The sequence below is a fragment of the Rhinichthys klamathensis genome, unplaced genomic scaffold, assembly GCF_029890125.1.
Source record: "Rhinichthys klamathensis goyatoka isolate OS25496 unplaced genomic scaffold, OSU_Roscu_1.1 h1tg000486l_1, whole genome shotgun sequence".
Taxonomy (NCBI): Eukaryota; Metazoa; Chordata; class Actinopteri; order Cypriniformes; family Leuciscidae; genus Rhinichthys; species Rhinichthys klamathensis.
The window spans coordinates 114,759-185,221 of record NW_026606973.1 but is presented as its reverse complement, the minus strand read 5'-3'; the positions used below and the strand labels follow the sequence as shown (position 1 = coordinate 185,221).

The 70,463-nt window shown below is 41.0% G+C and overlaps 1 protein-coding gene and 1 pseudogene across 1 annotated transcript; both read right to left on the bottom strand.

Annotated features, from left to right (window-relative positions):
• Positions 1 to 20,886: 20,886 nt before the first annotated feature.
• LOC130072353 (E3 ubiquitin-protein ligase TRIM39-like) lies at positions 20,887 to 35,998 on the bottom strand (annotated as a pseudogene).
• Positions 35,999 to 51,163: 15,165 nt separating this feature from the next.
• LOC130072351 (E3 ubiquitin-protein ligase TRIM39-like) lies at positions 51,164 to 67,014 on the bottom strand. Its single transcript, XM_056237422.1, has 7 exons — positions 66,889 to 67,014; positions 65,698 to 66,260; positions 61,468 to 61,557; positions 60,839 to 61,072; positions 58,928 to 59,078; positions 51,824 to 51,850; positions 51,164 to 51,705 (listed from the first exon to the last, which is right to left on the bottom strand). The coding sequence occupies exons 2-7, from the start codon at positions 66,256 to 66,258 to the stop codon at positions 51,170 to 51,172; spliced, it is 1,599 nt and encodes a 532-aa protein (XP_056093397.1). The 5' UTR covers positions 66,259 to 66,260; positions 66,889 to 67,014; the 3' UTR covers positions 51,164 to 51,169.
• Positions 67,015 to 70,463: the final 3,449 nt, after the last annotated feature.

The following is a 70,463-nucleotide window of genomic DNA, read 5'->3' as shown; positions in this document are numbered from 1 at the left end:
GCTGAAAACCTATTGTATTTGTAAGGATTTTTATTATTATTATTATTATTATTCTGCCGTAAAACGCATCGTGCAGCCCAAACCGTAAGTGCTGGAGCTCTGAAACTTGGCCAGTAGGTAGTACAAAAATCGAGGAGAGGTTATCAAATTATGAGCCCGATTGGCCTATAGGTGGCGCTATAGGAACCAATTGCACAAAACTGCTCATAACTCCTAGACCGTAAGTCGTAGACTCAAGTGTCTTATATCACTGGAAAGCTGGTCACCTGACGAAAAAAACGTATATCTCCGATTTCATTTCCGCCATGATAGATTTTCCGCCATTTTGAATTTTGTTGAAAAACTACTTTTGCGAACTAGTCCCTGGTTTTTTGCCCGATCGGAACCAAACCAGTGTAGAAATGTTCTCTGGAGTCTGAATATCAATAATTATTGAAAAAAAGTTGAAATTTCGATTTCCCGTTGCTAGGGGGCGCAAAATGAACGTTGTGGGAGGAGCCTATTTTACAAAAATGGCTATAACTCGAGAACGAAATGAGATATCTTCACCAAACTTGACACACATATGTATGAGGACAGTCTGGGGTCACAGTAAAAAAACCGCGTCGATCTAACACTAGGTGGCGCTATAACATTAAAAAAACATAAAAGGGGGTGTGGCCACCTGGCCGTTAGTCCGATTTACGTGAAAATTGGTATGCAGTGTCTTGGTCCAAGGCCCCATGAATGTCTATGAGGACATTGGCGTATCTCAAAAAACATGGCCGCCATCGGCCAATGAAGTTTGAGCACCTGTGAGACGAGGTTAACGTAGGCCAATCGGAACGAAACTCAATGGGCATGTTCGACTCATGGCCCAAGAGGTCTGTAAGAGTTTTGAAAGAAATCGGCCACTAGTTGGCGCTAACGAGTTTTACGGCTCTGTAATCACGTGGTGTTGCACACATCCCCCCAAAATGCATATCATTTGATAGATCTCCTCATGATGAACAACTTTGCCTCTGGAACCATTGCTGTCAATCAAATCGTTCATTAAATATTCACGAATATGTTAAAAACCTACTTTTGCAAACTAGTCCCTGGTTTTTTGCCCGATTGGAACCAGACCAGTCTAGGACAATTCTCTGGACTCTCTAGATCAATAATTATTGAAAAAAAGTTGAAATTTGCCATTTGGTTTATTATAACAGGATCATTTATAAAAAGGGGCGTGTCAAAACACACTCAAAAGCCTATAAATCATCAATAAAAAGTCAGAACTTCACAAAAATTGATGAGCATATGTGTCATACCATGGTGAAGAAGCATGCAAAGTTTCATGGAGATCGGACAATAGGTGGCGCTATAACTGTTGAAAAGCTTTAAAACCATACATTTCCTATGGTAAATTGCCTGTATTGGCTGTAAATGGTCTTTTCCATCTATGATCGTATAATTTTCATATCTTAATGTTTAAAACCAGTGCAGTACAATTATCTGGACTCTCTAGATCAATAATTATCAGAAAAGGTATAATTACTTCATTTGGATGGCTATAATAGAGTGTAAATCGGATGGCTATAACAGCTATAACAGCTTGGATGGCTATAACAGCCAAAAAGTGGTATTTTACTGCCCCCTGCTGTCATTTCATCATACTACTCTCTAATATTTTTATATATAATTGATATTTAGACTTTATTAAATCATTATTTTAACATTTACAATCACATTTAGTCAAAATTCATCTATTGCTCTGTACTCTCTAGAACAATAATTATAGGAAAATGTATAACTTCTTCATTTGGATGACTATAATAGGGTCACTTCAATATGTAGCCTTGAGCGAAAGCCAATATCTTTTCAATAAATGCTCATAGCTTCTTAAAAAAAGGTCAAGAACAGCTATAACAGCTTGAAAAAGGCTAACAGCCAATAAGTGGTATTTTACTGCCCCCTGCTGTTTAAAAAAAGTCATTTTGTCACACTACTCAACTATAATTAATATTTAGACTTTATAAATTCACTATTTTAACATTTACAATAACATTTAGTCAAAAATCGTCTATTAAAGTGACAATTGAGTCACATTGGCTCCTGAAGTTCCAAATGTCTCTATCTACATCAGAATGAGCGTGTGTAGATTAAATTATATGAAAAACATGGCCTATTGTATAAGTAGGCTGTAATAGCACTGTTGTCCACTAGATGGAGCAGCAGCATTAGACATTTTTAATCTTTTTTTATCAGCTTTCAGCATTGGCTAACAAACAAATGCTTAAAGCATTTTCTTTAATTAGTTTTATATTATTACATTGCAAAGAAATATGTGAAATGCTCATATACCATTAAAACTGATTTTTACAATAACATATCCCAAAAATGTGTGTGTGTGTGTGTGTGTGTGTGTGTGTGTGTGTGTGTGTGTGTGTGTGTGTGTGTGTGTGTGTGTGTGTGTGTGTGTGTGTGTAAGCATGCATTATGGAGTTAACATGAAAAAAATGGTTTGCTTCAGTGGAGAATACTGGAGAAACAAAGTAGTTGAAAATGAAAGTGAGCCAATAAGTGGTCTTCTACTGCCCTCTGCTGGCCACTCTTCTTATTTTTTTGTATATAGACACTATAAAATCACTTATATAACAATTACTCTTATAACACATTCATATTTTGTCAGAGTTTATCACTTCAATTGTTCTTATGCTTCATATAATTGCTATCAACGTGGTAAATCATGGTAAATAATGCCAGAAACATGGTAAATCATAGTAAAAAAGGTAAATCATGCTAGAATCCTGGTAAATTATTCTAGAATGTGCTATATCATGGTAAATCATCCTATAACATGGTATATCAAGGTAAACTATGGAAAATCATGTTAGATTCATGTTAAATCATACTGGAACATGGTAAATCATGAAAAATCACACTGAAATGTAGTATATCATGGTAAATCATGCTTGCTACATAAAACTTAATGTCTTTTGATGCTTTTGTGCTTAACGGCCTTAAAGGCCTTAACTGCTTGAACACCGCTAAATGCTGCTAGCAGCTTTAATTATTATTATTATTATTATTCTTCTGCCGTAAAACGCATCGTGCAGACCAAACCGTAAGTGCTAGAGACTTGAAACTTTGTCAGATGGTAGTACAAAAATCGAGGAGAGCTTATCAAATTATGAGCCCGATTGGCCCATAGGTGGCGCTATAGCAACCAATTGCGCAAAACTGCTCATAACTCCTAGACCGTAAATCGTAGACTCAAGTGTCTTATATCATTGGAAAGCTGGACTCCTGACTTAAAGAACGTATATCTCCGATTTCATTTCCGTCATGATAGATTTTCCGCCATTTTGAATTTTGTCAAAAAACGACTTTTGCGAACTAGTCCCTGATTTTTTGCCCGATTGGAACCAAACCAGTGCACAAATGTTCTGTGGAGTCTGAATATAAATTATAATCGTAAAAAAGTTGAAATTTCGATTTCCGGTCGCTAGGGGGCGCAAAAAGAACGTTGTGGGAGGAGCCTATTTTACTAAAACGACTATAACTCCAGAAGTAAATTAGGTAGGTTCACCAAACTTGGTACAGTTGTGCATGAGTTCAATCTGAGGTCACAGTAAAAAAATCGCGACGATCGAACACTAGGTGGCGCTATAACATGAAAAAAACATATAAAGGACTGACCGTTAGTCCGATTGACTTGAAAATTGGTATGCAGTGTCTTGGTCCAAGGCCCCATGTATGTCTATGAGGACATTGGCGTATCTCAAAAAACATGGCCGCCATTGACCAATGAAGTTTGAGCCCCTATGAGACGAGGTTAACGGAGGCCAATCGGAACGAAACTCGATGGGCATGTTCGACTCATGGCCTAAGAGGTCTGTAAGAGTTTTGAAAGAAATCGGCCACTAGTTGGCGCTAACGAGTTTTACGGCTCTGTAATCACGTGGTGTTGCACACATCCCCCCAAAATGCATATCATTTGATAGATCTTCTCATGGTGAACAACTTTGCCTCTAGAACCATTGCTGTCAATCAAATCGTTCATTAAATATTCACGAATATGTTAAAAACCTACTTTTGCGAACTAGTCCCTGGTTTTTCGCCCGATCAAAACCAGACCAGTCTAGGACAATTCTCTGGACTCTCTAGATCAATAATTATCAAAAAAAAGTTGAACTTTGCCCTTTGGTTCACTGTAACAGGGTCATTTAGAAAAGGGGCGTGTCAAAATACACTCAAAAGCCTATAAATCATAAATGAAAACTCAGAACTTGACAAAAATTGATGAGCATATGTGACATAAAATCATGAACACGCATGCAAAGTTTCATGGAGATCGGACAATAGGTGGCGCTATAACAGTTGAAAAGGTTTAAAACCATGTATTTCCTATGGTAAATTGCCTGTATTGGCTGTAAATGGTCTTTTCCATCTATGATCATATAATTTTCATATCTTAATGTTTAAAACCAGTGCAGTACAATTATCTGCACTCTCTAGATAAATAATTATCAGAAAAGGTATAATTACTTCATTTGGATGGCTATAATAGGGTCACTTCAATATGTAGCCTTGACCAAATGTCCCCAAAAACCTATATCTCTTCAATGAATGCTCAGATCTTCTTAAAAAAAGGTCAGGACATATCACTCTAAACAAGCTTGACAAATTTAAGACAGATCGGACAAAATTTGCCTCTATAACAGTTAAAAAGGTGAAAATGATATGAATATAGTGGCATATTAAGCCAATAAGTGGTGTTTTACTGCCCCCTGCTGTTTAAAATAGTAATTTTGTCATAATGCTGACTATCATTGTTCTATAATTCATGTTTAGAATTAACATAATCACTATTTTAACATTTACAATCACATTTAGTCAAAATTCATTGTCACATTGACAAATGTGAACCCTGAATGAGACAGTTTAATCTACAATAGAATGTGTGTGTGTGTGTAGTCCCATGTTTCTGAATAAATTCTGAATAATCTGATTAATAGCTTGCAAAGACATTAAATGCTTATAGACCATTAAAATATATTTTCATAATGACTTTGTGTGTGTGTGTGTGTGTGTGTGTGTGTGTGTGTGTGTGTGTGTGTGTGTGTGTGTGTGTGTGTGTGTGTGTGTGTGTGTGTGTGTGAGCAAATGTCTACATATGAGTGCAAAAGCACCTGTGAAATTAATAAAGTGTTAAGTAGAATGGCCAGCAGAGGGCAGTAGAAGACCACTTATTGGCTCACTCTCATTTTGACACACTTGATTTTCAACAGTAAATCAAAGCACTAAAGCAAACCAGTTTTTCCATGTTAACTATTATAACACAATCATTTTTTGTCAGAGTTTATCACTTCATTTTTATTGGCACTTCACATCAATGCAGCAATGTGGTAAATCATGGTAAATCACCATAGAATCATGGTAAATCATAGTAAAAAATACTATTACATGGTGTATCATGGCAAATCATGCTAGCAATGTGATGAATCATGGTAAATCATGCTACAATCCTGGTAAATCATTCTAGAATGTGGTATATCATGGTAAATCATCCTATAACATGGTAAATCATGGTAAACTATGTTAAATCATGCTAGATTCATGGTAAATCATACTGGAACATGGTAGATCATGAAAAATCACACTAAATTTGGTATATCATGGTAAATCATGCTAAAACATGGTCTATTCCATCTATGATGTCAATGGTTAAATGCTTGCTACATAAAACTTAATGTCTTTTGATGCTTTTGTGCTTAACGGCCTTAAAGGCCTTAACTGCTTGAACACCGCTAAATGCTGCTAGTTATTATTATTATTATTATTATTATTATTCTGCCGTAAAACGCATCGTGCAGCCCAAACCGTAAGTGCTAGAGACTTGAAACTTTGTCAGATGGTAGTACAAAAATCGAGGAGAGCTTATCAAATTATGAGCCCGATTGGCCCATAGGTGGCGCTATAGCAACCAATTGCGCAAAACTGCTCATAACTCCTAGACCGTAAATCGTAGACTCAAGTGTCTTATATCATTGGAAAGCTGGACTCCTGACTTAAAAAACGTATATCTCCGATTTCATTTCCGTCATGATAGATTTTCCGCCATTTTGAATTTTGTCAAAAAACGACTTTTGCGAACTAGTCCCTGATTTTTTGCCCGATCGGAACCAAACCAGTGCACAAATGTTCTGTGGAGTCTGAATATAAATTATAATCGTAAAAAAGTTGAAATTTCGATTTCCGGTCGCTAGGGGGCGCAAAAAGAACGTTGTGGGAGGAGCCTATTTTACTAAAACGACTATAACTCCAGAAGTAAATTAGGTAGGTTCACCAAACTTGGTACAGTTGTGTATGAGTTCAATCTGAGGTCACATTAAAAAAATCGCGACGATCAAACACTAGGTGGCGCTATAACATGAAAAAAACATATAAAGGACTGACCGTTAGTCAGATTGACTTGAAAATTGGTATGCAGTGTCTTGGTCCAAGGCCCCATGTATGTCTATGAGGACATTGGCGTATCTCAAAAAACATGGCCGCCATTGACCAATGAAGTTTGAGCCCCTATGAGACGAGGTTAACGGAGGCCAATCGGAACGAAACTCGATGGGCATGTTCGACTCATGGCCTAAGAGGTCTGTAAGAGTTTTGAAAGAAATCGGCCACTAGTTGGCGCTAACGAGTTTTACGGCTCTGTAATCACGTGGTGTTGCACACATCCCCCCAAAATGCATATCATTTGATAGATCTCCTCATGGTGAACAACTTTGCCTCTAAAACCATTGCTGTCAATCAAATCGTTCATTAAATATTCACGAATATGTTAAAAACCTACTTTTGCGAACTAGTCCCTGGTTTTTCGCCCGATCAAAACCAGACCAGTCTAGGACAATTCTCTGGACTCTCTAGATCAATAATTATCAAAAAAAAAGTTGAACTTTGCCCTTTGGTTCACTGTAACAGGGTCATTTAGAAAAGGGGCGTGTCAAAATACACTCAAAAGCCTATAAATCATAAATGAAAACTCAGAACTTGACAAAAATTGATGAGCATATGTGTCATACCATGGTGAGGAAGCATGCAAAGTTTCATGGAGATCGGACCATAGGTGGCGCTATAACTGTTAAAAAGCTTTAAAACCATATATTTCCTATGGTAAATTGCCTGTATTGGCTGTAAATGGTCTTTTCCATCTATGATCGTAAAATTTTCATATCTTAATGTTTAAAACCAGTGCAGTACAATTATCTGGACTCTCTAGATCAATAATTATCAGAAAAGGTGTAATTTCTTCATTTGAATGGCTGTAATAGTGTAAATTGGATGGCTATAACATTTTGGATGGCTATAACAGCCAATAAGTGGTATTTTACTGCCCCCTGCTGTCATTTCATCATACTACTCCCTAAAATTGTTATATATAATTGAAATTTAGACTTTATTAAATCATTATTTTAACATTTACAATCACATTTTGTCCAAATTCATCTATTGCTCTGTACTCTCTAGAACAATAAATATCAGAAAATGTATAACTTGTAATGTATAACATTTGGATGACTATAATAGGGTCACTTCAATATGTAGCCTTGACCGAAAGCCAATATCTTTTCAATGAATGCTCATAGCTTCTTAAAAAAAGGTCAAGCATGGCTAACAGCCAATAAGTGATATTTTACTGCCCCCTGCTGTCATTTTCATCATACTACTCCCTAATATTGTTATAGTTCATATTTAGACTTTCTAAAATCATTATTTTAACATTTACTATCACATTTTGTAAAAATGCATCTATTGGAGTATTATGGACTGCATTTATTTATTTTATTTATTACTCTTTACAATTGTGTCACAGGAAGGCTGAAAACGAAAGTTTTTATTTATACAACTGTTTATAGTCTGTAATACCACTGTTGTCCAATAGATGGAGCAGCAGTATTATACAAATGCTGAAGGAGTATTGTTCATTCTTAGTTAATGCTAACTAATGTAGTTAACATTAACTAAGAATGAACAATACTCCTTCAGCATTTGTTAATCTTTGTTAATGTTAATTTCAACATTTACAAATACTTTATTTAAATCTTGTTAACATTAGTTAATGCACTGTGAACTAACATGAACTAACAATGAACAGCTGGATTTGTATTAACTAACGTTAACAAAGATGAACAAAAACAGTAACAAATGTATTGCTCATGGTTAGTTAATGTTAATTAATACATTAATGTTTAATAAATTAACCTTATTGTAAAGTGTTACCGACATTTTTAATCTTTTTTTTAATCAGCTTTCAGCATTGGCTAACAAACAAATGCTTAAAGCTATTTTTTTATTAAAAAAATACCAAAGTGGTATTTTACTGCCCCTTGCTGTCATTTCATCATACTACTTCCTAATATTGTTTTATAATTCATATTTAGAATTTCTAAAATCATTATTTCAACATTTACAATCACATTTTGTCCAAATTCATCTATTGGAGTATTATGGACTGCATTTATTTATTTTATTTATTACTATTTACAATTGTGTCACAGGAAGGCTGAAAACGAAAGTATAACGTTGGGCCACGCCCCCCAAGGACAAATTCACTCATAACTCGAAAACAGAAAGTCGCTGCACGCTCAAATTTTGATGGTAAGGTTCTCTCGGGGTTCTTGATCCAAATCTATCGTCGCGGGGCTCGGGAACGCCCCCAATCTTTAGATAATTTTTTCATTATCTCGTTCCCGAGATATAAGTGAAAACCAAATTTCCATTCATTTATTTCAACTGTATATAGTCTGTAATACCACTGTTATCCAATAGATGGAGCAGCAGCATTATACAAATGCTGAAGGAGTATTGTTCATTCTTAGTTAATGTTAACTAATGTAGTTAACATTAACTAAGAATGAACAATACTCCTTCAGCATTTGTTAATCTTTGTTAATGTTAATTTCACCATTTACAAATACTTTATTAAAATCTTGTTAACATTAGTTAATGCACTGTGAACTAACCTGAACCAAAGAGTATAGAAGAACAAGAGGCGAAACTCCGATGCTTTTCTGGTAACAGCCACTAGGTGGCGCGGCCGCCATTTTGGGGTGAAAATTCCAACTGGAGTTACTGGGCAACAGCACAGATAACAGTTTTTTAGGTAGTTTTTCTTGCATTTTTATGCAACTTTACACATTTACTACTATTATTAGTTACCAACTCCACTAGGCCTGAAATATATTTTGTACGTTTTAATCCCCTGGATCGTGCTACAAACATGATGATCTTAACATGATGCATTGGTGTGTCCGTTATCTGTGTTTTTTTGTTTACATAGGCTTGCTTTAACGGTCATTAATATAAAATAGTACTGCAAAAAAAAACAGTTTACTGTAAAGCTATTCTATTGCTGTTATATATTTATTGTCCAACATTTACATTTTAGTACAATTACATTTATTTGCTGAATTCATTTATTTCATTGAACTTATTTTTGTATGTAAGGTTATGTGTACCTCCTGGGAAACGGTCTAACGTTATAACTTTATGAACTTACATCACTTTATTCTTCTTACCTGTCAAACTTAATGTAGAGATTAATATAATTAATTAAATCCTTGAACTTCCCTGTCTCAAGTTATGTGGGGGAAAAGCCTAGTAGCAACTTCTTTTTAACGGATATAACGTTAACTGTTGTGAATTAAAATAATCACCTAATTATTTCAACCTAAAAATGACCTCTGCACTGGACTAAATATATGTATAATATATGACTGCCGAGTCGCTTTCACCCCAAAATGGCGGACGCGTAGGGCTGCTGCTGGGCGCTGGTGTTGCAATGGAACGTTCTATTGGCTTTCACTTCTTGTCAATATACGTTCTTTGCCTGAACTAACAATGAACAGCTGGATTTGTATTAACTAACGTTAACACTAGAAGTGCCAGAATTCCATAACTACTAGAACTGCCACAAGCGGTCATTTTGACCGTTAGATTGCAAACTCTATATCTTTAATGATAAATACCCAATTGAGAGATTAATGCATTTGTTGTATTAGGATATCTTTTAAAAACAAAACAACACCAAACTGTACATTTTAAAAAGTTTAATTATACATTTATAAATAATAATATCAGTAGCCCGTAATTATCGCATAGGGCCTATTCACAACAGAGCTATATTTCCATATCCCTTCAACATAACTCAGAACAAGATAATAACAACTAAAAGTATCTTATTTAGATATTCTTTTGACAGTGAGAGAGACAATGTCACGGTTTATGAATTCGCTGTCTCCTTTCTCGTCTTGTTGTGTGTGTGTGTGCGTGGTCGCTGATCAATGCAGCTTATCAGCACGTGCGCTCTGATCAAGGCGCCAGCTGCAACTGATCAGCGATTCGACCCTTTTCAGTGTTACTGTTCTCGCCTAGTCTTTGGGTGTTTCTCAAAACCAAGAATGCAAAGAACGGACTTGTGTTCTTGGGGAGAACGCTCTTGCTAGTTGTTCTTGGAAGAATGAACTCACAAGCTAACGAGCACACAGAACGCTGCTGACAGTTTGAGACGATGTGTTCTTGCTGGTATTGCGCAATAATACCCCCGCACAGACCAAGAATGCATAGGGCCTATTCACAACAGAGCTATATTTCCATATCCCTTCAACATAACTCAGAACAAGATAATAACAACTAAAAGTATCTTATTTAGATATTCTTTTGACAGTGAGAGAGACAATGTCACGGTTTATGAATTCGCTGTCTCCTTTCTCGTCTTGTGGTGTGTCCGTCTGCAGTACCCAAACATAACGAGAATTATTGACGATAACAGCCAGGCTGCAATGGTCTCTTGGCTGTGGGGAAAAACGAGTCTGTGAGCAAACTGGCCGGTTGGCTCGATAGCTAACGTTACACCCGCAGGCGCTTATGGAGATTCTCACTTCCGAAAACGTTTGAGCACATTTTCGATTAGCCATACATTTTCGTAAAAATGCCAATATTTGAAATCTACACAGTTGATTTCTCGCATCAAATGTTCTCAGAAGTGAATTTAGTGATGAAATAGTGTACGTAATTGTAGAAAAACGAAATACTGTATTGACCTGCCTCTCCTTCCTCGAATGCCGAATTGAATGCTGGGATATTTCTGCCGTCAAGTCAACACAAGTTACCAACCGATGCATCCTTGGTAAAATGGGCGTGTCAAGAACACTTCCGGGATTTTTAACTGTTCTTGCCAAAATGCAAACTTGTGTATTGGGACAGTACTTGGGCCACAAAAGATGACGTTTCACAAGAACACAAGGACACAAATACAGACAAGAACACAGATTGAGAAAGGCCCTTTGTCAGATCGTTGTGGATTTTTCCTGCGTGTTTGTTCCCTGCCTGTATCCGTTTTCCGTGTGTCATCCCGTGTTCAGCACTCCTGGTTCAGCACTCACTCCAGCGTCCCTGTGCTGCCAAGGGCTTCATACCGGACATTTGCACACCTTAACTCTCCCAGCATCTGACCAGCTCTCAATAAACATATCTGTCATTTTGCAATTGAATCTTCTGATTATTTCCTAATAGACAAAGGTCAACCGCGAGAAATGTAACAAAAGAATACCGCGAAATTCAGTGCGGTCAATATGACCGTCTATGGCCGAAATAGGTAAATTTCACAATAACATATCCCATGTGTGTGTGTGTGTGTGTGTGTGTGTGTGTAAGCATATGTCTACATATGAATGCAAAAGCACTTGTGAAAACACTTTATTAATCAGTACAGTGGCCAGCAGAGGGCAGTAGAAGACCACTTATTGGCTCACTTTCATTTTGACACACTTGATTTTCACCAGTAAATCACAGCACTAAAGCAAACCAGTTTTTCCATGTTAACTATTATAACACAATCATTTTTTGTCAGAGTTTATCACTTCATTTTTATTGGCCCTTCACATCAATGCAGCAATGTGGTAAATCATGGTAAATCACGATAGAAACATGGTAAATCATAGTAAAAAATACTATTACATGGTGGATCATGGCAAATCATGCTAGCAATGTGATGAATCATGGTAAATCATGCTACAATCCTGGTAAATCATTCTAGAATGTGGTATATCATGGTAAATCATCCTATAACATGGTAAACTGTGGTAAATCATGCTAGATTCATGGTAAATCATACTGGAACATGGTAGATCATGAAAAATCACACTAAATTTGGTATGTCATGGTGAATCATGCTAAAACATGGTCTATTCCATCTATGATGTCAATGGTTAAATGCTTGCTACATAAAACTTAATGTCTTTTGATGCTTTTGTGCTTAACGGCCTTAAAGGCCTTAACTGCTTGAACACCGCTAAATGCTGCTTGTTATTATTATTATTAGGTGTTCAAGCACGAAGTGCTGAAAACCTATTGTAATTGTGCTGATTTTTATTATTATTATTATTATTCCGCCCTAAAACGCATCGTGCAGACCAAACCGTAAGAGCTATAGACTTGATATTTGGGATTAAGGTAGCACAGAAATCGAGGAGAGGTTATCAAAATATGAGCCCGATTGGCCCATAGGTGGCGCTATAGCGCAAAAAACAAAAAAATGGCACTATTTTCCTTAAATCTCAATAACCCTGTGTCCCAGCATCAAGTGTCTTATATCATTGGAATCCTTGGCTCAAGCAGAACAAAAAAGGCCTCAAGGATTTCATTTCCGGTATGCAAATTTTTCCGCTATTTCCGGTTTTGTCTAAAACCTACTTTTGCGAACTAGTCCCTGGTTTTTTGCCCGATTGGAACCAAACCAGTGCAGAAAGATTCTCTGGACACTGAATATCAATAATTATCGAAAAAAAGTTGAAATTTCGATTCACGGTTGCGAGGGAGTGCCCAAACGTTCGAAGAAGGCGGAGCTAATTTTACTAAAATGGGTATAACTCGTGAGAGAAATGAAATATTTTCACCAAACTTGGTACACATGTGTATGAGCTCAATTCGAGGTCACAGTAAAAAAACCACGGTGATTGGCCTCATGGTGGCGCTATAACATTTAAAAAACATAAATGGGGCTATGACCACCTGACCGTTAGTCAGATTGACTTAAAAATTGGTATGCAGTGTCTTGGTCCAAGGTGCCATGTATGTGTATGAGGAAATTGGCGTAACTCAAAAAACATGGCCGCCATCGGCCAATGAATTTGAGCACCTATTAGACGAGGTTAACGGAGGCCAATCGGAACGAAACTCGATGGGCATGTTTGCCTCATGGCCCAAGAGGTCTGTAAGAGTTTTGAAAGAAATTGGCCACTAGTTGGCGCTAACAAGTTTTACGGCTCTGTAATCAGGTGGTGTTGCACACATCCCCAAAATATGCATATCATTTGATAGATCTCCTCAGGCTGAACAACTTTGCCTCTAGAACCATTGCTGTCAATCAAATCGTTCATTAAATATTCACGAATATGTTAAAAACCTACTTTTGCGAACTAGTCCCTGGTTTTTCGCCCGATCAAAACCAGACCAGTCTAGGACAATTCTCTGGACTCTCTAGATCAATAATTATCAAAAAAAAGTTGAACTTTGCCCTTTGGTTCACTGTAACAGGGTCATTTAGAAAAGGGGCGTGTCAAAATACACTCAAAAGCCTATAAATCATAAAAGAAAACTCAGAACTTGACAAAAATTGATGAGCATATGTGTCATACCATGGTGAGGAAGCATGCGAAGTTTCATGGAGATCGGACCATAGGTGGCGCTATAACTGTTAAAAAGCTTTAAAACCATATATTTCCTATGGTAAATTGCCTGTATTGGCTGTAAATGGTCTTTTCCATCTATGATCGTAAAATTTTCATATCTTAATGTTTAAAACCAGTGCAGTACAATTATCTGGACTCTCTAGATCAATAATTATCAGAAAAGGTGTAATTTCTTCATTTGAATGGCTGTAATAGTGTAAATTGGATGGCTATAACATTTTGGATGGCTATAACAGCCAATAAGTGGTATTTTACTGCCCCCTGCTGTCATTTCATCATACTACTCCCTAAAATTGTTATATATAATTGAAATTTAGACTTTATTAAATCATTATTTTAACATTTACAATCACATTTTGTCCAAATTCATCTATTGCTCTGTACTCTCTAGAACAATAATTATCAGAAAATGTATAACTTGTAATGTATAACATTTGGATGACTATAATAGGGTCACTTCAATATGTAGCCTTGACCGAAAGCCAATATCTTTTCAATGAATGCTCATAGCTTCTTAAAAAAAGGTCAAGCATGGCTAACAGCCAATAAGTGATATTTTACTGCCCCCTGCTGTCATTTTCATCATACTACTCCCTAATATTGTTATAGTTCATATTTAGACTTTCTAAAATCATTATTTTAACATTTACTATCACATTTTGTAAAAATGCATCTATTGGAGTATTATGGACTGCATTTATTTATTTTATTTATTACTCTTTACAATTGTGTCACAGGAAGGCTGAAAACGAAAGTTTTTATTTATACAACTGTTTATAGTCTGTAATACCACTGTTGTCCAATAGATGGAGCAGCAGTATTATACAAATGCTGAAGGAGTATTGTTCATTCTTAGTTAATGCTAACTAATGTAGTTAACATTAACTAAGAATGAACAATACTCCTTCAGCATTTGTTAATCTTTGTTAATGTTAATTTCAACATTTACAAATACTTTATTTAAATCTTGTTAACATTAGTTAATGCACTGTGAACTAACATGAACTAACAATGAACAGCTGGATTTGTATTAACTAACGTTAACAAAGATGAACAAAAACAGTAACAAATGTATTGCTCATGGTTAGTTAATGTTAATTAATACATTAATGTTTAATAAATTAACCTTATTGTAAAGTGTTACCGACATTTTTAATCTTTTTTTTAATCAGCTTTCAGCATTGGCTAACAAACAAATGCTTAAAGCTATTTTTTTATTAAAAAAATACCAAAGTGGTATTTTACTGCCCCTTGCAGTCATTTCATCATACTACTCCCTAATATTGTTTTATAATTCATATTTAGAATTTCTAAAATCATTATTTCAACATTTACAATCACATTTTGTCCAAATTCATCTATTGGAGTATTATGGACTGCATTTATTTATTTTATTTATTACTATTTACAATTGTGTCACAGGAAGGCTGAAAACGAAAGTATAACGTTGGGCCACGCCCCCCAAGGACAAATTCACTCATAACTCGAAAACAGAAAGTCGCTGCACGCTCAAATTTTGATGGTAAGGTTCTCTCGGGGTTCTTGATCCAAATCTATCGTCGCGGGGCTCGGGAACGCCCCCAATCTTTAGATAATTTTTTCATTATCTCGTTCCCGAGATATAAGTGAAAACCAAATTTCCATTCATTTATTTCAACTGTATATAGTCTGTAATACCACTGTTATCCAATAGATGGAGCAGCAGCATTATACAAATGCTGAAGGAGTATTGTTCATTCCAGTGGCGTAGGCAGAAATTGTATTTTGGGTGGGCCAGTGAAAATATGACTGGGCCTATAGTTTTTCCTAGAAAAAATGACTTCAATAATAATGAACATTAATAGACAAACTGAAAAAACAGTTACACCTTTATATTCGGCAAATCATCATGTTCAACCAACAGAGCTCAATAAAGGCTGGACAAACCAGTAGCCTATAGACAATAACCTGTCTATTTTATTCAGGCTATTCAGCAGTGCAAATACAGTTCACCCGAAAATAAAGTAAGCAAAAATAATAATATCACAGTTAGATCGGCGGATAAACACGCGTCAGGCTGACGGGGAGAGAGGGAGCAAGAAGCGGCCGGCGCCAGCACCTGACTAGCCTTCTCCTGGGGTAATGAGTCGGAAGAACTGGCCTGGGTGGACTCGGTAGATGAAGGCAGTGGCGTGTCTTCTTCCTCAACTCTTGCTTTTTTCAAATAGCACATTAAAGAAAGTTGTTTAGCCATTATTGTGGCGCCGACGCCGCTGAGAGTTTTCCTGTCGGAACCCCCAGCAACCATAGCAACCAATAACGTTCCGGAGGGAGGCTTTCTACAACTTGCTTCACCAGTTAAATTTTATTCGGAAAATAAATTAAACGCACACAGCAGTCAACAATAAATCAGGTATATCTTAATATATTTTCATAAATACATTTGAATAATAAAAATAAACTAAAAATGAATTTTTATCAAACTTGCCTGGCCGGGCCAGTGAGTAATGTGGGCGGGCCAGTGCCGCCCTGGCCCAATACTGGCTACGCCCCTGGTTCATTCTTAGTTATGTTAACTAATGTAGTTAACATTAACTAAGAATGAACAATACTCCTTCAGCATTTGTTAATCTTTGTTAATGTTAATTTCAACATTTACAAATACTTTATTAAAATCTTGTTAACATTAGTTAATGCACTGTGAACTAACCTGAACCAAAGAGTATAGAAGAACAAGAGGCGAAACTCCGATGCTTTTCTGGTAACAGCCACTAGGTGGCGCGGCCGCCATTTTGGGGTGAAAATTCCAACTGGAGTTACTGGGCAACAGCACAGATAACAGTTTTTTAGGTAGTTTTTCTTGCATTTTTATGCAACTTTACACATTTACTACTATTATTAGTTACCAACTCCACTAGGCCTGAAATATATTTTGTACGTTTTAATCCCCTGGATCGTGCTACAAACATGATGATCTTAACATGATGCATTGGTGTGTCCGTTATCTGTGTTTTTTTGTTTACATAGGCTTGCTTTAACGGTCATTAATATAAAATAGTACTGCAAAAAAACAGTTTACTGTAAAGCTATTCTATTGCTGTTATATATTTATTGTCCAACATTTACATTTTAGTACAATTACATTTATTTGCTGAATTCATTTATTTCATTGAACTTATTTTTGTATGTAAGGTTATGTGTACCTCCTGGGAAACGGTCTAACGTTATAACTTTATGAACTTACATCACTTTATTCTTCTTACCTGTCAAACTTAATGTAGAGATTAATATAATTAATTAAATCCTTGAACTTCCCTGTCTCAAGTTATGTGGGGGAAAAGCCTAGTAGCAACTTCTTTTTAATGGATATAACGTTAACTGTTGTGAATTAAAATAATCACCTAATTATTTCAACCTAAAAATGACCTCTGCACTGGACTAAATATATGTATAATATATGACTGCCGAGTCGCTTTCACCCCAAAATGGCGGACGCGTAGGGCTGCTGCTGGGCGCTGGTGTTGCAATGGAACGTTCTATTGGCTTTCACTTCTTGTCAATATACGTTCTTTGCCTGAACTAACAATGAACAGCTGGATTTGTATTAACTAACGTTAACACTAGAAGTGCCAGAATTCCATAACTACTAGAACTGCCACAAGCGGTCATTTTGACCGTTAGATTGCAAACTCTATATCTTTAATGATAAATACCCAATTGAGAGATTAATGCATTTGTTGTATTAGGATATCTTTTAAAAACAAAACAACACCAAACTGTACATTTTAAAAAGTTTAATTATACATTTATAAATAATAATATCAGTAGCCCGTAATTATCGCATAGGGCCTATTCACAACAGAGCTATATTTCCATATCCCTTCAACATAACTCAGAACAAGATAATAACAACTAAAAGTATCTTATTTAGATATTCTTTTGACAGTGAGAGAGACAATGTCATGGTTTATGAATTCGCTGTCTCCTTTCTCGTCTTGTTGTGTGTGTGTGTGCGTGGTCGCTGATCAATGCAGCTTATCAGCACGTGCGCTCTGATCAACGCGCCAGCTGCAACTGATCAGCGATTCGACCCTTTTCAGTGTTACTGTTCTCGCCTAGTCTTTGGGTGTTTCTCAAAACCAAGAATGCAAAGAACGGACTTGTGTTCTTGGGGAGAACGCTCTTGCTAGTTGTTCTTGGAAGAATGAACTCACAAGCTAACGAGCACACAGAACGCTGCTGACAGTTTGAGACGATGTGTTCTTGCTGGTATTGCGCAATAATACCCCCGCACAGACACCGTCTGCAGTACCCAAACATAACGAGAATTATTGACGATAACAGCCAGGCTGCAATGGTCTCTTGGCTGTGGGGAAAAACGAGTCTGTGAGCAAACTGGCCGGTTGGCTCGATAGCTGACGTTACACCCGCAGGCGCTTATGGAGATTCTCACTTCCGAAAACGTTTGAGCACATTTTCGATTAGCCATACATTTTCGTAAAAATGCCAATATTTGAAATCTACACAGTTGATTTCTCGCATCAAATGTTCTCAGAAGTGAATTTAGTGATGAAATAGTGTACGTAATTGTAGAAAAACGAAATACTGTATTGACCTGCCTCTCCTTCCTCGAATGCCGAATTGAATGCTGGGATATTTCTGCCGTCAAGTCAACACAAGTTACCAACCGATGCATCCTTGGTAAAATGGGCGTGTCAAGAACACATCCGGGATTTTTAACTGTTCTTGCCAAAATGCAAACTTGTGTATTGGGACAGTACTTGGGCCACAAAAGATGACGTTTCACAAGAACACAAGGACACAAGTACAGACAAGAACACAGATTGAGAAAGGCCCTTTGTCAGATCGTTGTGGATTTTTCCTGCGTGTTTGTTCCCTGCCTGTATACGTTTTCCGTGTGTCATCCCGTGTTCAACACTCCTGGTTCAGCACTCACTCCCTGTGCTGCCAAGGGCTTCATACCGGACATTTGCACACCTTAACTCTCCCAGCATCTGACCAGCTCTCAATAAACATATCTGTCATTTTGCAATTGAATCTTCTGATTATTTCCTAATAGACAAAGGTCAACCGCGAGAAATGTAACAAAAGAATACCGCGAAATTCAGTACGGTCAATATGACCGTCTATGGCCGAAATAGGTAAATATGTTCATTTGTTTGTTTGCCTTATGTGTAATTTATATTAAAAACATTTTAAATGAAAATACAGACACTTTTAGGAAAAGTCAGGTACCAGCAGGAGATTTTTTTTTTTTTCAACAAAGTTATTGCAGATATAAAATTCAAAACGGTCAAAATGACCGTCGTGGCCATTCTAGTGTTAACAAAGATGAACAAAAACAGGAACAAATGTATTGCTCATGGTTAGTTCATGTTAATTAATACATTAACTAATGTTTAATAAATGAACCTTATTGTAAAGTGTTACCGACATTTTTAATCTTTTTTATCAGCTTTCAGCATTGGCTAACAAACAAACGCTTAAAGCAATTTTTTTATTAGTTTTAATATAGTTTTATATTATTACATCACAAAGAAATATGTGAAATGCATGCTTATACACCATTAAAAGAGATTTTCACAATAACATATCCCATGTGTGTGTGTGTGTGTGTGTGTGTGTGTGTGTGTGTGTGTGTAAGCATATGTCTACATATGAATGCAAAAGCACTTGTGAAAACACTTTATTAATAAGTACAGTGGCCAGCAGAGGGCAGTAGAAGACCACTTATTGGCTCACTTTCATTTTGACACACTTGATTTTCACCAGTAAATCACAGCACTAAAGCAAACCAGTTTTTCCATGTTAACTATTATAACACAATCATTTTTTGTCAGAGTTTATCACTTCATTTTTATTGGCCCTTCACATCAATGCAGCAATGTGGTAAATCATGGTAAATCACGATAGAAACATGGTAAATCATAGTAAAAAATACTATTACATGGTGGATCATGGCAAATCATGCTAGCAATGTGATGAATCATGGTAAATCATGCTACAATCCTGGTAAATCATTCTAGAATGTGGTATATCATGGTAAATCATCCTATAACATGGTAAATGATGGTAAACTGTGGTAAATCATGCTAGATTCATGATAAATCATACTGGAACATGGTAGATCATGAAAAATCACACTAAATTTGGTATATCATGGTAAATCATGCTAAAACATGGTCTATTCCATCTATGATGTCAATGGTTAAATGCTTGCTACATAAAACTTAATGTCTTTTGATGCTTTTGTGCTTAACGGCCTTAAAGGCCTTAACTGCTTGAACACCGCTAAATGCTGCTAGCAGCTTTAATTATTATTATGTTTTGAACTATGCTGTATAGCTGTGTTTTGCTGTGTGTTTGTTGTCAAACTCAAAATACGTTTATTTTTAATTATTTTAAAAACCCATTACTTTATTTGAAAATAAATTAATAATAGTATTTTATTCACAAAATATTTGAGTTTGTCTTGTAATTATTATTTTTTTAGATCAGATAACATTTTAATCTGTTATATGGTCATGTTACAATGGGGCATGTTGTCACATTTCACTTCCAATCTTTCGGGATAAATCAAGAAAAAAAAAGATACACTGTATTAATGAAACAAAACCACATTATTGTACTAAACGTGTGAAATTAATGTGGTAAAAAAATAAATTGTCTGAACCCCAAGTGGATTTACACAAACTGAGAAAGTCAGAAAGTGTTGGGTTGTGCCCCGCTCTATATCAGTTATAGAATTGAACTCTTGTCTTTATTCACATGAACCAAGAACCTCAACATTTCACAAGTAATTCAGTGTTAACAGCTGGAGAGAAGAGAGAGAAAACGGCTTCAGAAAGTTTTGTAGAAACTCTGGAAAGTTTGTAAATTTTGCATTTTGTAGAATTTCACCATATAATATGAAAGCATATTATGTAAAATTTCATAGTAGATTTGACAAGCAAAGTATTAATGTAAGACAAAAGAAATATATAGATGTGTAACAAATTAGCTATTTACACGTATATAACATATACATAACATAACATATAACTTTGATTTTTAAAGGCAGGAATATACATTTCTTTTTTCCGCTTGTATCACATTCATTTTTTTAATAGTAGTTAAAACTTCTTGATTGTGGTCATTTTATTTAGATATTCTCAAAAAGGCACATCTATGGTTAATCTTTTGAGATTTTATGTTATTTTGTTCGTTTCATCTGACAGGAGTGATGATCAGTGGGTTTGAGTTTTTACCTTCATCATTATCGCATGGGCTGAAATATGGATAGAGTTTCTCAGTGAAAGTCTGAGCAGTGAAAGAGTAGAGATGAGATCTGGACTCCACGTCATAAAAAGAGACCAGACCCTCCTCATAATCCACAAACACACCAACCTTCTCAGGTTTCACTCTCAGAGATAAAGAGACAGGTGGACTATCACAAGCTATATAATGATCCTCATTACTCAGAGCCACAGTCCAGAATCCATCCTCAGGACTCAGTGTGATCGACTTCTTCCTGTTAATGGATTCTCTGATCACTCCTAAAGTCCACCCAGTCTTTCCCTTCACCTGCACCTCATAGTAAAATCTCCCTGAACTGAATCCCTGCTTTGCCAGAACAGAAAGACCCTTATCAAATCTCTTTGGGTTTTTTGGGACGTCCTGCTTAACGTATCCACGACTGACTTGTTTTCCATCATCAGACAGAATGAGATGTGGATACGCTGTATCAGGATCCAGAGTCACATCCACTGAGAGAGATCAGACATTATCAATCAACTTCAGAACACACATTTTCAGATACAGTATATAATACAGCTTATAAACAATGTATTGCAAGTGTATTAAAGAAAATGCTGTCAGTCACACTGTACCTGCAAACTTCTGCACAAACTTCAACCCTGTGGACACTGATGACAATATAATGATGAATTATTTATAGCAGTAATTTCAGGTTAACTGTGAGTTTTATTTAGAGACAGTATATTATTTAGTACTTTGCACATGGCTGGAAATGGAGAGTAAATATTGAAATGAAGTGTTATTTTATGTGTTTTTGAGTGAAGGGAAACATCTGTTAATGTTTAATGTTCAGTGTTTGACATGTGAAAGAGTTTCTGTTATATTGAAGTTTTGATCGTCACCATTGTGCAGAAGAGTAGAGCTTATAGGTTGTGAATAACTGCATGTAATAATAATATGTTGCTTTGTTCAATAGCTTTGCTGATGCCAGTGCAGTAACACGTTTGTTTCTTATACTGTGCTGAGCATCACAGTCTTTTACTTGTACAACATAACTTAAAGTCAAGTCACCTTTATATATATAGCGCTTATTACAGTATAGATTGTATCAAAGAGGCTTTACAGAGATAACAGGAAAATAATGCAACAAAGTTTGTTTCTAGAAGAAAATACCGTCACAGTCCAGCTTAAGTAACGTTCAGAAATGGTTCATTTTTGTTGTAAAAAGTTATTAATTTAGCTAATTTATATATAGCCGCTCTGGAGAAAACAGTGATGTCATCGTCCAGCTCAGTTCAGTTCTCATATAATGGTGTCAATGCAGGAGATCAATAATATTGTTGAATATTAAATGTCCCCAACTAAGCAAGTCAAAAGCCAAAGACGGAAAAGGCGACAGTGGCGATGAACCAAAACTCCATCAGTGACAGAATGGAGAGAGAAAAGCCTTTGGAGAAACCAGACTCACTAGCTGCGTTTACATGGACACTTATAATCGGATTGATGGCTCAATCGGACTAAAAAACCTTCATGTAAACACCTTAATCGATCCGATTGAGCTTGATCCGATTGAAATTTCGATCGGATTGAAAGAGGTGGTTTACTCCTTTTGTAATCCGATCGAGAGAACATGTAAACACTTGATCGGATTGAAAACCGAAACTAAAATTTTTTCATGAAAATTATTTCATTCCGATTGAACCATGTAAACGCAGCTACTGTCAAACACAACACAACTCCAATTCAAACAGGTCATTTCCGTTCACTAAAATCACACACTTTAAAAAAAAAAAAAAAAAAACACATTTCACAAAGAAAATATTAAATTCATTGTGTCATACAATAAATGATTTAGGATATTTTACATTATTTATTCAGGTAGATTTCATTAAAGAAATCAAGCCTTAAAAACTACTCAAAAATAGCATGTGTAATATTTTTACCATCATTTTTTTTTTTAAATAGCATGTAACCATTTTTTACAATGATTTTTATCAGTGTTTGTTCATGAATAGTTACATCATCTCACTGACATGTCTCTCAAGTAAGTTAAAGTTATACTGTAATAACTGGTTATGGCATCAGTTAAAGTTTGGATATAACTTTACATATGTTTAGTGAGTGTTTTATCATACCAGTCTAATGCTAACATGGCAAGTTTAAGTTATGTTATGATTATATTTTTCAAACAGCGTGATCTTTTGCAGACTGAGATAAAATAACTGTGTTGATCACCAACTTTTTATTCAACCCATAATTTCCCTTATATATTATATTATAATATTCCCAAGTTAATAACAACAAAAATAGTCAATCCTGATCTCAGTCCAGTTCTTGGTGTGTGGACGAGTGTACAGGGATGAGCTCATCTACAGCAGGAGAGAGAGAACACTGTTAAAGGAACACTTCACCCATTTGCATTAAGCTTTGTATTGTTAGAAACCCAGTCATATATTATAATGATCGTGGATTTTTCCTTTATTTTTCCCTGAGATGGGAGAAATAAGGATTTAAGTGTTTTACTTCCTGCTTTTTATGACGTAAAAATCGTCATTTTGCGTCATAATAAGCAGGAAGTCACATTTCATTGAAAAGTGTAGAGACTACAAACACAAGCTCATCATTTATTCAGGGTGTGGGACCCACTCACGCTCGACCTATTACAGATCAGTGGGTGGGACTTCACTTGCAGATACAGAAAGCAATATCCGCCATCTTGTTTGGAAGCTAAGCTAACAAGCGCTGTGGAGATAGGAAGTTACGACAATGACGGAAGAAACTAAACATGATATGGAAGAAGAGGATTTTGAAATTCTGCTGCTCGAATCCGGTGTTCGTGGCTATCTTTACGAGCCGCAGTATAGTGAAGAGCAGCTGAGGCTGATGGAGGAACAGGAGGCGGACGAGGAGCCCGGACTGGCTCGAGCTGAGGCGGACTGCTGGTGCCTGTGCTCTCGCTGTGCGCTACGGACACAGAGTCCAACTGCTGCAGAGAATTTCAACGATCGCAATTTCTCCTGGACGAAATCTCTGGATCAGACGAGCACACGGACGTTTGTGTTGTGATGTGAACAATCCTAGTGTCACACCGCATGTTCTGACTGAACATCCAGGTATCATGCAATAATTCACCATATAGAAAGAAATACAAACGAGGAGTAATTCGCTAATGAGTTTCCCAATGTAACGGGGTTCGTTGTTGTGGGAAGAATGAGACGGGAATCGGCGAACATTTAAACATTTTAATAGTAAAATAAACAAATACAAAACAAAAGTATAAGCCAGCAGCCCCTCAATGCTGGCCACACACAACAGAAACAAAACACACCATAAAATCAGGCCTGTTCCTCTCTCGATCTGGACTGTCGTCGCTCCTCGTTTTATGCGTCCGCTCCTCGGTGAGAGACGCGAGAGAGACCGGTGCGTCTCACAGGTGTCGTTCATTAGCACTCACGCCACCGGCCTCGCGCCGCTCTCACGTCCTGCTCGCCACAGCCAACTAACTATACATTTTGTGTGAAATGAATTTCTAACTCTGGTGGCAGCTAACATTAGCCTTGTAGACGAGTGATTTATCTGATGTTTGCGCTGTTCTGGAGTAGTGGGAGTGGCTTGTGGAGCTGTGCAATGTGGTGCATTGTGGGAGTTGTTGTCTTTCATGCAAATGCGCCCTAAAGTTATTTTCTGTCTTTTCTCGGTCAAGAGGGCACCAAATTCAAAATTTCTTTTACATTTCGACTACATATATGACCCACTTTCAATAAAGATTAATGTTGAAATGGGTGAAGTGTTCCTTTAAATATGAGCATTATTTTTAAAGCAGTAAATTCAATATGTTTTACACAGGAGCTTTCTAACACAGTTAAGGCAAAACCTCTGTATGGATATGGATGGATATCACCATACTTCCTCTAGTTAATTGATTACATAAAGAATTGCTTATATTTTCTCTATTAAAACATTTCTGAAATATTTAAATATGCAAATGAAGCATTGTCTTATGTTCAGTCTATAGTGTTTCATCGGCATCTACTGGCCTGGCAGAATACAGGGTTTTTAGTTGCTTTCGCGGATCCGTGTGAATGGGGATCGTTTTGATAATGGTGTCGTCTGAACGCGAAAACTCAAAGGAAAAACTTCTCCATTTTAAGCGTATCGATGTCGTGTAAACGTACTCTCAAGCACAAGAAACACATGCAGGCGTCCATCTCCACACACACAGAGAGAATATGTGGGAAAGCTTCTTTCACTTTTGTCCTTCCTTCACAAGTTATTCCTTCCCTTCACCCATTCTTCCCTTCACTCACTTCAATCAGAATGATTACATGAAAAATACAATGTTCTGTCAATGCAAGTGAATTGACAGCATTGTTTGGTAAATGTCTCAGTGTGATTGGTGCAATGGTCTCATGTCCAGAGAAATAGACCAAAAGCTACAAGTTAGAGAGTTTAGAAATACTTTGCTTACTGTGAAGGGAGAGCCTTTACCAGGGTCTTTCATGCAAATGACCTTCTGTCCTCAATAAGGTCTAAACTACCCAAGTCTGGGATCTTGATTAAGGCAAATTCCAATTGTTAGTTTGTGTCTCCATTTGGAGGATGTTTTGTCTTGTTCTGAGTATTTAAAGAAATGTTGTAAAAGGCTCAGGGTGATTCTGTATCTGATCAGCTCGTAATGTTGAAGCTCTTCCAGACACTCAGCATTATGTATCTTTCAGATCTCAGGTGTGCATTTTTTACTCTTTTTTTTTTTAGCACTTTGTATTGTTTTTGTATTGATTATCTTCGACATAATTATGTAATTGGCATTATAGATTTACCTGATATACCTGAGATTATTGAATCTAGTAGATTATGTTGTATCCATGTTTCCGCTAATCTGTGTCCAGGCTTGAGTTTTACTAGATCTCAGGTTAGACTGAGCATGAAGCACATCAGGCGAGATGTCTGACTAACTGCTTGACTTTAGTTAAGTTGTTATATAGTTGCATTCACTATAGAAGGTTAGACAAAAATGCAATTTAAATAATAGCAAGCATGGGGTGGCATTACTTTATAGTATTAGCCAGGGGCGGACTGGGACCAAAAAGTGGCCCTGGACTTTCTGGCCCACAGCAGCCCACCACATCCCACATCATAACAAATTGGCCCATTAATGTGCAGAATATTTTTTTAACACCACTTATAGCATAAAAATATAACACAATACAAAAATAAATGCTATTTAAACATTTATTTTAAGTAACACAACATAGTGTCGAGTCGAGGATCGAGGAGTGAGGAGGCTTCCAGAGGAGTTATGAGCGAGGATGCACAGTTGTATGCTTTGCGGAAGTGTTTTATCGACTAAACGTGACGCACGTATAAATTCTCCTCCCCCTTCACGTCGGTCACAATTATTTTAATTTATACTTGACCTTTGCAGTTTATATAAACCACACATCTCACATATTTCAACAGGGTATCTTGCTTTATTATTATTTATTACTAATTTCTTAAATAAACAAACTTTAACAACATGAGGGCAGATCCTTTGAGCGCTGCTGATGGCGCTGTGAAGTGACGCTCGAGTGATCAAGTATTCCAAAGTATAAAAAAACTTTCTTTCGATTCCTCCGTCCTCATTTTCTTTCCTTGCAGCCTTCCCTCGCATCCTGCAGGGGGTGGAGCTGAGACGCGAGGAAAGGAAACGAGGATGCACAAATAAGAATTGAGAAGCACCCCGGGACGTGAAAGAGGGCGTGTTTCAAGATACGCAATGGAGTAGACCAAACTAATTAACAGGGAGGGAGGGCAATACACTCACATTGTATTGTGAGTGTATTGAGTGTAATGTGATCGATTCCCTCTTCCATTTGCGTAGAAAAGAAATGTAATATTATGATTTCCGTCATTGTTTTATATATATTTTTATATATATTTGTGTACCGGGCCGGCCCACATTAGCCAGCGGCCCACCGGGAAATGTCCTGGTATTAGCCATAACCTCTGGTTATTGTTTGAGCTTTAACTAAGTTGTTATATAGGCGACTGTAGGGGACCAAACGGATTTACTATTTAAAAAATGGCAAGCATGAGCGGCCTATTAAATATTATTAGTCAAAACCTCTGCTCTGACTTATAATCAGACTGGCGAGTTTGTGACCGTGAGATTCATGTTAACGGTCGGCTGAGAGAGATGTTGACAGACCTGTATGAGATGGAGATGATCTTCAGTGTGTGAGAGCTGCTCCAGCTCAGTGTTTCTCCTCTCCAGCTCAGTGATTTCCTGATGTATCTCTTTAATGAGATCTTCAGCCTGTTTCTCTGCTGCTTTCTGCTGTTCCTCCATCATCTTCATCAGATCAGACTGACATCTCTCAATGGAGCGGATCACATCAGTGAAGAGCTCAACACTGGAGGATTTCTCTTCCACTGTGTTTCTCTGATGAATGAGAACAGTTATATTTGTTAATCTATTCCATATTCACATATTATTTAAAGGGATTGTTCACCCCAAAATGAAATCATCTCTGTATATTTAAGTTCCTTCCTTGGTTCTGTTCATTTGTCGGTTAGTATTTGTGCACAGCACACTGTCTCGCATATTGGCTGTTTATTTAGAGTATCATATTAAATCTTATGTTTTTGCATCATCGTCTTCTTCTTCTGTGGAACTAATGTTCACACTGAACAATTTTAGCCCCGTTTTTCGCTCATCGACAGGTTTTGTGAGATCGCCGACAAATGCCCGAAATCATAGGCAAATCGGTGCTCGTTCACGTGAGTGACAATCACACAGTGTGAATTATCAAAGACGCGATCTGAGAGAATCGCGAGTCGGCGACGCCCGTGAGATATTTGACACGCTGAATATCTGGACCTGTCGGCGAACCAAAATCCTGCAGTGTGAATGTGTTCTGACTGAAAACTACATCGGCGAAGACCCACAGCCAATGAGAGAGCAAGAAACAGGACAGCGGGATGTTCAGGGAGGAATTATAGACCAAGATATTATTTTAATAGATATATTTGCAATTATATCAAACAGAAAAAAGCAACAGCAACAACAGCAGCACATTGTAAAATTATATATTTACCCCCAACTCTCTTTGCAGAAACACAATCTTTGCTCCCCTCGTCTCCCCAACCATTAACTCCTGCATTTTCTGGTTTTTTTTTCTCCTTTTTGCCGCAAATCAGCGCACAGACAATTTAGATCGCAAAACTTTTAATAATTTTTAACCCCTTAAGTGTCACGGGCCCACCGGTGGGCCCAAATTCTTTACATTTTTAAAACAGTAATATCCTATACTAAACCTAAACTAATCTTGACAAACTATATATCATTTGAAAGCTTACAATCTCTAGTTTCCATATTTGGTGATTGATTTTCAAAATAAATTACAGAGGAGCCGTAATTTATCAATTTGCAACAATAATATTTTCATACTCTTAGACCTTTATTTTGAAATAGTGATGAACATGAAAAATCATGAAAGAAGGGTAGAAACCTCAGTTTGTTTTCATTCCAAGAGTTCAAAAGATAGCATCCATTCAATTATTAAAAAAAAAAAGGTCTGAATTTTTTTTTTTTATATAAAGAAAAAAATTATATGATGTGGCAGGAAGCTAAAACGCACATGCGTGTTCTTTTTATGTTTCTTAGAGGTTGAAATCATATCAAAATCTGCCAAACTTCTCATATTACTTCTGAATAGGATGTCTACTTCATAAATTGTATGAAAATTGTGGAAATAATGGTTCATATCACTCAAAACACATATGGAAATGGAGGCGCCCTTATATGGGCAGTAATGGAGTCTGGTTGTCATCTAGTGAAAAAGTTTGGTACTGCGCCCAAACAAAATCTTACTGAAAGCTCATTTTTTGAGATATCAACCTAAAATTTGAAACACAACTTGTTCAGATTTTTGGCTTTGATTTTTTTGCAGTTTTAGAGTCGCCCAGGTTTTGAAAATATATATTTTATATAAAATATGAATAATTAAAAATTTTACATTGTACATTTTCATAAACTCAAACTTCAATAACTTTTTTTCTGTTTCACTTTCTTAATTTATTTCACTTCTACAAGAATCTGCCAAATGTCTTCTTTAAAACAAGACCAATCTTACGTCTATATTCCAAAGCATTCTTGAATTACAACCATTTAAGTTCGAAATGTGCATTTTCATGTATATTCAAAAAAAGGGGGGTGACACTTAAAGGGTTAATAACAATTTCAGTCTCGCGCGAGAACTCTGGTCTTACGCACGCGTGATCTTGCTCTATTTCCTTATCTCTTCTATCATGTGTTTGGTTGTGAAACGTAGTTTGCGGATGTCGTGGTTTCAGTGTTTTTTAAATGTTGTCTCAGAGATCTTTGATGCCAGAAATATTAGAGTTTATTCACAAACAAAGCTGAGCGCCTTCTGCAGAAAAGTCGCTCCAGTTTAGTGGCTAGCTTCTCAATATATACCCTCATCCTTTCCAAAAATGGTAATACATTTTATAGATATTTTGAGAAATACTTTGTACCATGTGACATACTGAAATAGCACTCTCTGTTGTATCAGTATTCTGGCCTTCCAAAAGTCAAACCCAAAGTCACACATACACACAAAGAGGAAAATAATAGTGTCCTAATATATAGCTAAATTACTTATTTTCTAAATAATAAAATCTTCAACACGGACCAGACAGAAGTTGTTGATAATTCATTCTTTTGTAAAGTCATACAGTGTAAAACCCCCTTTCGCCGAAAAATCGTACAGTGTGCACAGTGTGAATGATAACCCAGATAGTCGTGCAGTGTGAAAAGAACAGTGACCCGACTACTTTGAAAATCGCGACGTGTGAACTCGACATAAGCATTACACACGAGGGGACTAGATGATGGCAGAACTCACAATTTAATAATACGCCTTTATTAATTGGATTGAAATATTATGATGCATATCATTTTTTTAAATGTATTTTTTGCTAGGATAGTTAGAGAGTGAACAGAAAGTGAAATGGGAGAGCGGGATCGGAAACGACCATGAGTGAAACGACCAAATGAATTTGGGTTGATCGAAGCACAAACCTTTCTCAGCTCTACTGAGAGCTGGATCTCTTGAATCTTCTTCATTCTGTCCTGGATCATCTGATGAACGTCTATCTGTGTCTGAACCAGCTGATTCTACATACAGAGAAAAACATAGACACATTTATCTCTGAATATAGCTTTCCATCTTCTGACTGTCTTATTTTAAAAAACAAAAAAACATTTAAAGTTATAGTTTTGAATCTTTTAATTCATGAGCTAATTCTGATAAAATGAGCTTTTTTATGCTTTTTTAAGATGTAATGAAAGACTATTAAATTAAGCTGTTTTTTTTTTTTAAAGGAACAGGTTCGTAATGGACACAGGAAAGAAAACATCTAGCTAACTAATGTAACCCCCATTCCCTGAAGGAGGGAACGGAGACTTTACGTTGGACTGAACTGATGTATTGGGATCTCGTCTGAGAGCCTTTGAGTGGTAACAGAACAGGTCAATGCACAATGCGACTGAGATTTGCATTGCAAGCCAGTCCCCGTTTCCGGGTATATAAGGCAGTGTGCAAACTCACACATTAAGCGCTTCGCTGACGGAAAATTTCTGCAGGTCCCCCACCCTCTTAATGGATGTGAACGAAGTCAGGAGCACTGTCTTCAGAGACAGAATCTTGATCACTAGTGACTGGAAGGGCTCAAAAGATGCTCTCTGTAGGGCCGCTAAGACCAGAGAGAGGTCCCAAGAGGGGATGAGGTTTGGCTGAGGAGGATTCAAACTCCTGGCGCCTCTTAGGAACCTGATGACCAAGTCGTGTTTCCCCAGAGACTTACCGTCTACTGCATTGTGATGTGCGGCGATAGCGGCAACTTACACTTTCAGAGTGGAGGGAGACCACCTTCGGTCCAACCCTTTTTGCAGGGCATCTACGGAGGTCTTCCCTGCGAGAAGAACACCAATCAACAAAGAGCAAAATCAACTTAAAAGCATAAGCACGCTTTGTAGAGGGGGCTCTAGCTGAAGTGATAGCGTCAACTATTGCTCGAGGTAGGCCACTTAAGTCCTCTGCGTGCTGTCCAGAGACTACAAGTGGAGGTTCCAGAGGTCTAGACGCGGGTTCCCCGTCCCTAAGAAAGCAGGTCCTTCCTCAGGAGGATCCGCCAAGGAGGGGCTGTTTTGAGGAGCATGAGTTCTGGGAACCAGGTCCGGGTGGACCAGTAAGGTACAACCTGCTCCTCATCCTCCCTGACCTTGCACAGTGTCTGTGCGAGCAGGCTCACTGGGGGAAACGGATACTTGTGTTGGCCCCGGGGCCAGCTGTGTGCCAGTGTGTCCATGCCGAGGGTCCCCCGGTCAGGGAATAAAATAACTGGCAGTGGGTTGTCTCTGGAGATGCAAACAAGTCGACCTGAGCGACCCCGAAGCGTTCCCATATCAGCTGGACCGTCCAGGGATGGAGTCTCCACTCTTCCTGATGTACACAATGGTCGATGTGTTGTCCGTCCGGACCACATTTATTTTACATTTACATTTATTCATTTAGCAGACGCTTTTATCCAAAGCGACTTACAAATGAGAACAATAGAAGCAGTTAAACTAACAGTAGGACAACAATACGTAAGTGCTATAACCCCTCTCAGTTTAATTTTAGTGCAGTTTTTTTTTTTTTTTTTTTTTTTATAGAATAGAAGAGAAGAGAAGTGTTAATTCTACTGAATCAAGTGCTGCCGAAAGATATGTCTTCAGCAGTTTCTTGAAAGTGGCTACTGACTCAGAAGCTCTGGTTGAGTTAGGCAGATCATTCCACCAACAGGGAACAGCCATGGTAAAGGTCCGAGAAAGAGATTTTGTGCCTCTTTGAGATGGTACCACAAGACGACATTCGCTAGCAGAGCGCAGGTTTCTGGATGGCACATAAGTCTGAAGTAATGAGTTTAGGTAAGAGGGAGCAGTGCCAGTGGTTGTTCTGTAGGCAAACGTCAGTGCCTTGAATTTAATGCGAGCGGCAACTGGCAACCAGTGCAATCGTGTGAGGAGAGGAGTGACGTGTGCTCTCTTGGGCTCATTGAAGACTACTCTGGCTGCAGCATTCTGGATCAATTGTAGAGGTTTGACAGAGCAAGCTGGAAGACCAGCCAGGAGAGCATTACAATAGTCCAGTCTGGATAAAACAAGTGATTGGACAAGGAGTTGTGTGGCATGCTCTGTAAGGAAGGGCCTGATCCTCCTAATGTTGTGCAAGGCAAATCTGCAGGACCGGGCAGTTCTAGCAATGTGGTCTGTGAATTTCAACTGATCATCAATTACAACCCCAAGGTTCTTAGCTGACCTTGATGGAGTTATGGATGACAAGCCTAGCTGAATGGAGAAGTTGTGATGAAGTGTTGGGTTGGCCGGGACCACAAGTAGCTCTGTCTTCGCAAGGTTTAGTTGAAGGTGGTGGTCCTTCATCCAGTCAGAGATGTCTGTCAGGCAGGCTGAGATACGAGCAGCTACCGTCGGATCGTCAGGCTGGAATGAGAGGTAGAGTTGTGTGTCATCAGCATAGCAGTGATAGGAAAAGCCATGTTTCTGAATCACAGATCCTAGTGATGTCATGTAAATGGAGAAGAGGAGTGGTCCAAGCACTGAGCCCTGAGGCACCCCAGTAGCTAGATGTTGGGTCTTAGATGCCACACCTCTCCACGACACCCTAAAGGACCTACCTGAGAGTTAAGACTCGAACCATTGGAGTGCAGTTCCCGAGATGCCCTTCATCTTTAGGATTGACAGGAGGATCTGGTGGACCAGCAAATGTTTGCCCCGCAGCAAAGGCAGAAACCAGCCAACAGTACGGGAACTCAATGCAATTGATATGCCACTGCAGTTGAGGTCCTGTCCAGGTGCTGGAGGCATCTGTTGACACAACAACATGCCTGAACTCTTGTTGTAGGGAAACTCCTGCCTGTAGAAAAACAAGGTCCAACCACGGGCTGAAAGAACGGCGACAGATGACAGTGATTTCCATGTGTACCCGGTTGTGAAGCCAGTGCTGAAGCGGTCTCATATGAAGCAATCCAAGCGGCGTTACTGCGGCTGTGGATGCCATATGTCCCCGGAGCCTCTTAAACAGTTTCAGTGGAACTGCTGTACTGCCCCTAAAAAAATTCAAGCAGTTCACCACTGACTGTGCGCACTCATTTCTGAGACAACCAAGTCCCACTTTATACCGAGAAAAGAGATTCTCTGCATGGGGGAGAGTTTGATCTTTTCCCAGTTGACCCAAAGCCCCACACGGCTGAGGTGCCTGAGCACCAGGTCCCTGTGTTCGAATAACGGATCTTGCGACTTTAGCCAGAATGAGCCAGTCGTTGAGATACGTCGAAATTAGGGCTGAACGATGTATGTATCTGTCCTTCAGGTCGATCGCTGCAAACCAATCTTGGTGGCGAACGCACGTGAGGATGCATTTCTGCGTCAGCATCTTGAACGAAAGCTTGTAAAGGGCCCGATTCAAGATACGCAGATCCAAGATCGGTCGTAATCCACCGCCTTTCTTGGGCACAATGAAGTACTGGCTGGAGGGACCAGCTCTATTGCGTCCTTCGTCCGTAAGACTGCGATCTCCGCACGCAGCACAGGAGCATACTTGTCTGCCACTGAGGTAAACCGGACGCTGCTGAATCTGGGTGATGCTGGCCGACCTGAAATGCATTGGCGAGTCTGATTTTGTAAATGACCCAGCAAGGTGGGCTGGTAAGCGCTAGCCAGGCTTCCAGACACAGTTCGAGGGGCACTAGAGGGACAATAGACATGCCTGCAGTGGGGCAGTGCTGTGGCGTACAGGGGCCCGCCTCGGAAGGCAAAGCGTCCTGCTCTGGGGGCCGTGAGTGTGGTGGCACACTTACCTGGCTCCACAGTTCCTGGACCACTGGCGTGGACATCGTTTGCCTAAGGGACTGCACAGGGACTTTAGTTGCCCTGAGGGTGAGGTACATTGCTGTCCCTGGGTCAAAACTTTGTGCCGCTCTTTTACTGCTTTGACCTCATATACCTGCAGGAGAGCTATAGCGAGCAGGGCAGAGGTGGCCTGTCCAGCGGCGCTGCGAACCTTGGCCACGAGTGCAGCCGAGAATTTACAGGCCTTGGATGACCCCGCCAGGGGGCAGCATTTTGTGAGCATAACTGAACCACACCTGCACCCTCCACCTGGGGATTCTCCATGCACCCTTTGGTCGCCCAGCCATCGGTAGTAAGAGAGAGGGGGCAGAAGAATGGTTTCTGGCAGAAAAAGGTGCCTTCCATGACTTAGTGACCTCCTCGTGCTCTTCCAGGAAGAAAGGGACCGGAGTGCAGTGCCGCCATTTTGGTGCCCTAGGCATAATTCCTTTATGATGCCCAACCCCCCCCGACACCCCCAAGCGAAAAAACACTTGTTATTGCCAGTTTAACTTTTTGGGGGCACCAACGTTACTTTCTAGAGCAATTAAATACTCTTGTTCCGCCTGTTTTGTTATATACATGCCTAAAATGCCTAATAATATTTGTATACTGAAATAATATTGGCATTTTAATTATTATGACAAAAAAAATGATGAATTATTTTTCATTAGACTATTTTTGGTGCCCCCTCAGCACTTGGTGCCCTACGCACAGCGCGTGATGCGCGGTGGGAGCGGCGGCGCTGCCGGAGTGGGAAGCTGCGGTTCACCATGCACCACTTGCATGTGCATTGGCTTGTTCTGTTACTACTTGAAGGTGATTGGGCTCTCAGGCGAGATCCCTATACGTCAGTTCAGTCCAATGTAATGTCGAACGTGACTGACTGATAGGGAACTGAATTTCATGGGGTGTTTAAAGTGCTTTGTTTGTAACTCTTGCCTTCTTCTCTCGACTCTCCTCCTCTATAGGAACAGTGTTGTGAGTCCTGTGTTCTCCTTCAGTGCAGGACAGACAAACACACGTCTGATCATCTCTACAGAACAGCTCCAGAGGTCTCTCGTGTTTCTGGCATATATAATCCTCCAGATTTTCCACAGCATTGATGAGTTTGTGTTTCTTTAGACGTGGGACCCTGAGATGAGGCTCCAGATGAGTCTCACAGTAAGAGCTTGGACACGTCAGGCAGGTCTTCACAGCTTTCTGCTTTCTATCATCACAGATGTCACAGAACAGCTCAGATTCGCTTAGATTGAGCTTCTCCTTAAAGTGTTGCACAACCTCTCTGAGTGTTGTATTGATCTTGAGATCAGGTCTTTTGCTGAATGTTTCTTTACAGAGTGGACAGAAGCAGGTCTGTGTGTTCGTCCAGCACTTGATCAAGCAGGTTTTGCAGAAGTTGTGTCCACATGGAGTGGTGACTGGATCAGTGAACACTTCCAGACAGATGGAGCACTGGAGCTCCTCATTTAGTGATGGGCCACTGGAGGATGCCATGGCTGAAAAGATAAGTAATGTCAATATATCTTCTACATTGCTGAAGAGAGCAATTTTGATAATTATATGTGCTGAGTAAATTAGGCTATGGATGTTACATGTTAAATTATATTACAACTTACAACAATAAATTATGTACCACTGTTTATATAAAACACTAAAGAAACTAAATACAGAAACCTAACAGAAACTAGTAGCCACAGTACAGCAAATGAAACAGGTTTTTACAACAACATTTTAATACCATCATAAGATCTTTTATAAAAGACAAAACAGAAAATTAGTGGAACTGTAATTTTTCAAACAAATAACTTATTAAGTAAACATCTGTAAAAAAAAGTGTAATTTCTGTTTAATGGAGTTATGATTTTCACTGTACTTCGTTTATTTTGTCTGCAGTTCAAGTACTTCCTGATTCTGATATGTGATGAACACAAACTTTAATTTTTACCAACATTCATGCTACTAAACTAGTGTACTTACATTTCCATCGCTTACCTGTGAATGAATATCAGATTTGATCGTTATTTCAGGGTTTCTGCAATGTTGTTTTGAAGAAGCTGCCAGTTCATCTGTTCAGTTTCACTTTCCCTGAAGTATTGACGCACATGCAGTGATGTCATATAATGTAGCTCCGCCCATAATCATAAATATGAAACGGTTCCTAATCCATCCATGCTGAGTGAGTAAACAATGTAAGAAACTTTTAGAATATACGTGTAGTTTTCTTTAGTTTCTTAATTTTTTTTTATTTTTGAATAGAGCAGTGGCAAACATCAAGTTACCGTTTATAGCCTACAATTGAAATTTGTTTGGAAAAGGCACACACTAAACATATGATTCAGTGCAATTTTGCTTTCATTTCCTGCATCGGTAGAACAATAAAACATTTGGCTTCCGTGTAGCTAAAAAATGATGAAGGCGTGGTAAAAAAAAACCCAAAATAAATAAGGATTGTCAGTTGTTTTTAAAATCAGCCCCACAGAGATCAAATGCTGTCCGTTGTCTGGCCACTGCACGAGTGCACACGTCACGATCTGAACCGCGAATCTCGTCCATTTAAATTTCAACGGATATTTTAGCGGTCCCGTCCGTCTGAGGGAAATCTGATTTTACACGCCGGTAAAATCACTACAGAAATAGCTCACTGGAGAATAAAACATATATATTTATAAACATATTTCAAATATATTTGCATATTTGCTAACAGTATAGTGTGCAGTGCTTTTTGTTTTCTCTGGGCGGTGTGCGAGGCTCAGTGTGGATACTGGACGAGCTGAAACGATGACCGAGAGCCCTGATTACTCCAGAGATGACGGTGTTTTCTGGTCCATAGACTGCCGATAGGTGGCGCTAATGCACTGTAGTAGTTTAATATCCACTGTAAATGAAACGAAGCAGCAGCAGCTCACTTTTGAAAGGAGTTCACCAAGGGGGTAATCCATCGACCGGAAGTTGAAGCCGGCCGGGTGCCGCCATGTTGTAGCAGAACTTCACTTGCGTTAGCATTTCCATTGACTCCCATTCATTTTTGCGTCACTTTGACAGCGAATAACTTTACATCTGAGGCGTTTAAAGACTCCATTTGTCCATTATTTATTTCTAAAGAAACACGACAATGTATAAAGGGCTCCATTACCTTCTATGTTACACTATGGCCCCGTAGAAACAGATTTAGTAAAAATAGGCTAACGATTGCATCATAACCACTCGACTCTCTGTCGCGCTGTACAGAAATGACCGTACAGACAGGAGGAGAAGCTCGCAGGCAATCGGGGGGACGTCCCGTCAAGGGAGAAGCCCATAGATAATGAGTCCATAAAAGCAACGGAATACTTACTCCTGCTCACTCACGCCAAAGAACTCTTTGCTTAAGTTCCCCGTCTCTGCAAGATTAACGTTGGCAGTTTTCACGCACAGCTACTAGAAGATTCACGTCTGTCAGACAGGTTGCTCACGTCATCAAGCTTAGTTTGAGTCGGTTTGAGTCTGCGCGTCAGGAACGGAAGTTCTCAAAAATCGCTAAAAGTGGGCTTCAACTGTCTCAACTGAGTTCCAATGAGATCGCTCTGTCCATTTCTTTTACTGTCTATGGAGTTTACACAGTGCTCACAGATTCAGAAGAAACCAGTAGAAGTTTGAGAATAACATGTTTAAAATGTAAACCTGTTAAATAGAGATAATATATTTCTGTCCATGCTGGATATTGATAGTTTCATCACAGAAATCTGTCAGCTGAAGAAAGAGAAGGCGTCACACTGGAGGTAAAGATGATGGAGAGAGAAACCAGAAACTAAAGGGATCGAGAGGTTTGTACAGGATAAAGATTCACTTCATCCTTAAATTCCTGAATTACCTGAAACTCTGTGTTTGTTTGTCTTCCCCCCATTTTTCTTTTCTTTCTGCTGACTAATGAATTAATCAAATTGATTTATTGATTCGATTCTCACAATTCAAATATCTTGATATCATGACTGCAGATTCTGAGTGCAATGTTTATGTATCCTAAACATGTGATTTAGTGTCAGTATTACCAGAAGAACGAGAAGCTTCCAGCATTCCTGTCAGACATTAGTGTGAGGAGAACGACTCCATCGTCTCTACTGCTATTTTGACATATCTAAAAATGTTACATCCAGTCTGCCAACAGTTTATTATTCTTTAAAATAGTGTCCTTCAGAGGAACAGTTGTTATATAAATTGAAAGTCGCTGTGATTCTGTGTTCCTCAGTAGCTGGAAGAGGTTTGAGTGTGTGTGTCTGATGGACAGGATTCAGACGCCACTGAAGATGATGAAGATGAAACCACAGCTGAGGAAGGACAGAGCGATGATGATGATGATGAAGATGAGGAGAGAAACCACAGTGAGGAAGAACAGAGCGATGATGATGATGATGAAGATGAGGAGAGAAACCACAGTGAGGAAGAACAGAGCGATGATGATGATGATAAGGAGAGAAACCACAGCTGAGGAAGAACAGAGTGATGATGAAGATGAGGAGAGAAACCACTGCTGATGAGTGATGATGATGATGATGATGATGATTATGATTTTATTCCATCAGGTATATTTCTTCCTTTTATTTCCTTTTCATAATATTTTACATTTTGTAATTTCAGAACCTCTAACAAGAAAGATGGTTTCACTTGAGTCAAAGACAAAAATGTAAAAAAGCCTAAAACAATTTATTTTTATAGCAGCTCTGCACGGGAACTGACTCTGGGTTATGAAGCGCAGACATTTAAAATATGTTAACATAAAAAAAAAAAAATACTCAAATCTTAGCTCGATAAACCTACAAATTCTTCACCTCAAAAAACGTTGCACTTTACTGTCACCCAATAAGGGAATCTTAAAGGTGCCCTAGAATTTGAAATTGAGTTTATCTTGGCATAGTTAAATAACAAGAGTTCAGTACATGGACATGACATACAGTGAGTCTCAAACACTATTGTTTTCTCCTTCTTACTTAAATCTCGTTTTTTGAAAACACCCCTGAAAAACAGGCGAATCTCCACATAACACCGACTGTGACGCAACAGTCGGGATCATTAATATGTACAGCTCCAAACATTTGCATATGCCAGCCCATGTTCAATGCCAGGCGGAACTGCGCAGCCGAAGCATCGGAAGTTCTGCAGGTGAAGAGACAAGGGTCATAGGGAAAATGGCAGATCATGGAGACAAATGTTATGTTCCAGGCTGTGCAGGGGATGAGGACTTTTCATACCCGTCCCTCAGAAAAGAAATGTCAACAGGCGTGGATGATGTTTATCTATAATCGGAGACCGCAACAGTTTAACTCGAAGTTGTTAGTTTGCTCTGCCCATTTCACCACGGACTTATTTTCTAACCTGGGACAATATCAAGCAGGCTTCTCTCAGCGTCTCATACTGAAGATTCAATTCCAACTATATTCCCGGAAGCGGTAAGTAGTGATTTTATTAACGATAATTTACACTGTTATCTAGATCCAGCGCAAGATCCTAGTACAGTAACAACAGCAAACTCCAAGTAACGAGCATACATAACTAAATATGACAAAGTATTTACACTGAGGTTAATATTTCTTGCCTGTGTTGTCATATAAATCTACAAAATAATACTGTAGATACATATGTAAATTCCCTTTTGTCAAATAATTTTACTTTCGTCTATTTCATCAACACGTCAGGGGTTATAGCTAGTTATAACTACGTTAGTTTAGTTGCTCACAGATAACATTTCATTCTAGGGCCAATTTCTAGAGTTGAAAATGGACCTGCAAAACCATTTTAACATTTTAAATGCCCTTAAATAAGCCACATACCCTCTATGTAGATATCAGAGACAAAATTAAAATATTATTTCAACACATTCTAGGGCACTTTTAAACAAAAATAGAGATGCCATGAATTGTGTTTTTATGTCTCGTTTTACAGTGTGTGAGCGCATTAATTGAGCACCACAAATTTCTCTGGGAAGTTATGTGTTATTAAATAACTGCACAAAACGTACACATTGGGACTTTTATAAGCAGGTAAAGCATTCATTAGTCTTCATCATAGACTTTATTAAATCCTTGTAACAAACTAGTGTCGATTCTAGTGCCGGTAAAATCTGAAAAACAGAAAGAAAGCTCACATGAGGATAAAACATGCTTAAACATATATGAAATAGATAGATATGCTCCTGAAATCAGCAGAGAATGAACACTGGAGAGAAGCCGCACACATGCCGTCTGTGTCGGAGGAGTTTAGCACGTAAAGAAATCAGTTTTACATGATCGTTCACACTGGAGCGAAGCCGTTCACGAGCCGTCAGTGTGGCGCTTCTCTCAGATACAGTCACGCTTTTTAATATTATTGGTGTCGTAACAGGAATAAAACTATTAATGGACTGCACTAAATTGTGTTGCCATTGAAACTGAATGGTTAACAATGGGAACAAACTGTTTTTAGGGGGTGGGGGGGGGGGTAAATGTAAAAATGCAGAAGGTTTTCTGTGAGGGTTGTGGGACAGAATATACAGTACAGGTTGTATAGTATAAAAATCACATGTATATGGAAAGTTTCCATAAATCATGAAAACTCAATGAGTGTGTGCCCTGGTCTGAGATTGACAGCGCAGACTTCATCATACGGTAAACACATCCCATCATTCCTCACTCCCTCTCTGACCACAACACACACGTTGGTTTTCACTCATCCTTCCTTTCAATATTACGTTTTCTCTCTTGCAGGTTTAATTTGGCAGCGGTTAATGACAGTGATGTTGGACTGAAAACGGATCTGATAACCATCAACCCAGTCAGATTTGGTCAGTGCTCACACACACACACCAGGGATGGAAATTAGCACCCGCCACCAGCCAAATGCGGGTGATTTTGTGTTGTGGCGGGTAAACTCGCTTCACCTACCGGCCACCGTGGCGGGTAAATAAAAATAGCATACTGTTTCACCCGGACGGCGGACACTTTTAGAGGAGGCACACCTTCAAACAAAAATGTGGCGTTACATCGCAGGCGTAGAGGTCTGCAGAGAAAACATCATGGTGCGTTCACACCAGACGAGAATAGAGCGTCTGGCGCGAGTGATTTCATTGTTAAGTCAATGCAAAGACGCGTTACGAACGTAAAAAATTCCTGCGGCGCGAATGAGGTGTAGAGCGCGCCGTGGTAGATGCGAATACGCCTCATTCGCGCGGCAAGTTCGAGCGTCTGACGCGTTCCGCGCGCATGATTTTATTGAGTGCTTTTTGTGCATTCACGCTTTTGACGCGAATTCGCGTCTGCCGCCCGAGTTGAAAAATCTGAACTTTGGCGTCAATTCGCGCCACGTTAACCAATCAGGAGCCTAGCTGCTGTCACGTGGTGAAGTATCTGGATGCTTCAATAAATTATTTTGTACTAAATGCCTGATGTGGTTCTAATGCACAACAAAGCAAATATTTTATCACATAAAACTTGATTTCAATATATGAGACATATTCATTTTGTATTGAATGCTATTTATTCCATTTCATATCTAGATTATATTAAATATTATTCTAATGTAAAGGCAACCAACATACTATAGCTCATAAATCCGTGTCTGGTGAGTGTTGTGTGAGAGAGAAAAAAAATCACAGGACAGGTTAATTACTTTTGGAGGCTGTCTCAAATTATCATCAAAACAAAAATAAATGACAGATTAGGTGGATGAGGCCGAGGGTGAGAGAAAGAGAAAATGTCAGTATTTCATTGAGACTTGAGATTAAATAAACTGCTTAAGTATTCTTGTAGTATTAATTTTCACATGCAGTTACACATTGTCGGTTAAAAACAAGAAAGTGGCTGGTAAAAACATTGAGTGGCTGGTAGATTTTGAAATCCACCAGCCACAGTGGCCGGTGGACAAAAAAGTTAATTTCCATCCCTGACACACACACACACACACACACACACACACACACACACACACACACACACACACATCATTCATAAAAACAGCTTTAATTAACATTTTAATGAAGATATTTCAGATTCAGTTTGTTCAGGTATGAGTTTAAGATCTCAGATTCTAGTTTTTATTGAGTGCTATTTCTAAATAACATAATTATAACTACAGCTTTTTTTCAAAAACACATTCATTGGTCATTACTGGCATCCCATATATACTCAGTTTCCAAGTGAAAATAATTCAGGTTCAATTAACTACATTCATACTGTATTGTAAATTTGTTAAAGGGTAACTAAACACTGAAACAACTTTTTTTTAGTTAATGATCTGTAAGAATGGAGCTTCATAAATGCTGTTCTCTGATTCGAGTAAATTTTTTGACATTTGGGTATAAAGTGTTTTAATTTTCAAATATATGGTGTAAAAACGTATGAGTGCTGCCCTCTTCAGGTTAAACGGAAAGCTCCTGCAGTAGGGGTACTCTCTGACGTAGGATACTCTCTGACGTAACTCTGTCACGCCCTTGGTGCGAGCTCACCACGCCCTTGGCAGCCCCTGGTATTCGGTTGTTAAGTCTGACGTCACGCGTGACGTTTAGCCTCTTCCGGGCCCAAGCGCTCCGCTCGTCCACTCCAGATCCTAGACTAAATAAACCCTTTTCTTAAGGGCTTTTTTCGCTTCAGTGCCAGTGGGTGTTACTAGGGATTAAGGGATAGCACCCACTGGCGCCAAAGTTTCTTCATTCGTTTAAGATTTGTAACTTACCTTATCAACTGCAGCCATTTTCTCTTATCTTTCTCGTCACAGGGAAAGCGGTAGAATGACAGTTGAATGTCACTTGTTTTTTAACTCCGATCTATTTAAACAACACGGGAACACGTTAAAACTCGGGCGAAAGCGGTAGGTAGGTAGAGAGGACCCGGCCTTTGGACCCGGAAACAGTGTTATCGGAGAGTGGTTACGTCACGACTTAACAACCGGATAAAAGCATCTGGTTCCGTCAAAACTACTGTAGCGAGTCAGGAGTTGGAATTACGAGTATTGAAAACGATCAGGATAGTTTTATATTTGAAAATCAACAAACAACAAATAAAACAAGCAGCTCTATGCACTTTTTAAGGCAAGATTCTATTCTGTGGCATTTCCTTCTGACCGTCGTCAATAGCAACGCATTATAAACACAGCGCAAATCCATGCATCACAACGGACGCGCTCTCTCGTTTCATTCAAATCCAATTTGCCGTCTTGCGTCTCCGTTTTTGATTGTATTGAAAATAAAATCAGAGTTGATTTATTGTTTACAGAGTTTGATAATATTGTTGTGATCATCTTGTCTGGACGATTGTTTTGTACGCTGTACAAAATGGATTTATAAACAGTTAAGATTTAAAACATTAATGCGAACTTTTCTTCGTGGAAGCTTCACGTTTATTTCAAGTGAGTGAGATAAAATATTTCAACTCAAAACAACATTTTGAAGTGTATTGCAGCGACTTTTTTGTGCATGTTCTGCAGACAGGGTGACCATCATCGATTAAGTTTCCCTCAGGACTTTTGTAAAAGCCAAAATATGACCACACACCTCAGATTTGGTCCTCTTAAAAGGCAGAAAAATCAGATGAAGGTGGGGAAGAAAATACTTCAAATGACCGCTCTGTTGCAAAGCTACTTGCAAGTTTGACAGCAGCTGTCAATCAATCCCTCACTGCGGTCTCAGCCCCGCCCTCAGTTCGTCCCCTCTATCTCCGCTGGGCTCTGCCCACTTTTCCAGCATTTTTCAAATATTGCCAGTGGGTGGAGTCAGGCTCTGACCAAGGGATTAGTTACCCTTTAACAAGTGAGTGAACGAACACGGGCAGACGTCCTGATGTCATGTAGCGCTCGATGATGAAACACTGTCATCAGACACACACACCGAAACACACGCTCACCGCAAACCGCTGAAATAAAACTTCCTTTTAACCTGAAGAAATAACACAAATATATCACTTCTCAACATAATAATAATCTTAATAATAATACAAATTATTAAAGGATTATTTTTATGTTTAAAAAATCCCACAAAATACACTTTATTTGAAAACATATACAAATGTATATGTGATATACTTAATTTTTAGAAGGGTGAATAAATTGTTCAACTTTTATTAAATAATTGAATATTTTGTATTCTGGGAAAATATAATTTATACTTTATGGTTATGATTTGACTTATCCATCAGGTTGTAAAACAAAAGAAACAATACATATAAATGGGAACATTGGGAAACAGATCTGTGCCATCTCGTGTCTCCATACTATGTTTTATTTGAAGCGCGCGTCCGAGTGAAGACTGCGCGAGACACAGAGAACACTGTATCTACGACACTGATAGCAGCAGACACGAGCGCTCAGCTTGAGTTAAAAAACAAAACATTTTAGCGCTAGATCTCTTATTTAAGAGCAAACTAAATGAATGCTCTGCTAGTTAACTGGAGATGTTTTATTTGTATTAGGTACATCCTCAATGTTTCCAAGAGTGGTGGGTACAAAATGACTCATGACGAAATCTGGTGGGGACGCGTACCCACCGTCCCCACCGAAATCGACGCCTATGGGTGTGGCGTGTGAAACCAATCAAATGCGTGTGTCTCACGGCCAATGCGTGAGAGTTGACAGCTCTGATTTACTAATTACTATATCAACTCTATGTAGAGAAATAGTGCCAAAATGAAGAAATCTTTGGAAGATATCACTGAACATTTATTTAATCATAGCAAAAGTAAATTTATTACCTATGTTATTTTTTTTTTCATCTGTGTTTTTTGTGTTTATTTAAAATTAGACACATCTGATATTATTTTAATCTTATATCTGTTATTTAACCCTCTGGGGTCTAAGGCGTTTTTGGGGTCCTTGAGATGTTTTGACATGCCCTGACATCTGTGCTTTTTCAGTTGCTTATAAACATATTAATGGCAAAGGTGTCATTATACTCTATTTAGCACAAACAGGGCTACCATAATATGTGTAATACATTGTAACAAGATTAGGTGTTATGGGAAGAAGGAGGCGGGAACCGGCGAACAATCAAAACATTTAATAACAAAATAAAACAAATACAAAAACGAAAGTAAAGACGGCAGTGCCTCACGGTTAGGGTTGGGTACCGAAACTCGGTGCCAATAGGGAACCGGTTCCGACGTAAACGGTAGTAACCAGACCGAATAAGAACGACAATTTCGGTGCCTGATTTCGGTGCCTGACTTAATTAGGCACACACGCACAGTCTCTTCTGTCTCGCATGCGCGCTCTTGCTCGCAAGGTTTGGCTGCATTTCACGTGTAAAATTACGCGTCAGAACGCCCTCTGGGTGTGCCGATAGTCTGAATCCCATATAGAATCAAGCCAATTCATTGGCTAATAGCGCGGGCGCCGCCTCGACGCACTTACGTCGTCATATTATGTTGACGCGCGCGCCCCATCTGCTCCTCAGATTTCTCTGCCGAAAAAGGAAGCTGGTCGGCAGCGCGAGGAGCTTGGCAGCGTCTCGTTCCCTATTGAGAGATACCGTAAAACTTCAAATAGTAGCCCGGGCTTTTATTTTCCCAAATCGTCGAACTGCACCGGCTTGTTTTTGAGACAGGCGTCTTTATGAGACAGGCCTTTATAATTTAGTGTTGAGATGTTGTTCATTGAGTGTATAGGCCTGTCTCTAATCTCTAAAAATCTCCAAATGCTCCACGTCTTCCGACCTTTTACTATCGTGTCAATTGATTTTGATTAATATGCGCGAGGGAGAGAGAGCAAGACAGCGCTCGTGTTGTTTGAAGACGTGAGAGTGCGCGCGCGCGGCCGGGGCGCTCTCTCTCTCTCTCTGCTCGTACGCGCCGCAGTCATTCTATTCTACATCACTCATTGCTCAAAAAAGGCTTGGTTTGGAGGGACAACAATTTGCTTTGGCGGCCGCCAAAAAGCGGACGATCTGACGGTTTTAGAGGATTAAATAGAACCCGAAACTAAAAAACAGACCCGGCCTCTATTTGAGACCGGCCTTTATTTACCCAAACCTGCAGCCACACCAGGCGTGTAAAAGAGACAGGCGTCTATTTGGGACTCGGCTATTATTTGAAGTTTTACGGTATGTTACACCAGTAACCAGAGATGTTCTCTTTCATAGGTTCACTCAACGCTGCGTAGCTAAGAAGCAGTGTATTTGTAGGCTGCTGTATCACGTGCCGTTTGAACTGACGCGCTACAGCGATCTGTCACATTTCAAAGAGCCAAAACGTTATTTATTGTGTGAATCTCGTAAAAATATTGACAGAATCTGACAGCTGTGGATTTGTTCCATATCAAAAGTAACCTTCCCTGTCTTGTCTGTCGGTGTCCTCTTTGTCCGCGATTTTTCTCTGTGTGAGAGCGTGTGAAAAGGGTCAATTGTGTGAGTCTCACGGTCAATGCGTGAGAGTTGGCAGCTCTGCTAGTAATCTCTATTAATCTCCAGTATAATTACATTGTTTGATACAATATTGTTTTATTTGATATTATGTAAATGTGTAAAATGTAATGTAAAAATTTGTATTTTATATTGGTTTTATTATTAACATATGTTACTTGTATTTATATTGTTTAAAGATTTAAGTTAATATTGTGTCCAGTTTGGCCCTGTAAATAAAAGGGTATTATTTTTTGATAAAGTGTGTGCGGTTTCGTTTTCTTAAGTACCGTTTCAAGAACCGTTTAAGCACCGGAACCGTTTAAAAAATACCGAGTAGGTACTGGAATCGGATAAAACCCAACCGATACCCAACCCTACTCACGGTCGACTGCCGCCACACATAATAAAACAAAACATCAAATAAAATGCAGGCCTGGTCCTCTCTCTCTCTCCACTGCCTCGTCCTGCTCGCCACATACATGTTTGTATTTTTGAGAGAATAATGTTTATGGTATAAAAAAAAAAAAAAAAATTAAGTTTCTGAAATAAGGCCACAAAACACATACTAAATATCTGTCCACAAGACTTTTGACTAATGGATGTTGTCGTCTAGAGTTTTTGTTTCAAAACCATAGCAAACGTAAATTTCTTACTGAAGTTAATGTTTCATCTCTGTTTTTTTTTTTATTTTTTATTTTTTAAATGAGACAAATCTGATATTATTTTACTCTTATATCTGTTATTTAACAGTTGAGATAGTTCTGTAATGCTGATCTAACCAGCAGAAGACACTCGCCGGGTTTAAATCCCAGTTGTGCCGGCGGGGCATGTTGTCACACTGCGTTACAATGTGTCCCTATTAGAACTATGATATTCTATTCTAGACTTTTATGAATTCTATTGAGAAACCATGTGAAAAATGTGAATAAAGACTGAGAGTCAATGTTCAGATAGTATTAGTTATTATTATGTTTTGAACTATGCTGTATAGCTGTGTTTTGATGTGTGTTTGTTGTCAAACTCAAAAATACATTTATTTTTAATTATTTTAAAAAGCCATTGCTTTATTTGAAAAAGTTAATAATTGTATTTTATTGACAAAATATTTGAGTTTGTCTTGTAATTTTTTTTATTAGATCAGATAACATTTTAATCGGTCATATGGTCATGTTACAATGGGGCATGTTGTCACATTTCACTTCCATTCTTTCGGGGTAAATCAAGAAAAAAAAGATACACTGTATTAATGAAACAAAACCACATAATGTTACATGTGTGTCCTGTGTTTCCCCCCGTCATTGTGATTTGGTTGAGTCCTGTGTTAGTTTTCCCGCTCCTCGTTAGTTCTCAGTTCCTTCACCTGTCTACCTGTCATTATCAGTTCATTTGCCCCAGCTGTGTCTTGTTCTCATTATCCGTTCTAAGTGTATTTATACCCTGTGTTCTCCCTCACTCCTTGTCGGTTCTCGTTTATGTAACGTTTGTGTATGGTGTGTTGCTGTTTCCCGTGATCCTTGTTTTGTTTGAGTAAATTATATTTGAATTGGACCTGTTGACTGCTGCCTCTTCCTCTGCCTGCACCACACCCGTAACAGAAGAACCGACCACAAAAATGGACGACCAGATGGAGGCTTTCCTCTTTGACCAAAATGGGGCCTCACTGGAGGAATTCACAGAGGTATATCTTCACCTGCACCAGGACGTATACTGGGAGGAAGATTTCCTTAAACAGCGGTTCTGGAGAGGTTTGGATGATCCCTTAGCCCAGATACTGTTGCTCGATGACCTACATCTACCATTCTCGGAGTTTCTGGACAGGGCGCTTTGGGTCTGTGGTTCATCCCTCACGGTAACATCAGTCCAGCCAGAGACCGTCCAGCCAGAGACCGTCCGTTCAGAGCAGCCTGCACCGCAGCTTCACGTCGCCTGCCCGCCAGAGCCTGAGCCCGTCGCCTGCCCGCCAGAGCCTGAGCCCGTCGCCTGCCCGCCAGAGCCTGAGCCCGTCGCCTGCCCGTTAGAGACTGTGCACACCACACGTAAGTCCACTCAAGAGGAGACTGCATTGATGGTGATGTCTACGGCGATTTTGTGTGTGTGGGCTACACACACATCAGTTCTGGCCCATGCATCCAGTCCTCCCGAGCCTTCTCCGCTGGTTCCGTCCAGCCCAGCCGAGCCTTCACAGCCGGTTCCATCCAGCCCAGCCAAGCCCGCACCACTGGTTCCGTCCAGCCCAGCCAAGCCCGCACCGCTGGTTCCGTCCAGCCTAGCCAAGCCCTCATCGCTGGTTCCGTCCAGCCCAGCCAAGCCCGCACAGCTGGTCACGTCCAGCCCTGCCGAGCCTGAGCTTCCCTGCAGCCCTGCCGAGCCTGAGCTTCCCTGCAGCCCTGCCGAGCCTGAGCTTCCCTGCAGCCCTGCCGAGCCTGAGCTTCCCTGCAGCCCTGCCGAGCCTGAGCTTCCCTGCAGCCCTGCCGAGCCTGAGCTTCCCTGCAGCCCTGCCGAGCCTGAGCTTCCCTGCAGCCCTGCCGAGCCTGAGCTTCCCTGCAGCCCTGCCGAGCCTGAGCTTCCCTGCAGCCCTGCCGAGCCTGAGCTTCCCTGCAGCCCTGCCGAGCCTGAGCTTCCCTGCACGCCTGCCGAGCCGGAGCTTCCCTGCACGCCTGCCGAGCCGGAGCTTCCCCGCACGCCTGCCGAGCCGGAGCTTCCCCGCACGCCTGCCGAGCCGGAGCTTCCCTGCGCGTCTGCCGAGCCAGAGCCTTCTCCGCTGGTCCCGTCCAGTCCTCCCGAGCCTTCTCCGCTGGTTCCGTCCAGCCCAGCCGAGCCTTCACAGCCGGTTCCATCCAGCCCAGCCAAGCCCGCACCACTGGTTCCGTCCAGCCCAGCCAAGCCCGCACCGCTGGTTCCGTCCAGCCTAGCCAAGCCCTCATCGCTGGTTCCGTCCAGCCCAGCCAAGCCCGCACAGCTGGTCACGTCCAGCCCTGCCGAGCCTGAGCTTCCCTGCAGCCCTGCCGAGCCTGAGCTTCCCTGCAGCCCTGCCGAGCCTGAGCTTCCCTGCAGCCCTGCCGAGCCTGAGCTTCCCTGCAGCCCTGCCGAGCCTGAGCTTCCCTGCAGCCCTGCCGAGCCTGAGCTTCCCTGCAGCCCTGCCGAGCCTGAGCTTCCCTGCAGCCCTGCCGAGCCTGAGCTTCCCTGCAGCCCTGCCGAGCCTGAGCTTCCCTGCAGCCCTGCCGAGCCTGAGCTTCCCTGCAGCCCTGCCGAGCCTGAGCTTCCCTGCAGCCCTGCCGAGCCTGAGCTTCCCTGCACGCCTGCCGAGCCGGAGCTTCCCTGCACGCCTGCCGAGCCGGAGCTTCCCTGCACGCCTGCCGAGCCGGAGCTTCCCCGCACGCCTGCCGAGCCGGAGCTTCCCTGCGCGTCTGCCGAGCCAGAGCCTTCTCCGCTGGTCCCGTCCAGTCCTCCCGAGCCTTCTCCGCTGGTCCCGTCCAGTCCTCCCGAGCCTTCTCTGCTGGTCCCGTCCAGTCCTCCCGAGCCTTCTCCGCTGGTCCCGTCCAGTCCTCCCGTGCCTTCTCCGCTGGTCCCGTCCAGTTCCCCCAAGCCTGTCTCTGAACCCGTCACTCCCCCCAAGAAAATTTTGGGGGGGGGGATATAAGCCACCCTGGCCACCTGAAGTGGCCTCTCCACCCTGGCCACCTGAAGTGGCCTCTCCACCCTGGCCACCTGAAGTGGCCTCTCCACCCTGGCCACCTGAAGTGGCCTCTCCACCCTGGCCACCTGAAGTGGCCTCTCCACCCTGGCCACCCGAGGGAAAGTCTCCACCCTGGCCTCCTGCACGTCCTGCTCCGCCCTGGCCTCCTGCACGTCCTGCTCCGCCCTGGCCTCCTGCACGTCCTGCTCCGCCCTGGCCTCCTGCATGTCCTGCTCCGCCCTGGAGGCTTCCTGCTCAGGGTAGGCCACGCCCTCGTCAGCCTCCAGGGCGCCCGCCCCCCCACCCCTATTGAAGTTATACGGCGCGAGGACGCGCCTTTTTGGAGGGGGCGTTATGTTACATGTGTGTCCTGTGTTTCCCCCCGTCATTGTGATTTGGTTGAGTCCTGTGTTAGTTTTCCCGCTCCTCGTTAGTTCTCAGTTCCTTCACCTGTCTACCTGTCATTATCAGTTCATTTGCCCCAGCTGTGTCTTGTTCTCATTATCCGTTCTAAGTGTATTTATACCCTGTGTTCTCCCTCACTCCTTGTCGGTTCTCGTTTATGTAACGTTTGTGTATGGTGTGTTGCTGTTTCCCGTGATCCTTGTTTTGTTTGAGTAAATTATATTTGAATTGGACCTGTTGACTGCTGCCTCTTCCTCTGCCTGCACCACACCCGTAACACATAATTGGTTGACATGGTTGACAAAAAAGACATGTGTGAAATTAATGTGGTAAAAAATGTGGATTTACACAAACTGAGAAAGTCAGAAAGTGTTGGGTTGTGCCCGCTCTATATCAGTTAAAGAATTGAACTCTTGTCTTTATTCACATGAACCAAGAACCTCAACATTTCACCAGTAATTCAGTGTTAACAGCTGGAGAGAAGAGAGAGAAAACGGCTTCAGAAAGTTTTGTAGAAACACTGGAAAGTTTGTAAATTTTGCATTTTGAAGAATTTCACCATATAATATGAAAGCATATTATGTAAAATTTCATAGTAGATTTAAAAAGCAAAGTATTAATGTAAGACAAACGAAATATATAGATGTGTAACAAATTAGCCATTTACACGTATATAACACACAAATATTTCATTTAAGTTCATTTTTAAGGGCCTGAATATACATTTCATTTTGTCCGCTTGAATTACATATCATTTTCCTAATAGTTGTAAGTTAAAACTTATTAATTGTGGTTATTGCAAATTCTTTTTTTTTTGGTTTTTATTTAGATATTCTAAAAACAGCACATCCATTTTGTTCATTTCATCTGACAGGAGTGATGATCAGTGGGTTTGAGTTTTTACCTTTATTATTAAGAGATGGGTGGAAAAATGGATAGAGTTTGTCAGTGAAAGTCTGAGCAGTGAAAGAGTAGAGATGAGATCTGGACTCCACGTTATAAAAAGAGACCAGACCCTCCTCATAATCCACAAACACACCAACCTTCTTAGGTTTCACTCTCAGAGATAAAGAGACAGGTGAACTTTCACAAGCTTCATAATGATCCTTATTCCTTAGAGCCACAGTCCAGAATCCCTCCTCAGGACTGAGTGTGATCTCCCCCTTCCTGTTAATGGATTCTCTGATCACTCCTAAAGTCCACCGAGTCTTTCCCTTCACCTGCACCTCATAGTAAAATCTCCCTGAACTGAATCCCTCCTTTGCCAGAACACAATCCATATCAAATCTCTTTGGGTTTTCTGGGACGTCCTGCTTAACGTCTCCACGAGTGACTTGTTTTCCATCATCAGACAGGATGAGATGTGGATCCGCTGTATCAGGATCCAGAGTCACATCCACTGAGAGAGATCAGACATTATCAATCAACTTCAGAACACACATTTTCAGATATATAATACAGATTATAAACAATGTATTGCAAGTGTATTGAAGAAAATGGTGTCAGTCACACTGTACCTGCAAACTTCTGCACAAACTTCAACCCTGTGGACACAGATGACAATATAATGATGAATTATTTATAGCAGTAATTTCAGATTAACAGTGAGTTTCTCTACTGGCAGCATCAGTGGCATGAGGACATTTCACTCATAAAACCAAGAGATACACTTTCCTCATTTTTAAGGAAACTTAAGCAGTTTTTAAGGATGTGAATTGAGGAACCGAATAAGCTGATTAAATTAAGGAGAGAAGGATACCTATTTATTTTTAGAGAATAAGTTAAATTATGCAGTTTTATTTAGAGACAGCATGCTTTGCATATGTCTGGAAATGGAGAGTAAATATTGAAATGAAGTGTTATTTTATGTGTTTTTGAGTGAAGGGAAACATCTGTTAATGTTTAATGTTCAGTTGTGTTTGACATGTGAACGAGTTTCTGTTATGTTGAAGTTTTGATCGTCACCATTGTGCAGAAGAGTAGAGCTTATAGGTTGTGAATAACTGCATGTACTAATAATATGTTGCTTTGTTCAATAGCTTTGCTGATGCCAGTGCAGTAACACGTTTGTTTCTTATACTGTGCTGAACATCACACAGTCTTTTACTTGTACAACATAACTTAAAGTCAAGTCAAGTCACCTTTATTTATATAGCGCTTTTACAATACAGATTGTATCAAAGTGGCTTTACAGAGATAACAGGAAAATAATGCAACAAAGTTTGTTTCTAGAAGAAAATAGCATCACAGTCCAGCTTAAGTAACGTTCAGAAATGGTTCATTTTTGTTGTAAAAAGTTATTAATTTAGTTGATTTATATGTAGCCACTCTGGAGAAAACCGTGATGTCATCGTCCAGCTCAGTTCAGTTCTCATATAATGGTGTCAATGCAGGAGATCAATAATATTGTTGAATATTAAATGTTATATTTAATTAATAATTAAATGTCCCCAACTAAGCAAGCCAAAAGCCAAAGGCGACAAAGACAAAAAGCCGACAGTGGCGATGAACCAAAACTCCATCAGTGACAGAATGGAGAGAGAAAAGCCTTTGGAGAAACCAGACTCACTGTCAAATACAACACAAGTCCAATTCAAACACGTCATTTCCGTTCACTAAAAATCACACACTTCTGAGAGTCAACTTAAATTAAAAAAGCACATTTCACAAAGAAAGTATTAAATTCATTGTGTCATATATATTAAATAATTTAGGAGATTTTACATTATTTATTCAGATAGATTTCATTAAAGAAATCACGCCTTAAAAACTATATATCATGTGTAATATTGTTACTATAATTTTTTTAAATAGCATGTAACAAATTTTACAGTGATATGTATTAGTGTTTGTTCATGAATAGTTACATCATACCAATTACATGTCTCTAAAGTAAGTTAAAGTAATATTGCAATAACTGGTTATAACAGTTGAAGTTTGGATATAACGTACTCGGATATAACGTACTCTAGAGAGGGAACGAGTACTGCGTAATATCTTACGCTAGGGGAAAACCTCTTTTCCTCGACATATTGAAGCCAAAAAATTATCCTTAATTTTGTATTAATGCAAAATGCATTGCAACAGCAAGCAGACATAGGCAAGGCGGCTTAGCGTGCCTATTGGCTGGCCTGTGGCAATTGCAGCAGCCTATCGAGAGAGGCCATTTAGTGACAGTCCAATGAGGGCGCTTCGCGCCCATTGCGTCACGCTCCCGCTGAAGCGGCCGTGGCCTAGCCTTATAAATACGGCTCGATGGGCTGATATACTCTGGTTTTCATCGCTGAAGCGAACCAGCATACTGCATGCACGGCAAGATACGCAGTACTCGTTCCCTCTCTAGAGAGAACCGAGGTTACGTTAGTAACCGAGTACGTTCTCTTACGAGAGGTTCTCTTGTACTGCGTAATATCTTACGCTAGGGGAACACAATGCAAAACGTCGTGCGTGCTGGGATCCGACACCAAAGTCCCAAGGGCACGTGCCCGGGGCTCATATAGTGCACAATCCCCAGAGACTCACACAGAGTCTGAGAAGAGAGGCTGGAAGCATCATTCTCAATATCTTTTAGCATCCAAAGTAGCTAGTCATTTAAGTGTTCCACACAGTCAGGGTGAAGCGCTCAGCCTGAACTGCGCAAAAAATCACAGGTTTAATTGCCCATGTTAGCTTTAGTCGGCCGCGAGCTGTGCTCAAGCGGATGTAGTATTCTGAGCCGAAGTTCGGGGCAGATAATACTTATTTATAAAGCTTGGCCTGTAAGGTTGGAACTTCCAGGTTATAAAACCTGATAAATGTAGACGGGGAGGCCCAGCCTGGGAGGATCCTGGAAGGATTCAGCCTCTTAGCTCCCCTGAGGAAGCGGATGACCAGAACATTTTCCCCAGTGACCGGCCAATCGCGGGTTCTGTGAACGCCGCTATAGCCGCCACATAAACTTTGAGCGTGGATGGGGTTCTGCCCTTATCCAGTAGCTCTTGAAGGAAGGAAGAACTTCCTTAATCCCGCAGTCAGGAGGTGAAAAGCTATGTGCTTTGCACCATCCAGAGAACACCGACCATTTTGAGGCATAGAGTCGCCTGGTAGACGGTGCTCTAGCCTGTGTGATCGTGTTCAGCACTCCCTCGGGGAGGTTTGGGGGTACCCGTTGATGGCCCATGCGTGCAGGGACCAGTGCTCCGGGTAAGGATGCCAGATTAAACCCCTGGCCTGGGAGAGGAGGTCTTTCCTCATCGGTATAGGCCAAGGGGCAGTGCTCGTCAGCTGCATCAGGACTGGAAACCATGCTTGGTACGTCCAGAGCGGCACCACAGGGAGCACTGAGCATCCGTTTTCCCTTATTCGTTCCAACACCTGAGGCAGGAGCAAAATGGGGGGAAAAACATAGAGGGGGCAGCGGGGCCAGATGTGGGCCAGCGCATCCCTGCTCTTGGAGAAAAACTTCAGCATTGAGCGTTCTCTTGAGACGCGAACAGGTCTACCTGTGCTCTGCGTAATGTGAATGACCAGGCACATGTGAGCGCAGATTGTGCTGAGCCCAGACCAGGAGGCGTTCCGTCATCCTGTAAAGGTTTCGGGAACTGGCGCTGCCCTGGTGGTTTATGTAGGCTACCACTGACATGTTGTCCGAGCGGACCAAGACGTGGTGACCTCTTATTCGGGGACAGAAGCGCCTCAGCGCATGATCGACTGCCGTCAATTCTAGACAGTTGATGTGTAGGAGCTTCTCTCGTTCTGACCATAGGGCGTAGAACGGTCTGCCTTCGTGCAGTGCTCCCCATCCCGAGGTGGAGGCGTCCGTGGACACCACCTGCACACTCGAGGAAGTCCCCAGGTTTACACCTGATTGGTACCAGTCGGTCACCTTCCAAGGTTTCAGAGCTGCGAGGCATTTCTGATTGACCCTGAGGAGAAACAGACCGGAGGCCCAAGCTCGAGACGGCACTCGTGCTTTCAGCCACCACTGGAGTGGGCGAATGCGAAGCAGACCCAGCTGGAGTACTGATGATGATGAGGCTATGAGGCCCAGCATTTTCTGAAATCTCTTGAGCGGGACTATAGTGCCGCAGCGGAGGGATTTCGTGAAGCGCTGAATGTTCAAGTATGCGCTCTGGCGATAGTCACGCTGTCATTGACAGCGAGTTCAGCTCTGTGCCCAGAAAGGATATTTCTTGGCTGGGGGACAGCGAGCTCTTCGCCCAATTTGACTGTGAGACCAAGATTCTCGAGGTGTTCGAGTAATATGGTCCTGTGTTCTATGAGCTCTGAATGAGATCGAGCTAGAATCAGCCAATCGTCCAAATAGTTCAAAACTCACATGCCCTGAAGTTTCAGGGGCACGAGAGCAGAGTCCATGCACATCGTAAATGTACGGGGTGCCAGGGACATGCCAAACGGTAGGACTGTGTATTGATATGCCTGGCCCTCGAAGGCGAATCTCAAAAATCGCCTGTGACGTGACGCTATTTGTATCTGGAAATAAGCGTCCTTCAGATCTATTGACATAAACCAGTCCCCTTGGCAAATGTGCGTGAGGATTTTGCTGGTTGTGAGCATTCTGAACCGGCGTTTCATAAGCGCTCTGTTCAGTTGTCTTAGATCTAAAATGGGTCTGAGACCCCCGTCTTTCTTGGTACCAGGAAATATCTGCTGTACAGACCCCCTTCGCTCTGAGCTTGAGATACGGGCTCTATTGCCCCTTTGCTCAGTAGTGTCGCTATTTCGGCTCGAACTAGATGTGCTACTTCCGTTTTCACCGTGGATTCGACACGCACCGTGTAACGGCAGGGGGCGTCGAGCGAACTGTAGCGAATAGCCTCTTTTTATAGTGTTCAGCACCCATTCTGATACCCCGGGAAGCTGTGCCCACGCTTTCGTGTGAATAGCTAGGGGTAGAATGAGATCTGGGCTCTGGCCGTGACATAGTGACGGCAAGGGAGCTCCGGCGTGCTGTAACGCAGACACTGTGTTTACAGTGTGTGAGGCGGGGGGCGCGCCGATCGCGGCGGGCAGCCTGGCCGCGCTCAAATCCCTTATAGCAGTTTGCTGAGGGAGAGAGAGCGGGGCGAGCCCCGTGGGGCTTAGCATGTCTGTGAGTGAATGTGGGCGCGGGACAGCGGGCACATTCACTGCACTGAAAACACCGTCGGCCTGAGCTGACTGAATGTGTGTTGGTTTCTTTTTTACACAAACCGTGGGACATGTGGTGTGTAGTGTTTGTGGGCACTGAGACGTGGGCACATTCACTACATTTAGTGCATAATCGACATGAGGCGATTTTGTTTGTGCGAGCCCTGCATTTTTTGGGCTGTGTTTGTGTGTAGAAATGAGCACTGGGTTGTGGGCATTTTTATTACACTCAAAACACCATCGGCTGTGGCCGGAATACCAGAAAATACACTGTTTATGTGATTTATCTGGGTCACTGTGGAAACGGCATTTGTGTGCAGGCAAGCGGGCCGTGGTACCGGCTTGCTGACTGCAAAATACACTGGAACAGTCGCATTTTCTGGAACTGAACGAGCGAAAAGTTTCGGTGGAAGTCTGGCCGCGGCGAGACTGAAAACCCCGTCGTTTTCCTAGGAGGCTTGGAAGACTTGCGTTGGTTTCGTTTTACAGAAACCGTGGTACATGCAGTGTGTAGTGTTTGTGGGCACTGGGTTGTGGGCACATTCACTACATTTAATGCACAATTGACATGCGTCGATTTCATTTGTGCGAGCCCTGTACCGTGGCGGGCAAGCGGGCCGTGGTACCGGCTTGTTTACTGCAAAATACACTGGAACAGTCGCATTTTCTGGAACTGAACGAGCGAAAAGTTTCGGTGGAAGTCTGGCCGCGGCGAGACTAAATTATTATCTGTTGCGAGAGCCGGGATCGAACACGGGTCTCTCGCACGAGCAGATGCCGGCATTTATTTGCAGGTGTGTGTGTTATACAACAGGCTCTTCGCTGCAATATTGACATTTTCAGCCGCTCAAACTAAGAGGAGCCGAGAAATGATTGAGAAATGGAGATTGGTCCGGCCTCGGCGGGACTAAACACACTCTTTCCTCATTTGCCGGTGACGCATGCCCACGGAAGGCGGGGTAGCTTTCTTATAACGTAAAGAAAGCTAGCCGCGGTTTAGGGAGCGTCATCACAGTTTTGTGTATGTCGGCGTTTATTTGCAGGCGTGCGTGTTATACAACAGGCTCGTTGCTGCAATATTGACATTTTCAGCCGCTCAAACTAAGAGGAGCTGAGAAATGTTTGAGAAATGGAGATTGGTCCAGCCTCGGCGGGACTAAAACACACTCTTTCCTCATTTTGCCGATGACGCGCGCCCGTGGGGGGCGGGGTAGCTTTCTTATAACGTAAAGAAAGCTAGCCGCAGTCTTGATGCTGGCCCGTTTCCCTGACGACTCGCGGACAGAAGGGGGGGAGGTCCACAAAGCTCGCCCAATCCTAACTGTCCGACGCCAGGATAGAGCAGCTGGCCTTCTCTACAGATGCAGCTATCTCGTCGTCATTAATGGCGGAAGCGGCGGCGCGCGGCGGCCGTTATCCGTCAGTGAGCGACTCGAGTGAAGCTGGTGAAGCTGGCGGGCGAACCGGCGAGCTTTCACGGGCTGGAGAAGGCTCTGGGACCCGCTGAGTACGGCGCTTACGGCGCGGCACTGTAGCGGGTGGAAGTGCAGTCTCGCTGAAGGATGCCAGGCGAGTCCTCAGAGTCACCATAGGCAATAGCTCGCAGTGAGGGCAGCCGCCGTCGGCGAGCGCGAGAGCTGCATGACCCTCTCCCAGGCAGGAAAAGCATATCACACTGCGGTCCCCGTCGCTGAGTGAGGATGGCATCTTTAAAAAGACGCGGCTCTTTTAGATAGACGTGTGAGTTGCGGGGCGAACACACACACACACAGAGCAGAGTAAAGGATATATAGTACGCCGGAGAGCGTAGCAGGAACGGCGGCTGTAGGCGGCGAGGTGAAGGCCAGCGACTTCAGTGCAGAGGCTCGTCCCGCAGAAAGCTGTCACGACGGCGCGGCTTCTCATTCTGGATCCAACGATGCATGAGCATCGCTGAAGAGATGAAAACCAGAGTATATCAGCCCATCGAGCCGTATTTATAAGGCTAGGCCACGGCCGCTTCAGCGGGAGCGTGACGCAATGGGCGCGAAGCGCCCTCATTGGACTGTCACTAAATGGCCTCTCTCGATAGGCTGCTGCAATTGCCACAGGCCAGCCAATAGGCACGCTAAGCCACCTTGCCTATGTCTGCTTGCTGTTGCAATGCGTTTTGCATTAATACAAAATTAAGGATAATTTTTTGGCTTCAATATCTCGAGGAAAAGAGGTTTTCCCCTAGCGTAAGATATTACGCAGTACGAGAGAACCTCTCGTAAGAGAACTTTACATAGACGTTTAGTAAGTGATTTTATCATACCAGTCTAATGCTAACATGGCAAGTTTAAGTTATGTTATTATTATATTTTTCAAACAGTGTGATCTTTTGCAGACTGAGATAAAATAATTGTGATGATCACCAACTTTTTATTCAACCCATAATATTCCTTGAAAAAAGTCATTTCTAAGTTAATTACAAAAAAAAAATCTATACACTGTATTTAATATTCACATACCAGTTTGACTGAGTTCTTCATTTAGAGTCTCATCTAGAGTTTTCTTCAGTTCAGTCAGAGCTATGAACAGAGAGTTCACATTCACATCAGAGTCAATCCTGATCTCAGTCCTGTTCTTGGTGTGTGGACGAGTGTACAGGGATGAGTTCATCTACAGCAGGAGAGAGAGAACACTGTTAAATATGAGCATTATTTTTAAAGCAGTAAATTCAATATGTTTTACACAGGAGCTTTCTAACACAGTCGAGGCAAAACCTCTGTATGGATACGGATGATATCACCGAACTTCCTCTAGTTGAATGATTACATGAAGAATTGCTTATATTTTCTCTACGTTTCTGAAATATTTATATATGCAAATGAAATGAAACATTGTCTAATTGAATATGCACTGATTTGATTAAATATCCAGAACAGAAATCTGAATATTGAATAAAGCCAGGTTCAACATTCTTGTTCAACAAAGTTTGGTGTGTGTAAAGCTGCAGACGTGGAGATTTCTGAATGAGGGTTATTTTAGTTAACTGAAACTAAAACCACACACACACACACTTTTCCCTGGTTTCCCCCACAATTCAAAGACAGCAACATTTCTCATTTTCATTAAGTGTAACTTGGCGTCCTAAAATAACTGAAATTACAACCTTTAATAAAAAATTATAAAAACTATAGACATTTAAAACATAAAAAAAATGTATACAAATGTCAAAAAACAACTAAAAATAAAATGAAAGTGGAAAATACTAAAATATTAAATAGAATATAAATAAAATAACTGCTTAGGAGAAAAACGTAATGACTGACAGCTGAACATAATCAGTAATCAAGGAGACTAACTAGGATGCAATTAAGACTAAACTGAACTCAGGGTCTGTTTACATGACACCGTTTTCAGCTAAAAATGTTTTTAAAAAAATTATTTGTCTGGGATCTTGATTAATGCAAATTCCAATTGTTAGTTTGTGTCTCCATTTGGAGGATGTTTTGTCTTGTTCTGAGTATTTAAATAAATGTTGCAAAAGGCTCAGGGTGATTCTGTATCTGATCAGCTCGTAATGTTGAAGCTCTTCCAGACACTCAGCATTATGTATCTTTCAGATCTCAGGTATGCATATTTTACTCTTTATTTCTGAGCATTTTGTATTGTTTTGTATTGATTATCTTTGACATAATTATGTAATTGGCATTATAGATTTGCCTGAGATTATTGAACAGTAGATTGTTGTATCCATGTGTCCAGGCTTGAGTTTTACTAGATCTCAGGTTAGACTGAGCATGAAGCACATCAGGTGAGATGTCTGACTAACTGCTTGACTTTAGTTAAGTTGTTATATAGTTGTATTCAGGCTAGACAAAAATGCAATTTAAATAATAGCAAGCAACATTACTTCATAGTATTAGCCATAACCTCTGGTTATTGTTTGAGCTTTAACTAAGTTGTTATATAGGCGACTGTAGGGGATCAAACGGATTTACTATTTAAATAATGGCAAGCATGGGCGGCCTATTAAATATTTTTAGTCATAACCTCTGCTCTGACTAATGATCAGACTGGCGAGTTTGTGACCGTGAGATTCACGTTAACGGCCGGCGTGAGACTCTGAGCAACATTGGAATCCAAATGAACAAGTACAATCTAAAGTAAAGAGTTAAACAGAATAATAAAATATCTAGATAAATATAAATGACCAATAATCCATTGCCATTCCAACATAAATTCAAGGTCAAGATAAAATTGAGTCAGATAAAAGTGTAATTGAAATTAAATCACTTTGCGCACTAAAAAGACAGAACACTCTGTAAACCTTCAGACACACCATTGGACACCATCGTTGGGTCAATTTGGTGGACCTTAAAGAAAAGTGTTTGTCCTGTAATATTGTACATATTGACTGAGAGATGTTGACAGACCTGTATGAGATGGAGATGATCTTCAGTGTGTGAGAGCTGCTCCAGCTCAGTGTTTCTCCTCTTCAGCTCAGTGATTTCCTGATGTATCTCTTTAATGAGATCTTCAGCCTGTTTCTCTGCTGCTTTCTGCTGTTCCTCCATCATCTTCATCAGATCAGACTGACATCTCTCAATGGAGCGGATCAGATCAGTGAAGAGCTCAACATTGGAGGATTTCTCTTCCTCTGTGTTTCTCTGATGAATGAGAACAGTTATGTTTGTTAATCTATTCCATATTCACATATTATTCGACTTTTGCATAATCTTTTTTTTTTTTCTCCTTTTTGCTGCAAATCAGCGCACAGACAATTTGGATTGCAATCTTCTTGCAGGCTATAATTTTTAATAACAATTTCAGTCTCGGGCGAGAACTCACGCAAGCGTGATCTTGTGTTATTTCCTTATCGCTTCTCGCGTGTGTTTGGTTGTGAAACGTAGTTTGCGGACCAGACAGAAGTGGTTGTCGATTCTTTCTTTTGTAAAGTCATGCAATGTGACTAGGATAGTTAGAGAGTGAAATTGGGAGAGCGGGATCGGAAACGACTATGAGTGAAACGACCATATGAACTCGGGTTGATCGAAGCACAAACCTTTCTCAGCTCTACTGAGTGCTGGATCTCTTGAATCTTCTTCTTTTTGTCCTGGATCATCTGATGAATGTCTGTCTGTGTCTGAACCAGCTGATTCTACATACAGAGAAAAACATAGACACATTTACCACTGAATATAGCTTTCCAACTTCTGACTGTCTTATTTAGAAAAACAAAAACAAAACATTTAAAATATAGTTTTGAATCTTTTAATTCATGTCTGACAGTTTTGAGGGTAACAAAATTAGCTTTTATCAGATGTAATGGACTGAACTGATGTATTGGGATCTCGCCTGAGAGCCTTTGAGTGGTAACAGAACAGGTCAATGCACAATGTGAGTGAGATTTGCATTGCAAGCCAGTCTCCGCTTCCGGGTATATAAGGCAGCGTGCAAACTCATACATTAAGTTTTCTGCCGAGGAGCCAAGACGGGGTCCGGGCCGTTTCAGCGGAGGTACAGGAGTTGGAGCGATGCAATGTAAAGTCTCTATTCCCTCTTTCTGGGAACGGGGGTTACATTAGTAACCTAGACATTCCCTATCAATCATGTTCGATGCTACATCGGACTGAACTGACGTATTGGGATCCCTATGGAAAGTGCCACAACAGCTGCCTTGAGTAAGCCTCCTAGTCCCCCTGCACTTGTTGGGACAGAAGAAAGGAAAGGGCTTTGCACAGAGAATGTCAATCACTGGTGTTCCTTCTGACCCTATTCAGTGAAACTACTTGATAACACTGGGAAAGTGTGCCTATTCCAACCAGAAAGCAATGCTACAGAGACCACACCCAGCCCGTAGGCAGGTAACATGTGGAGTTACACATATAGACTGACCATTAGGGCAGTGCTACATATGGAATATCTCTGTGGTTGATCCCGCCTTGTTCAGGGGTGGAGTCAATAAGACACGGGCTCCCCAACAGGAAAGCAATACCGTGGAAGAATACACGTATGGTATAACCTTGGAGGGGAATCACAACATATAGGCATATAGTCTAGTATAGAGGCTGACAAACTGGGCATACACAAGTACTAGACCTGGCAAGGACGCTGGAGGAACTTCAAGTTTTAACTGTTGGGGGAACTCACCTGAAGAGCAGAATAGGCGCTCATATCTCGTCCTCAGAGGGGAATGGTGCAGCAAGCAAGACACAAAGCCAGCCTACCTGCATATTACCTGTTTGTACCCAACACACGGGAAGAAACTGGGTCCATTTCGGTGTTGTCCAGCCTGCAGCTCTGCATGTGTCTGCCAGATAGCAACTGCAACTAAGAGGAAGCAACCTTCCGTGTCGAGTGAGCTCTCACTCCAAGGGGGCACGGCTCGCCTTGGGATTGGTAAGTCAAGTAATTGTCATCCACTTTCCAGTGGGCCAACCTCTGCTTGGAGACATCCTTTCCATTCTGTTTCCATTGCAGACAAAGAGCTGTTCTGAGCTCTGAAGCTCTGTGATAGTTGGCCGGCCCGAATTTCAGGCACGCTTCGCTGACCGAAAATGCCTACAGGTCCCCCACCCTCTTAATGGATGTGAATGAAGTCAGAAGAACTGTCTTCAGTGACTGGATCTTGATCTTTACTGACTGCAAGGGCTCAAAAGATGCTCTCTGTAGGGCCGTTAAGACCAGAGAGAGGTCCCAAGAGAGGAAGAGGTTTGGCTGAGGTGGATTCAACCTCCTGACGCCTCTCAGGAACCTGATGACCAAGTCATGTTTCCCCAGAGACTTACCATCTACTGCGTTGTGATGTGCGCCGATAGCGGCAACATACACTTTCAGAGTGGAGGGAGACCACCTTCACTCCAACCCTTTTTGCAGGGCATCTACGGGGGTCTTCCCTGCGAGAAGAACACCAATCAACAAAGAGCATAAGCACGCTTTATAGAGGGGGCTCTAGCTGAAGTGATAGTGTCAACTACTGCTGGAGGTAGGCCACTTTAGTCCTCAACATCCTGTCCAGAGACTACACATGAAGGTCCAGAGGTCTGGACGCGGGTCCCCCATCCCGAAGAAAGCAGCTCCTTCCTCAGGGACAAGGAGGGGCTGTTTTGAGGAGCATGAGTTCTGGGAACCAGGTCCGGGTGGACCAGTAAGGTGCAACATGCTCCTCATCCTCCCTGACCTTGCACAGTGTCTGGGCGAGACGGATACTTGTGTAGGCCCCGGGGCCAGCTCTGTGCCAGTGTATCCATGCCGAGGGTCCCCTGGTCAGTGAATAAAACAACTGGCATTGGGTTGTCTCTGGAGGTGCAAACAGATCAACCTGAGCGACCCCGAAGCGTTCCCAAATAAGCTGGACCGTCCGGGGATGAAGTCTCCACTCTTCCCTGGACATGTGCTGTCGTGAGACAATTGCTGCATGATTGAGCACAGGGATGTGAATGGCACAAAGCAACCTGAGTCGCTTCTGACTCCATAGGAGGATATGATAGGCAAGTTGCGACATACGATGGGAGCGTAGACCACCTGTACGCAATAGTCGATGTGTTGTCCGTCCGGACCAGTAAATGTTTGCCCCGCAGCAACAGCAGAAACCGGCCAACAGTACGGCAACTCGAGTCAATTGAAATGCCACTGCAGTTGAGGTCTTGTCCAGGAACCCGAGGCTGCGTGGCCGTCGCATACAGCATCCAAACCCGTGCTGGAGGCATCTGTTGAGACAACAACATGCCTGAACACTTGTTCTAGGGAAACTCCTGCCTGTATAAAAACAAGGTCCAACCACAGGCTGAAAGTACGGTGACAGATCAGAGTGATTTCCATCTGTACCCGGTTGTCAAGCCAGTGCTGAAGTGGTCTCATATGAAGCAATCCGAGCGGCATTACTGCGGCTGCGGATGCCATATGTCCCTGGAGCCTCTTAAATTGTTTCAGTGGAACTGCTGTACTGCCCCTAAACATATTCAAGCAGTTCACCACTGATTCTACACACTCATTTGTGAGTTGCGCTGTCATGTCAACCAAGTCCAACTCCATACCGAGAAAAGAGATTCTCTGCATCGGGGAGAGTTCGGTCTTTTCCCAGTTGACCCGAAGACCCAAGCGGCTGAGGTGTCTGAGCACCAGGTCCCTATGTTTGCATAACTGATCTCGCGATTTTGGCCAGAATGAGCCAGTCGTCGAGATACGTCAAGATAACTATGTGTCCTTCAGGTTGAACGCTGCAAACCAATCTTGGTGGCGAACGCACGTGAGGATGCATTTCTAGATCAGCATCTTGAACGGAATCTTGTGAAGGGTCCGATTCAAGACGCGCCGATCCAAGATCGGTCTTAACCCATCACCTTTCTTGGGCACAATGAAGTACTGGCTGGAGGGACCAGCTCTATCGCGTCCTTTGTCAGTAAGACTGCAATCTCCGCATGCAGCACAGGAGCATAATTGTCTGCCACTGAGGTACTGAGGCTGTGGGGGTTGTAAGTTTGGTGGCACACTTACCTGGCTCCACAGTTCCCGTGAAGGAGAGGCTGGAGATGCGTGAGAAGGCATTGCGTTTTTTGTCGACTTCCTTCATCTCAGCCAGTTTTGGCCAGAGATGGCGTTCCTGGACCACTAGCGTGGACTGCGCGTCTGCCCAAGGGACAGCACAGGGAATTTCGTCGCCCTGAGGGCGAGGTCCGTCACTGTCCACAGCTCCTGCATCAACCCTGGGTCAAAACTACCCTCCTGCAGCTCTTTTAGTGCTTTGACCTCAGGAGGGCTATAGAGTGCAGGGCAGAGGCGGCCTGTCCAGCAGCGCTTTAAGCCTTGGCCGTGACTGCAGCCGAGAATGCACCGCAACTGCACGCTCCACCTGGGGGATCTCCATGTACCCTTTGGTCGCCCAGCCATCGGTAGTGAGAGCGGAGGAGGCAGCGGAACGGTTTCTGGCAGAAAAAGCGGGCAGCACAGTCGAATCTTCATCCCCAGAGGACTGAAGCCCACCCTCTGATGCAGAGATTGACATCCGGTTCTCTGCAGGACCCCCGAATGAGATGACGGATCCCCCAAGGGACCGCAGGGATTCACCCGGCAGGAGAGTCACACCAACAAAGGAACAACTCACTCACTGAACGATGATTGAAGAGCAGAGTGAAACAACATCTGCTCTGCTCCGAAGCAAAAGCTTAATGTGTGAGTTTGCACGCTGCCTTAAATAATTGAAAGCGGGAAGTGGATTGGCTTGTTCTGTTACTACTCGATTGTGATTGTGAAGCTGAATTTCATGGGGTGTCTAAAGTGCTTTGTTTGTAACTCTTGCCTTCTTCTCTCGACTCTCCTCCTCTATAGGAACAGTGTTGTGAGTCCTGTGTTCTCCTTCAGTGCAGGACAGACAAACACACGTCTGATCATCTCTACAGAACAGCTCCAGAGGTCTCTCGTGTTTCTGGCATATATAATCCTCCAGATTTTCAACAGCATTGATCAGTGTGTGTTTCTTTAGACGTGGGACTCTGTGATGAGGCTCCAGATGAGAGTCACAGTAAGAGCTTTGACACATCAGGCAGGTCTTCACAGCTTTCTGCTTTCTTTCATCACAGATGTCACAGAACACCTCAGATTCTTCTAGATTGAGCTTCTCCTTAAAATGTTGCACAACCTCTCTGAGTGTTGTATTAATCTTGAGATCAGGTGTTTTGCTGAATGTTTCTTTGCAGAGTGGACAGAAGCAGGTCTGTGTGTTCGGCCAGCACTTGATCAAGCAGGTTTTGCAGAAGTTGTGTCCACATGGAGTGGTGACTGGATCAGTGAACACTTCCAGACAGATGGAGCACTGGAGCTCCTCATTTAGAGATGGACCACTGGAGGATGCCATGGCTGAAAAGATAAGTAATGTCAATATATAAAGAGCAATTTTGATAATTATATTATAAGTAAGTTAGGCTATGGATGTTGCATGTTAAATACTATTATAACTTAAAACAACAAATTATGTACCACTGTTTATATCAGTCAAAAAATGTCTAACTCGCCTCCAACACTAACCCTAACCTCACTGAGCCTATAAGCTTAGCTTAACTCCTGGTCTGAGACTGCTGGTTTCGTTTTAGATGGGCTCTGTGACACTGCAGTTGGGTACTGTATTGAGTGATAGTAAAAACCTGAGGAAACTAAATACAGAAACTAGTAGCCACAGTACAGCAAATGTAACAGGTTATTACAACAACAATTTAATACCATCATAAGATCTTTTATAAAAGACCACACTGAAAAGGAGTGGAACTTTTTACAAACAAATCACTTACTAAATAAACATCTGTACACACCAAGTGTCATTTCTGTTTAATGGAGTTAGGATTTTCACTGAACTTGTTTATTCTGTCTGCAGTTCAAATACTTCCTGTTTCTGATATGTGACATGAACACAGACTTTAATTTTACAAACATTCTTATAGCCTACTGCGTCATGCTATTAAACTAGTGAACTTACATTTCCATCGCTTACCTGTGAGTGAATATCAGATTTGATCGTTAATTTCAGGGTTTCTGCAATGTTTTTTTGAAGAAGCTTCCAGTTCATTTGTTCAGTTTCACTTTCACTGAAGTCTTTATACACATGCAGTGATGTCATGTAGCTCCGCCCATAATCATAAATATGAAACTGTTCCTAATCCATCCATGCTGAGTGAGTGAACAGTGTAAGAAACACTGTGTAGTTTTTAGTTTCTTAATTTTTGAAGAAATATCAAGTTATCACAGTTTATACAGTTGAAGTTTGTTTGAAAGGCACACACTAAACATATGAGTCAGTGCAATTTGCCTTGATTTCCTGGATCGGTAAAACAATAAAACATATAAAGGCTTTCGAGTAGCTAAAATTAAATTATGAAGGCGTGGTAAAAAAAAAAAAAAAAAAGATTGTTAGTTGTTTTTAAAATCAGCCCCACACAGATAAAATGCTGACCGTTGTCTGGCCACTGTACGAGTGCACACGTCACGAATTACGATCCTGAAGCGCGAATCTCAGCCATTTAAATTTCAACCGATATTTTGCCGGTCCGTCTGAGGGAAATCTGATTTTACCCGCCGGTAAAAAACACTAAAGATAGAGCTCACTGGAGAATAAAATATCTATAAACATATTTCAAATATGCTAACAGTATAGTGTGCAGTGCTTTTTGTTTGCTCTGAAACGATGACTGAGAGCCCTGATTCCTCCAGAGATGACGGTGTTTTCTGGTCCATACACTGCCAATAGGTGGCGCTAATGCACTGTTTAGTAGTTTAATATCCACTGTAAATGAAACGAAGCAGCAGCAGCTCACTTTTGAAAGGAGTTCACACAGTGCTCACAGATTCAGAAGAAACCAGTAGAAGTTTGAGAATAGCTTGTTTAAAATGTAAACCTGTTAAATAGAGATAATATATTTCTGTCCATGCTGGATATTGATAGTTTCATCACAGAAATCTGTCAGCTGAAGAAAGAGAAGGTGGTAAAGATGATAGAGAGAGAAACTAAAGTGGTCAAGAGGTTTGTACAGGATGAAGATTCACTTCATCCTTAAATAACTGAATTACCTGAAACTCTGTTTGTTTGTCTTTCCCCAATTTTTCTTTTCTTTCTGCTGACTAATGAACTAATCAAATTGATTCATTTATTCGATTCTTCAAATTTCAAATATCTTGAAATATGACTGCAGATTTTGAGTGCAATGTTTATGGATCCTAAACATGTGATTTAGTGCCAGATTTTACATCCAGTCTGACAACAGTTTATTATTCTTTAAAATAGTGTCATCCAGAGGAACAGTTGTTATATAAATTAAAAAATATATATAATATAAAAATTATTTTTAAAATATACTTAAAAAATATTTTTTATATTTATAAAAAATATAAATATAAAAAAACAGAGTCTCTGGGTTCAGACTGTAACGCTGGAGAACAGCAGATGCTGCAGACGCCACTGAAGATGATGAAGATGAGGAGAGAAACCACAGCTGAGGAAGAACAGAGCGATGATGATGAAGATGAGGAGAGAAACCACTGCTGAGGAAGAACAGAGCGATGATGATGATGATTTTATTCCATCAGGTGTTTCTTCCTTTTATTACCTTTTCATAATATTTTACATTTGTAATTTCAGAACCTCTAACAAGAAAGATGGTTTCACTTGAGTCAAAGACAAAAATGTAAAAAAAACCTAAACGATTTATTTTTATAGTAGCTTCAAAAGTTCTCAGTCCCCTTTTAACATGTGCACTTTTTATTTGTGATAATTATGTTAATCTACAGCAGTTCTGCAAGGGAACTGACTCTGGGTTATGAAGCGCAGACATTTAACAACACATAACTTCCCAGAGAACTTTGTGGTGCTCAATTAATGCGCTCACACACTGTAAAACAAGACGTAAAAACACAATTCATGGCATCTCTATTTTTGTTCAAGATTCCCTTATTGGGTGACAGTAAAGTGCAACGTTCTTCTGCGACTTTGTCCTCTCGAAGGGGCTGTTCGACCAATACCAGTCTCGAGAGGCTCGTCCCCTTAGTAGATTTTCTGGGTGCGTGGAATATATCTCATTGGGTCCAGCTCACGATAGAAAAGGGTTACAGAATTCAGTTTGATTCTCATCCACCCAAGCTTCTAGGGGTCCTCCCTACGGTGTTGGACCCCGAGCAGGCTCTGGTCATGGAGCAAGAAGTTCAGACTCTTCTATGAAAGGAGGCTATAGAAAGAGTTCCTCCTCCTAACATGGTTTTACAGCCGATATTTCATTGTTCCAAAGAACGATGGAGGGTTGCGTCCTATTCTAGACCTGCGCCAACTAAATCGCACAGTTCTAAAGCTCAAGTTCAAAATGCTCAAACAGATCGTGTCACAGATCCTGTCCGAGGACTGGTTTGTCACGATAGACTTAAAGGATGCTTACTTTCACGTAGCCATCCATCCTTACCACGGGAAGTTCGAGTTCTTCCTTTCGGCCTAGGTTTATCGCCCCGCACTGGATAGAGCTCTGGCTCCTCTGAGACTCCAGGGCATTCGCGTGTTAAATTATATCAACGATTGGTTGATTCTAGCTCAATCCGAGCAGATGGTGGTTCGGCATCGACATGTCGTTCTTGCTCACATGAGAAAGTTTGGTTTGAGGCTCAACGCCAAAAAGAGTGTGCTCCTTCCAGCTCAAAGGACTGCTTTACAGGGGTTCGACTACGATACAGGCACGACTATCCACTGCTCATATAGCATCGATTCTCTCAGCCATAAATGGGGTAAAACCAGGCCAGTCACTCACTGTGAAACAGTTTCAGAGTCTATTGGGTAGGGCTGTGAATCTTTGGGTAGACAGCGAATCGATTCGATTCACGATTCAGAGGTTTTCGATTCAAGAACGATTTTTGCAAATCAGAACGATTCGATTCGATTAACAATGAAATTTGATCCGATTCGATTATTAATGATTCGATTCTGAAAATTTTAGTATACATCTGCATCTGACACAAAATACATTAAGGCAAGTAAACCAAGAAAAATAATATTACTTCTATGCACCATGAGTGCTTTTATTGTAAACATTGCATACATTTCCAGAACATTTAGGAAATACAGCAAAGTGTGTACATACAGCAAAGTGTGTACATACAGCAAAGTGTGTAAATAATACAGTAAAGTGTGTAAATTCAGTAAAGTGTGTAAATAATACAGTAAAGTGTGTAAATTCAGTAAAGTGTGTAAATAATACAGCAAATGGTGTAAATACAGCAAAGTGTGTAAATTCAGTAAAGTGTGTAAATAATACAGTAAAGTGTGTAAATTCAGTAAAGTGTGTCAATAATACAGCAAAGTGTGTAAATTCAGTAAAGTGTGTAAATAATACAGTAAAGTGTGTAAATTCAGTAAAGTGTGTAAATAATACAGTAAAGTGTGTAAATTCAGTAAAGTGTGTAAATAATACAGTAAAGTGTGTAAATTCAGTAAAGTGTGTAAATAATACAGTAAAGTGTGTAAATTCAGTAAAGTGTGTAAATAATACAGCAAATGGTGTAAATACAGCAAATGGTGTAAATACAGCAAAGTGT

What these genes read in the sequence shown, in the direction of transcription:
- LOC130072351 (XM_056237422.1), bottom strand. Translation starts at nt 66,258, where the DNA reads ATGGCATCCTCCAGTGGTCCATCTCTAAATGAGGAGCTCCAGTGCTCC. An exon ending in GTCGAGAGAAGAAGGCAAGA is followed by an intron (nt 61,558 to 65,697) that starts GTTACAAACAAA and finishes ATGTAGAATCAG; the next exon opens with CTGGTTCAGACACAGACAGA. An exon ending in ACTCAGTAGAGCTGAGAAAG is followed by an intron (nt 61,073 to 61,467) that starts GTTTGTGCTTCG and finishes CTCATTCATCAG; the next exon opens with AGAAACACAGAGGAAGAGAA.